Source organism: Uloborus diversus, chromosome 6 (genome assembly GCF_026930045.1).
Source record: "Uloborus diversus isolate 005 chromosome 6, Udiv.v.3.1, whole genome shotgun sequence".
Taxonomy (NCBI): Eukaryota; Metazoa; Arthropoda; class Arachnida; order Araneae; family Uloboridae; genus Uloborus; species Uloborus diversus.
The window spans coordinates 39,929,378-40,001,466 of record NC_072736.1 but is presented as its reverse complement, the minus strand read 5'-3'; the positions used below and the strand labels follow the sequence as shown (position 1 = coordinate 40,001,466).

The 72,089-nt window shown below is 32.1% G+C and overlaps 1 protein-coding gene across 1 annotated transcript; it reads left to right on the top strand.

The window, feature by feature from the left end:
• The first annotated feature begins 14,181 nt into the window (after window positions 1-14,181).
• On the top strand, window positions 14,182-69,296 carry LOC129224353 (VWFA and cache domain-containing protein 1-like). The gene is made up of 28 exons (XM_054858796.1): window positions 14,182-14,669; window positions 23,148-23,210; window positions 23,480-23,628; window positions 24,427-24,533; window positions 25,516-25,651; window positions 28,541-28,685; window positions 30,160-30,292; window positions 30,378-30,458; window positions 30,541-30,678; window positions 31,334-31,434; window positions 32,876-33,008; window positions 33,995-34,144; window positions 37,283-37,406; window positions 44,972-45,068; window positions 45,754-45,922; window positions 51,666-51,808; window positions 51,973-52,070; window positions 54,087-54,281; window positions 55,112-55,234; window positions 55,322-55,421; window positions 58,177-58,275; window positions 58,382-58,447; window positions 58,532-58,618; window positions 62,732-62,847; window positions 62,930-63,046; window positions 63,883-64,028; window positions 65,771-66,013; window positions 68,896-69,296. Exons 1-28 carry the CDS (start codon window positions 14,262-14,264, stop codon window positions 69,294-69,296), a joined length of 4,068 nt encoding a protein of 1,355 aa, XP_054714771.1. The 5' UTR covers window positions 14,182-14,261.
• The last annotated feature ends 2,793 nt before the right edge of the window (window positions 69,297-72,089 follow it).

The following is a 72,089-nucleotide window of genomic DNA, read 5'->3' as shown; positions in this document are numbered from 1 at the left end:
ACTAGCCGTACCGCACGGCGATGCCCGTACTTATTTCAAGAGCAGTAACTTAGAAAAAGGAGGTGGTCCCTGGGTCTGAACCCCTCTCTTGAATCTCAAGATTAAATTCCAATGACGAAAATTAAAGCTATTCTTAGCTGTTTAAAATGTCTTTTTCATCTTATCAATTTCATCTATGGAAGCCATCTGTCTATGTAAAATTAAGAGAAATTTCTGACTGCCTCTATTTACATTTTCAAACATTAGAGTTGGCTATTTTTATGCTGGGCACACCTTTTCGAAGAATTTCTTCCTACGCCTTTTTTATCCATCTATTAAAATTCAACTAACCAGTCAAGGAAAAGAACTTAAACAACCTCGGTGATGACTTAGTTGCATCTTCTTCTTTCACAAAACTTGTAATTGTTTCTCAGTATAATCATATATTCTACCAATAAACCAAAATATGTAAATTAACTTAACGAATCCTCCTTTTGATTGCAATTGCAAATGAACTTGGTATAAAGCTCAGTGATCAATAGAACCCAGATTGTAATCAAATGCATATGTGCATATGAAACTGCATATTTCTGCTTCTTTTAGACGCTGAAGTACATCGATGCACAAAAACAACAATATTTCTTTTAAATAAAGGTATTTTGTCGTATTTTCGTTTGTGTGTGTGTGTGTGTGTGTGTGTGGTTTTTTTTTTTTTTTTTTTAAGGATATGTAGAAGGGGTAAATCGAGCGACCCAGAATTAGAATATTTCTTTAGAACGAGCTTAATGAGTCGAAACAACAGAAATTTATAAGAATGGCAAAACTACAGTGACATTATTTACAATTTTCTCGTATAAATATCACTAAAGCAGTAAAAATATACCCATGAAGAGTTCGTTTTTAATCACTTGGTGGATATTATTACAGATGGAGAAATATTTTAAATACTACATAGAGAACCCGACAGACGTTGTTCTGTTCAAACTTTGTAAATTGAAAAGTTAAAAAATTTCAATAAATTATCAAGTATTTGAATTTTGCGTATTTTTTACTACTTGATTTATCTAATGCTCACTGAGCAGATGTTTTGAACTATTTTTTCTCGCGTACTTGAAAGATCTTTATAAAATTTATGATTTGTTCCTTCAGCCATATTCAAAGGATAAAAATCTTCCTCAGATATTAAGGGTAAAAAACTAACTACCCATCTGACACAAACGGCAAATCCCTCTGCAACGTCCCTCATATGAAAAAGCATAAAACAATCGAAAGGATATCATTTTAAAAGATGATAAAGGTAAAACAGTTCCCTAAATAAGCGCAAACCACTCACCCCCCTCCCCTCCCTCCCGATGCAAAATAAACAGTCTTCAACTAACATGACTAAACACTCTTTAAAAACCAAAAACAATTCTCTGCAATTTAAAATATTTCGCGAAATAAACAAAAAAAAATACAATAAATTACATTACAGTAGCTTTAAAATGCAAACAAATAATCCCGCAACTCTATTGTTTATGGCCAAAGTCACCAAGCCACCAAGTTAGAGTCCAGACTAGAATGCAGTATGCCTCTTTTTGGAACATATATAATATTTTTTCACTGTATCTATACTATTTTGACCTGCTGATTTCGAATCCGTTGAGTGCCAGACGCTAAACCTTGAGCATTTTTGTCAAAATAGCGAAATTCAAGATGGCCACTATAAAATGGAAGAAGCAAAATACTGGAAACATATGTGCTATGAACTTCATTGGAAATTTTAAAATAAAGTATTTTTTAGTCAGAACAAAATTTACACTAAACCCTCATTCATTCGAACCCCGTTAAACCGAACACCACTCAATCGGGACAGCTATTTAAAAACTCATATTGTATAATTATAAGATGAACCCGCTCAATAATGCATTTTTGTCGGCCTCTGTCATGCACGTGGCATGGCGAGAGAAGCTACAGTAACACCGGCGACGTCAAATGGAGTCAATTGCAGCAAGCTGGATTACTGTTGAAAACTTTGCCTGCGTGTAGTAGCTTGTTTGTGAACCTTGGCACAATTTATAAGTTATTTTGTTTAATGCGTTCATTCAATTATTCGAAAGACTTGGATCCCCAATTAGTCCGGATAAATAAGGTCCTACTCTTACTGGAAAGAAATATTTATAAATTGGATACCAATGAAACCAGCAAATATATATATATCCAATAATAGAACAATTTGTTTGCTGAAACGAAGAATAACTGAAAAAAGAAAAATGATATATAGTCAGATGATTTTGCACAAATTGTGTTTTCATTTTCTCTGAAAAATATTTTTTTTTTAAATTGTCGCAACCATTATCGCTATCGCTATTTTCATTTGATGGTTTTGAAGGATTAATGCAGTCAAATTCTTAACTTAAACAGAATAAAGTTCAGGAAATGCTATAGAGACTTTTCCGCATGAGCACAGTATACTTCTGCATCCAGTTGATCACCTGCAACAGATTAATAAGTTGAGCATTTCACTGGGAGCTGACAAATGTCATGGATGACTTTCGCTGTATGTAATAAACTTTAAATTTTTCCCCTGCCGTGATCAAGAGGGTTGAGATCCAGTGAGGAAAAGTGAACCAGCTGATTGAAAAAAAAATTGTTTAGTAATATGCAAGTAGGCCGTGAGGATAAAAACCAGCTTTAGTAGATAATAAGCTGCTAAGTTTCGGACATAAATGCCTCTTTCCGATGCAATGTAATTGGCCGCAAAATTTCTAGAAGCAGCTCATCCTGCTAGTGGCCATATAAACTAGAAATACATTTTGATGATGAATGTTGTATCGCAAAATCTATTGTTGCAATTGGAACATCTAGATGAATTATGTCCTCATACAAACTTGATTTTTTTTAGGACAATGACAGTTGACTTTCCAATAGAAGAAAGAAAGTACACTGTATCACGGGGGCTAGTTAAAGCATGTGCTGCTAAGAGGTTTCGATGAACGATTTGTTCCTTGTTTCTTTATAATATCATTATTATTAATGCTGGATGTTTTATTTCAGTGCATGTTTCAAATATTTTAGGGCATGCTTGTATGCATATTTTAATGATTTTTAGTGCATTTATATCGATATCTACTTATCAATATTTTTAAAAAAGGAGAAAAAAAATCTGAAAAAAAAAATCATGGAATCATCATTGAACACGTAAATGTAAAAAGTGAAAAAAAAAATCTTTTGATATCTCTATCATGATTTTCCACAGAATATATATTTATCAGTTCATTTACTTGTTTGCTTCACAGATTAATCATTGATTCGTCCCACTAAAAGCATTCTAAGGCTAAAAAAAAAATTATAAGCTTCCCAAAAAGTTGGAATATGAAAAAAGTGGAGTTAATTAGGCAGTTCATTAGCAATATGCCGGAAAAGATTTTTTATGTCGAGTAAAAAATGTAATTATCCGTAAAAAAAGATTGCTGTAAATATCATGAAAAACATTTGAGTGGAAATCTTAAATAATTGCATAAATAATTGCACAACAAACATTCATTGTCGTGTTTAAAAATTATAAAAAGATTTTCTAGAGTTGTTTTGTTTTTAAATCTGATAAAGTAGTTAACTTTTTTTTTTTTTTTTTTTTTTTTTTTTGCGAAACTGTCACATTAGTTTGTTATATCTTGAATTAAGTATTTGGTAAATAATACAATCAGTGTATTAGATTATTTTAGTACTGTTTCTGTTTTTTGGGATAAATATCTTGAGGGTCCACTCATAGTTCGGTTCCTTATGTATTTGTAATAACTGGGCTTTTCCACGGGTAATTGACTGACATTTTTAAAGCAAATTCAGAAGCATTTTGTCACATTCGATGCAAAATATTATTATTTAAAATAATATATTTTCCTTTGGTTTATTGTTTTAATTTTAAGCTAAATTTATTGGTGATCTTGAATTTCCAAATTGTAATTTGGTTGATTTTAAAAAAAAAAAGTTTAAAACGTGGTGACTGACTGACATTAAAGCACCCAACCTGTCAAATTGGGAATTCAAGTACAGTAGAATTTTGTTTATCCGGTTCTCTGGCTGATCCGAATTAAAATTTGTAGATTTTCAAAAAAATATATGTTCATGTTCAATGTAGATAATTTAAAATTGTGGTAGAAAAACACAACCAAAGGACACCGACCATTTGCATGGGTGTCAGTTATTTTAGTTTTTATTTTTGCAATTTTATTTTATTTTTTTAACTTATTTATTTATTTATTATGTCTAAATATCTACATTCTCATGTACGAATTTCATAAGTATGCATGGTACCGCTGTTTGGATAGTGTTTCTCACAATTAAAAAAAATAAATAACGTTAAAAATTTACTAGTTTCGAAAACTCCTCTCAAATGTGACAACCTACCCCTACCAAGGGTTGGGTGCCACATGTGATAGGGTTGGTTACAGATGCTGATGGGCCGGCGGGCAGCCGTGCATTTGCTCGGTGAGCCGCCTCCGTTTGAGCCGCATTGAATTTTACAATTGAATAGTAAAAAAAAAAAAAATCATGATTTTTTTTTTTTTTTTTTTTTTTTTTTTTTTTTTTTTTTTCAAGCAATATTATAATTTGGAACATTTTTCAACGACTTATAAGAAAATCGCTGCAAGAAAAGTACTGGTAAACTTATGCTGTGAGTAATAAGATGATTTTCAGTGTGTCGATAAATTCATCGGCCGATAAGATAATTTTGTTGCATAACTGCCCAGGAGCTCCTAAAGCCCTAACAGCTGCCTGTAGTTCGTAGGGGACAGAGAACAGGTCAAGGCAGGGCCGGGCCGGGCCGTCACCAGGGGAGGCTGCCAAATTTAGTTCAGTGATAAACCAAACTAGTATGTTGTGGCCATCACGAAACTTTCTTCTATATCCTTCTTATAATTCTGATCCCTCCCTATGCTTGACGAGGAAGCAATATTCCCAACAAAAACAAAATTACATATGCCAAATCTTGACGACCTTCCAAATTTCCGATTTATCTCAAAAGCAAAGCAAAGAATAAAAATTGAAAATTATTTTGAAAGCCTTGCTTAAAATAATTACAAACATTTATTTTAACAAACACAAGATGGCAACAGTTAAAAACTTTAAATCATTGAGATAATATTTCTGATACAAATAAAATCACGAGAAATACGCAGGCGACAGTCTGTTACGATTTATCTTTCTTATTGTTGCATTAATAAAGCTATTTTTATTCGCAAAAAAAAAAAAATGAATTTTGACATCTTGAATTCAACTTATGTTTTTCGCAATCACGTGTACGTGAGTGTGTAGGCGTGTGTGCTTGTGTCTGTGTGCAGGCCTGAGTGTGTGTGTGTGTAGGATATGGATGCAACCTGGAGACGGTTTTTGCTAGAGGAGCAGCATCGTGAGGCGGCCGGCCGACGGTGGTACTGCAGAGGGAGGCGGGGGGAAAATAAAATCAAAGGACGCGAAAACAGTCAAATGAGAACAATAAGCAATGTGATTGCTCAAAAATTAGCACCTATTGGAGCGATTAGCCCCAAAATTGAACCAGCGCTTGTTTACATATAGGTTCACATTTGTTCCAAATTTCATTCAGTATGTAGCATTACTTTTTGAGACATAGCACTCGCAATGAAAAAGAAAGAACGTTCGATTCCACCACCCCCTTTTCAGCTTTTGACGCCAAAATAAAATCAGCTCTTGTATCCTCTAAGGGCTACTTGTAGATATATTTTTGTTTGATTCTGTTTATTATTTCTTGAGATACAGTAGTCACAAATGACGACAAAAAACGTTCTATAGCTCAACCTCTTTTTGAGCTATTGACACCAAAATTGAATCAGCACCTTTACACGTTAAGGGCAACATATGGACCAAACTTTGTTTGATTCTGCCAGTTACTTCCTGGGTAATATAATAGCAAGCACGCATAACTCAAGAAACGTCGCATTGCTCCGTCCCCCTTGGAGGATTTCGCGCCAAAGACCAATGGGCACAAGTTCACATAGGGACACATATGTGTGCAAAATTGCACTCGATTTCATGCGGTAGTTTTTGCTGTACAGCAACCACAAAAAAAAAAAAAAAAACGGTCACACACACAGAGAGAGAGACATTTTCCAAAAATGGTCGAATTGTACACAACACACCTCAAAACGTTCGAATCCGTCAAAATTCGAAATTCGAAAATTTGCACGAATCCAATACTTTTTTCTCTATATTAGATATAGAAGAAAGTAAAAAAAGGGGGGGGGGGAAGAAAACGTTCTCAGCATTAAAAATTGAAATAGTAACAATAAAATAACAAGTAGAATTAAAGTGACAAAAAGCATCTTTCTGCAAAAGTTTAAAAAGAAAGGGGGGGAAGCGACGCGTTAGTATATGGAAAAGCGAAATTTATATAGAAAAGATTGCAAACAGCGCGATAGACATAAAAACAGCAATTAAAGGGGGGAGAGGCGTGGTGCTTGAGTCAAGGTCCTTTTCCGGTAAAAGCGTATAATTTTCAATATCTTTGATTTGAGCAATAATCTCTGAAAAGTATAGTTTTGACCAGAGGCGGACGGAGTTCGAGGGTGAAAAAAAATCGATATCGCACGCTTTCTTGGGCGAAATGAAAAAAGAAAAAAAAAAACCAAGTCGCACAGGTTCGAGGGCGCCAAAAGAAAGAAAAAAACAAGAAAAACCTCCGGAGTCGCACAGGTTTGAGGGGAAAAAAAACTGAAGGCGCACAGGTTCGAGGGCGCACCGGCCCTCGGGTCGATACGCCGGCGGCGGACTAGTTCACCCCTGGCTTTGCAAAGTAAAAAACTTATTAGAGGTAAGTCACGCACAGAAAAATTACTAAAAATCACGACCTAGAACATGTTTAGTTATAAAACTTGTTACTGAAACTATTTTTCTCTCTCTCTTGATTCTTTAAATTGCGTCAGTAAGTATGTGTTTTGCAATTAATAATTTATTAATTCATATTTATTTCTGACTGCCGGTCATCAGGGGCATCGGAAGTTATTTTTGGGGGAGGGGATTGTCAATTTACTGAATGAAATTTCAAATCCTACCGAATGACAAAATACGAGTATGCACATCACACGTACCAACATCTAACGAAAAGAGAAATCAGAAATTAGACATTCTTACAAACACAAATATTATTATATTTTCTCCGAATTTTCCAAACTGTCGGATATTTTTTTGTCAAATAAGGAAAGTTTGGATGTAACAGTGACCTCCCATGACCCACCATCGGGGCACCTCTGACAATCATATCACCTATTTTGCACAAAATGTTCACCATGGACTACTTTAATTCTCTACACACACACATGCATTGCATGCAAGTTCCTAATAAATATTTTATTATACACAATTTTATATATTTTAATTTATAATTATATCTGTTATCGAGGTCTGCTTCCAACATAATATTTTAGCGAATATTTTTATTTAAAACTAGCCGCCTGCGGCAACCATCTGGTTCGTCTTCTTACGCCATTCGCCTCTCTGTGCAAGCAGTCACCTACGGCAGCTGTTTGGCTAACTTGTCATTTACCTTTTTACTTCAAGTTTGCCGCCTTCGGCGGCTGTTTAAATAAATTTGGCAGCAGTATTAATCAATCCATCTCTATCTTTTTTTTTTTTTTTTTTTTTGTGCCATTCACATTTTTACGCCAAGAGAGAGAGAGAGAGAGAGAGAGAGATTGCCGCCTTCGGCAGCTTTCTACCTTTACAACCTATCTCTAAATTTTCTTATCCATCTCTATTTATTTTAATCTCCCCGTCCATTTCCTAATAAAAAAAAGATCACTCAAAAAAACACTTTTTTTTATTTAAGTAGAGCAAAAAAAAGCTCAAATTCCCCGTAGTGTGCAAAAGGTAGCGTTTGACAAAGAAAAAAAAATCTCGCTGTTTTTATTGAATTAAATGCGCACAACTATGAAATGTAACGTAATATAGATACAGCAAAATGTCCAGCTTGGGGGGGGGGGGGAATAAATGCAATCCCTAAATGAAACAAAAAGAGGAAAGAAAAAAAGCAAGCGCTGCCGGAAAAACACGTGGTCATCACGTCATAAAATGTAGAAGTAAGCTATATAGTAAAAAAAAAAAAATAACACTGTTTACGATTAAGATTCCATCGTAAATATCGAATCGAAATCCAAGTAGTGACGTCAAAAGCATAGAAGATTGAAGAACGCTTTTTTCGACCGATGCGTGGAAAGATGTGTTCAGCATTAAAAAAAAAAAATTGTAAAAAAAAAACTATTGCGTATTTTTAAGAACTATTTACTTCTGAAGAGGGCGAAATGTTTTTACTATTACCAACTTAAATTTTAGAAATGAGGCTTTGATACTTTTCGCAGGATATTAGAAAAAAATGAAACACAGGAAAAAATGTAAATTAAAGGTTTTTTCAAAAATTCATAGAAAATACAAAAATTGCTCTATCTTCAAACTTTTTTTATTCATCATATTTAAAATTAAATTTCCAACACTATAGTGCAAAAAATATTTGTGTGGTGCGATTGGTTCGGGGTCTGTGAGGTAAAAAGTAGTAAAACGTGCAAAAAAAAAAAAAAAAACATAAAACATTAAATAACTTTTTTTTTCTAACCAAAATATCAAAAATCGAAGCCCGAGGTGCACATCTTCGGCAGAAACTGTACCTGTATACCAAATTTCATCTTTCTAGGCCTTACCGTTTTCCCGGGAAGCGCGCCACACACACACACACACACAAACATCTTATTTTATTATATGTATAGATATCATTTCGAAGATCACAAAAAAGGGGATAAAAATGCATGGGATGCGTCAAAGTACGTTTTAAATAAACGAAAAATTCAAGTAGAGAAAGATACACCAGCAGTTCTAAATCACTCTAAGGTAAAAATGAGTGAAACACATAAGTGTATCAAGAAATTCAAGAGCCATGATATTTAAATTTAAATGAAACGAAAAAATTACATAAAATATCACTGCTAAAGATCACCTCAATCTAAAGCGTCAAAGTTTTTTTTTTTTGGGGGGGGGGGGGGCAAAAAAACGTTTGTTTTTCAAACAGATAAGAATTTGAAGGAGAAATTTGAAAATTACATTATGGAAGAATTAAAACAGTTAAATATCTTTGGAAATGAAAAAGTGGGGGCAGGATGTTTTAAAACATTTTTTTTTTAAATAAGAAATGATTGCGAACAAAGCAAAATAAAGAGAGGGAGGGGTTTTCTGAGCAAAACCCAAGCCAGTATATCCTCAAATTTACTAAATACTATTTTTTAACATACATTTAAAACTACTAATTAAGACGCACTTTAATTAAGAGAGCTTAATAATATGTTCCCACTAATCATTAAAATAGCTGATTGCTTGCACAATAAACAAAATTACTACTTTGATATTAAATTGAACTCGATTTTCAAACATTAAAAGTTTTTTCTTTTTTTTTTTTATTTCTATGAACAAGGTGTTTTTTTTTTAATTTAATTATTTATGAATAAAATAATTGGAACTTAGCTGGGCCATTGTTTATGGTTACTTCTAGTAGGTAACACTTTCACGAAAGAACGGGAAAAATAATAATAAAATAAAATAAAAATTTTCGCAATTGAAAAATATTTGCGTTCAAAAGTTACGTTTTCTGGAGAATGACCCATATTTGACTGATATATATCGGCGAACCCTGTTTATAACTAAATAATGCATGGTTATTATTGGGCTTCATATTTCATACCGAAGTATCTGAACTGAAAATTATTTTTTCGTAGAATGGGTTTGCTTCCGAAATTTAAAAATATTTTTTTCTGAAAGAGCATGCTTAAAAATTCATCATTTATTAAAATAATTTGGCAAAGTTTAATTTAAAAAAAAAATATTTTAATCGATGCTCAGAATCAATTTCCTTTTTTGCGCTTCTGCACATGACATCACAAGTGATAAAATGCCATTCACTGATGCCATTACCTCAGAGCGCAATATTTGATTCGCTTCTGAATTATCACAACCTAAAAACGCGGTGAACAGCAATCATAAACATTCATTGCGCCAGTGGAATGCGCACCAAAGTTCACCACATGTGACGTCATAAAGAAAGACCACGACTTATTTGAAAAATCAGAGAGTTTAAAAAAAATAATTAAAAATTAAACGTTTAGAAAATAAACGATTTTCCTCGCTCCATTATACTCCTTTTGCTCATTCTATCAACTTCAGTGACCAAAAGTAGTACTTTTGACTCGTGGAAACAACCCCATTATTCGACTAATATATTTGAAAATTTTAATGAATATATTTCGTTTGTTTGCAAAGAAATTTACTCTAACGGAATTTTCAGAAAGAGAGTTTTAAGAAATAATTTCTTATTTATTACTAAATAATGTATGGTTGTTATTGGACTAAATATTTCATACCCAAATATCTGAACTGCAAATTATTTTTCCTCAGAATTGATTAATGTATTTTTAAACAATTGCTAATTCAAAGCTTCTTTAGTCACAACGTCACCCTTTTGCATTCATAAAAAGTTATTCTTATTTCCCTTCTACTATTTCTCCTCTCAATTACGATTTCAAAATTCGTAAACTTTTAAATTATCAATTTGTAAGCCACTGAAAGTACTTTCTTACGATAAGTAAAAAAAGAATTAATGTTTACTCTTAGGAGTTTTGTTTGTAGGCATTCATTAAACTTCTCTACGCTAAGTTCATCGAAATATATGTGTTAAAAGAATCGGAAATAAAGGTTTTTTTTTTTTTTTTCTTTTTTCAAGCAAATAAATTTCTGTTAGGCTTTTATTTTCAACCAATGATTTAATTGAACGTACGAGTTCTAACACCAATTATTTCCATCAAAACTAATTATACATGGGGAAAAAACTGAACTTCTTAATATTCCTCTGATGGGTGAGGATTTTTTTAATTTTTTAACTGTAAAATCCAGCTGCTTACTTAAGAATCCGTTACTTTTTTTTGAAATATAACGCTTCTTGCTTTTTTTTAAATTTAATACCAAAAATAGTGCATGACTTGTTTTTCGACGAAACATTAAAACATAGTTTTCGTTACATGCATTGTACCAGCAGCCCGGTTATCCCATCACACTTTACTGACATAACTCAATTCAAATGCCAGCCGTAGTCGTACGTTGTCAATTGCAGTAAAAAAACAATTCTATCAAATTAAAACACTTGCTTTGCATAGTTTACAACACACGTCTAACGGCTTCGAATTGATTATAATATTTTATTCATATGTAAGTGACAGAGGATTTTTCAATGGAACTAGATAAAGCGAATATTGAACGTATCAAATGACAAGTTTTACTCAATAAGATGATGATGGTAAACAGCCTTTTGTTTGTTACCTTGTTTTTTGACATAGTCGTGTTTCATTTTTTTAAACTTTATTTTTTATCACTATAAATTTGCAATCTAGGAAAACATATAGTGTTTTACTTACCACTTATAATTTGAGTTATTCTGCCTTCTTTGCTTATTATCTTTATTTGATCAAAGTTGATGTTGTTCTGATTTGATTTTTCAGATTTTCATGACGACGTTTTTTTTTTTTAATATCAATATTAATAGGACAAACTTTCGTCGCCATGGTTACAAATCGCTTGTGTTCTTTCAAAGCTTAACTTAAGCAGAGGTAGATTTTTCAAAAGGAGGAGGGTGTAAAATTACGTTTTTACAGGAAAAAAAAAAATCAACAGGGATAAACTTAAAAAGCAAAACTTTATCTAAATACAAAATTTCTAGATTGCTAATTCCAAGGTCGGATTTATGTATAAACTAGACAATAAGATACGGCTTAGGACCCCCGCTTTCTGGGGGCCCCCAATTCCCAAAAAATTGTGTGATTCGTTTCGGGGAAAAAAATGAAAAGTAAAGGAGTATGGGACAAATTGAAATAGCGGGGCAAAGTGAAATGGTGAAATGTTTACTCTGCTTTTAGCTCCACCAATCTGGTATTATTTTGACAATGTAGTGTACCATATGTAGTCCATTCCACTCAGGAAAAAAAATACCGTCGAAGATTAAAGCATTTGGTAATGCAGGCAATTTATAAAAATACCACCCCCCCCCCCCCTGCTGGTTACGGCCTTGCTGTTATTGATTTGTCGTCCCCAAAATAATGTTTACTGTATATTATCTTAATTTACAAAAGAGGACACATGTACCTTTTAAAAAGTTTTAATAGTCAGTATTTTTCCTGATATTTTTGTAGTTATAAATTACTCCTTAAAAAGGCTTCAAAATCCAGGATTTTATATATTATTAAACATTTTCTTCGGGGGAGAAATCCCCGAACCCATTAAAATTAGGGATATTCTATGCCCCACTTTTAAAGGGGCACCCTGTAGCACCCTCTTGATATCATTGCTCCTCTTTAAAGTAAAGCTCAAAACACATTAAAAAACTAGTATGTTGTGGCCATCACGAAACTTTCTTCTATATTTTTATTTATTTATTTATTTTTTTTTTCTGATCCCTCCCCATGCTTGACGAGGAAGCAATATTCCCAACAAAAACAAAATGACACATGCAAAAACTTGACGACTATCCCAATGCCTGAATTATTGCAAAAGCAAAGCAAAGAGCGAAAATTGAAAGTTATTTTAAAAGCCTTGCTTGAATGAATTACAAATATTTTATTTGTTAACAAACATAAGATGGCAACAGTTAAAAATTTTAAATCATTGAGATAATATTTCCGATCATTTCCATACAATTAAAATCACGAGAAATACGCAGACGACAATCTATTACGATTTATCTTTCTTATTGTTGCATTAATAAAGCTATTTTTATTCGCAAAAAAAAAAAAAAAAAAAAAAAATCAACACCTCTTGGAGCGATTGGCGTCAAAATTGAACCAAAGCCTGTTTACATATGGATTCACATATATTCCAAATTTCAACCAGAACGTAGCATTACTTCTTGAGATAGGGCACTCACAATGGAAAAAAAGAACGGGCGATTGCGCTACCCCCTTTTTAGCTGTTGACACCAAAATAAAATCAGCTCTTATACCCACTAAGGACTACTTGCCGATAAATTTTTCTTTCATTCCGTTCATTATTTCTTGACATACAGCAGTCACAATTGACGACAAAAAACGTTCTATAGCTCAACCCCCGTTTGAGTTATTGACACCAAAATTGAATCAGCACCTGTTCCTGTTAATGGCAACATATGGACCAAATTTTGTTTGATTCCGCCAATTACTTCCTGAGGAATAGCAAGCACGCGTAACTCAAAAAACGTCCCATTGCTCCACCCCCCTTGGAGGAATTCGCGCCAAAAACCAATGGGCACAAGTTCACATAGGGGCACATATGTGTACCAAATTTCGTTCGATTTCATGCGGTAGTTTTTGCTGTAGAGCGGCCACAAAAAACTGGTCACACACAGACGTGACACACACACATACACACATACATACACACACACATACATACACACACACAGACAGACAGACATTTTCCAAAAATAGTCGAAATGGGCTCAGCACACCTCAAAACGTTCGAATCCGTCAAAATTCGAAATTCGAAAATTTGCACGAATCCAATACTTTCTTCTATATATTAGATATAGAAGAAAGTAACAAGTAAAAAAAAGAGTAAAAGCATGACTTTATTTATTACATGAAAAAGGAAAGACATAGTGCAGGAGGGGGGGGGGCACTTAAAAATCGCCTCCTCCGCCACTTATAAAATAGTTGTTCGAACTACAAAAGGGGGACATTCGCAACATCTAAGAATCATTAGAAATAAAATATTTAACATTATACACTGTAAATAATCTTTATCATCACCATGGAGATATCATCACTAGGATGATCGTAAATAAGTAGGATGGGCGACAAGACAAGTTTTCTTAAGATGTTTTTCAGATCAAGATGGCGTGTTAGTTACTTTCAGTTCCCAATACTGTTTGGGAACAGGTACTCTGTGGCACAGAGATATGTTTCTCCATGTTTCTATTTGTCATAACCAAATCTGTAATCCCATTTCCCAGTTTTTTTTTTTTTTTTTTTTTTTTCCCCTGCGCATTGGGAAATGTAGTGAAGCCTTTTCGACTATGCAAGTCAAATATTTCAGTTTTTGCGTTTGGCAACAGTCAGCCTGCTTGCTAATTAGAAAACATGGCGGTGTTTAGCATTAATTACAATATCTTTGTTCAAGTGACGCTCTGCTGTGTGGAAAATATGAATGTGTTTTGTATTTTAAATTACCGGCGGAAATGAAGGATAGTAATTTTGGTTTTGCAAAATGCCTGTTTTGTTTGTGTATTCATGGTTTGCGTATGCCGTCGTAACTTCTTTGACAAGTTCACACTAATGGCTTGGGAATGGATTCAAGAAGTAGTCCTTTTGTTTATAATTTTTAGTGTAATAAATCTGTACTCATGTAAAAATGCAAGCCAGGATCTTTTTTCAGTCGACCAATCTGTGCAACCACCGCTTGAAAAAGAATCGGAAGAAATATCGAATCAAAAACAATATGTTGTCCGTTTAAATGCTAAGGTTTTCGCAATTGAACGAGAAAGACTTGAGAAAACTTTACAACAAAACTTTTTCAGCTATCCAAATGACCATAAATATTCAAATGTGGATTATAATAATTTTGCAAATCCTGGAAAATTTATTGGTTCTTATCTGCGACAAATAAGTAATGTTGAACTCTGTGCGACTACCATGCAGGTAAACTTACCAACTTTCTCGTTTGCATAACATTTAACGTTGTAAGAGCATGTATGTGCTTTGAAAACCATTTTTTCTGCTTTTTATTTTCCTTTGTAGCGGAGTTTATTTGAGATCTTACTGTGTTTAACAGCACAACTGCTCACGCAGTGAAGCTCATATCACAATGTTTTTATATTTAATTTTGCAAGATGTCCTATTCATTTTGAATTCATAGGTGCATATTTTGTGTACTTATCGGAATTAAAAAATTTGAATTCTAAAGCTTCGTTTAAAACATTTTAATCCAATTTAACCTATAGCTATAAACATTTATTAACTATCTTTATTGCATAAAAGTATAAAATTTTTGAGAAGCAACCTGTTTTAATAAGCAGATTCTTCATAAAAATCCGATTTGAATAAATAAATATGTGAGAAATTTTCGAATACTTAAATGTTTGTGGAACAGTGATTTTCTTATATACTTGGCTTTAAAAAAACACTGAAAGGTACCATAATGTTATACCTAGATAATATAGGCTAGGCATATGCCTTGCGTGGATACATTTGCTGCAGATACAAGGAGTGTTGGGGTTTGTTGGTCTGTTTCTCATCATCGCCTACTACTTTTTTGAAAGTTTGTCATGCAAAGTAGACCGATGTGCCCCATACATAAATTTAGTGGTAAATATTATCCAATATTGTTACTTACTCAATTTTTTTTGTGTGTTGATTGAAAACATAGTTGATGAACCATCTATAATTAATGACAGGAAAAAGTATTCACCATTGGTACCACAATTACTTTTAAATATCAAGAGAGAAAAAAATTTTAAATGGAAATTCACCTATTGCTTTAAATTTATCTTTTCACTTGACTCTGAAAAGCTCATTAGCATTTCTTCATCTTTTTCAGAAGATCTTTGATTAAAAGTTAAAGTAAGAATTTTTTAGCATTTATTTCATTTATTATAACATTTAGCTATCATTATCCCCATTTATGGCTTTCCCATTATAACTGAATGCTTTGTTAAAACATTCTTTTGGGAAAAAAAATGAAAATACAAAAAAATTTCTTTTTCTCACAAATGAAGAAAATCCAAAGATATTTTGCTTTTTTTACACAATGAAGCAACATACCAAAAAAAAAAAAAAAAATTCCTAGATCAACTCATTGATAGCAGACAATCAAGTTTTAAAAACTGAAAAAAAAAAGTATGTAAAATAAAATTTTTAAAAAGATGACCCAAAATTTTAGTATTTTTGTAGTGATAAGATTTTGACACCTGGTTAAATGTAAATTCTTTTCTCAAACATAGGAAAGTATTAGATTAATGCATTTGTTAAATCAGGGGTTGATCCAGGTTTTATTTTTTGGGTCCCCATTTTGTGAAAAGGCAAAATATTTTTGTGAAATTTCGTTATTTTTGTGAAAAAGCAAAATATTTTTGTGAATTTTCTTTATTTTTGTAAAAAACCTTCTCGGTATTTTTTTCTTGGAAAAGATTATATTAAAGCATTTTTAGCTGTCGTATCATTATAGAAAAGCCCTAGACAGGTTTCAGGGGTGATTGCAAGCAGGGGCGGCATTTCAGCATTTCATTTGGGGGGTCGAGTTTCTTAAATATGAATTACCACAGTATGGAACCAAAACACATATTGGCTAACAGCAAGTAATCATGATATGGGTTTAGAATTAATAAAAATAAGTGTTCGAAAACAATTTAATTTTTATGACAAAATTTGCAGTTCGTTTTAGAATATGTTATCATACCAAGTGTTTTGGTACTACAGTTTTCACCTTTTGATAAAGTTTCGATGCTTGATTTTTAAAATACGGAAGAACAGGAAATCTTGTTACTAATCCAGCAATGCCCAGTGTCATGCTCTTCTTTCAGCTAAGTTTTTTATCCCCATTGTGCTTCGAAAATAATTTTCTAAACTTCTGAAACACGTTTTTTCTACAAACTGAACTGATTGGGATAGTTGTAAAATAATTGAAATAACAAAGTTACGTATAAAAACACACCTTCCACATCTTGCTCTTTAAAATCAACCATATAACTTTAAAAATTGTGATGATCTTCATTTTTCATCATTGAATGGTCTTTTCTAAGCTAGTCTCTAAACAATTCTTCTTGCCTCATGCTATAAATTTTACTCATAATTAAAACAATTTATTTTTGTTTTCAACATCCAATCCAGATAATATAGAGCCAACAATACAGGAAAATATTTATGATCAAATCTTGTGTTAATTTCATTAGAAACTGAATCTATTATTCTATACAATACGTAACATCAAGGTTGACTTTACATCATCACATGTGCATTTTGGTCACCTCTTCTAAATTCATTTGAATATTCTCTGCACCTTTTAAAAATTCTCTGGAGTAAGAATTTTTTTTGAAAAGATCCATGCGTGGTTGAAATATATATCCACGTGAAATTTAATAATAGTTTCAATTGCAGCTTAAACTGAAGCTTGAACAGTCCAAAAATAAAGGTTATGATTGAAGGTGTTTTGACACAGTAAAACATTTTGCAGTAAGTTACCGCCCTAAGCCAGGGCTAAGGCAGAAAGACTTAAAATACACCACTAGCTCAGTTATTCCGACCGAGGACTGCAGTTTCGTGCTTTTTAGCACTCATCAGCCCGGAATAGGAATCACATGAGCTGGTGGCAAAAATCCTCTTAAGGGAGCCAAGAGAGCCAAACAAACTGGTAGCTAATGTAGAATTAGAACACCAGATGAGTGACCGCTGCAATGGTGCGGTTCAACTCAAAGATTGATGGCAAGGCATGGTATTTTGCAGTAAGCCCTACACATTAGCTACCAGTTTGTTTGGCTCTCTTGGCTCCCTTAAGAGGATTTTCGCCACCAGCTCATGTGATTCCTATTCCGGGCTGATGAGTGCTAAAAAGCACGAAACTGCAGTCCTCGGATGGAATAACTGAACTGGTGGTGTATTTTAAGTATAGAGTAAAACATTGCTCAAAAACTGTCCGCAATACAAACAAAAGGAACAAAAATTCATATAAAGACACGTTAAAGGACATTAGCTTCTTTACTATTGAAAGAGTTGTTTTCCAAAATCACTGCTTTGAAATATTATAGTTGTTTTTTATGGTTTCAAGGACCATCTTGTGTTGTCTCTTGAAGAACGTCTTGTGTCCCCCTGAGATTGCATTATTAAAGAGCCCTCAGAAAAGATATTTGTTAATGCTGACTTGCATTTTTAAGACGTATCCATGAAAGTATACTATGCATTGAGCAGTTGAAATGTGTTTCTAGCAAAAGAAAGTGATGAGCACTCATTAAATTGCCACACTTAAAATATGAGCGTAACAATGAATGTAAAATACCAAAGCATTTAGTGAAAATCATGCAGCCCAACCACTGCACGAGTTCTCTCATAACCGTCGTTACACAGAGCACACAAGAATGAAATATTTAGCCTACATGCGCTTTACGTCTTTAGTTAAAATTAACCATGATTCTTTATCAGTTTTTTTTTCTGAAAAAGGCCAGTGAATGCTTGATAAATTTCTAATTATTAAAAAAATGCGGAAAACACTTGCTCATGTCTGAAAATATGTCGAGTTTCTTCAACCATTACGGAGAACCAGCAAGATTCGTTTTTCATGAACATTGGTTTGCGATTTACGTAAATTGAATTTGCTCATTTTTTATCACTCCTCTCAAGACATTTGGGGGTGCGACCGCCCCCCTCTCGACCCCCCTATTTGCCGCCCCTGATTGCAAGTTCTTGAAGAATACCTGAAAGCTGTCAAGAGAAAATGTGCTGGGGGAGGGGGGAAGTAAGACCCTTAACATTTTATTCGTAATTTGACACATACATTACATTTATTGCTTTTTACAAATATACATATGGAAGGCACACTTTCTTAAGGTGAAAGTCTCACAACAGATTTCCTGTTTGCCCCTCTCAAATACTTTAAGAGCTATGAAAATTGCACATGCTGCTGAACGTAATGATAACTCCTAATAAATACAATATGAACAGACTCAAAGATATCACATATTTCTTAACACAGAAGTGAAATACTCATTAAAGATTCCATGTATGTGTTTGAAAAACTTAAAAGTAATTAAAACCCAAAATAATACTGCACCAACATTCAGCGTTTAATTTTTTGACTTTTGACGTTCTTACAGAGTAGGTATTTCGTTTAAAACTTTGCAATTTAATGATGTTAATAAATATATAAGAAATTTTATTTATTTACCTCTTAACAAGGTACAGTAAACATAAAAAATGCGAAAAATTCGTTTACCATGTCCGATGTAAGGAAATCAAGATCTTCAAAACAAATAAAAATATAAAAACAGCATGTAAAAATAATTTTATTTTAAGTAAAGTTATTTTAGAATTGGATTTTGAAACTCAACACAAATTACTACTAAATATATATTGCGTAATCAAAGTAAAATTTAGGATTTTCCTGAAAACAAGCTACCAATCACAAGTGTCCCTCTCCCGTCCCCCCTCTGATGCTCTCAAGCAAAAACACCTCACGCAGCAAGCAAAAAGATAAGATGGGGGAAGATGGAAGAGGCTCCCGCGTAGATGCGTACACATTTACGGTTAAAAAATATTGTGAAAAGGCTGCCTTTTTATAAATTTTTGTGAAGGGGCTGCTTTTACGGCGCGGAATTTTGTGAATGGGGCCGCTTTTGCGATGGGGAATTTTGTGAATGGGGCCGCTTCTGCGACGCGGAATTTTGTGAATGGGGCCACTTTTGCCATGCGGAATTTTGTGAAGGGGCCGCAAAGTGGCCCCAATTTAGCGCTGGATCGACCCCTGTAAATTAATCTATCTTTTGTAACGCACAAATTGAAGTTCTCTGCTTTTCCAAAAAAGATGCTTATACCTCTACTAGGACTAGGCGATATAGGAATTGCTACATCGTGATGCATCACTAACCTTACATCGCAATGTAGCGATGCATCACGATATGAGTTGCTAAGTTACTTGCAACTCACATCGCACAAGCATTATTAACTTGCTTGTTTAAGTTTTATAAAATATATACAAGGTATAAAAACTATATATCATGTCATATACCAATTAACAGAGCGCCACAAAGAAATTCATTATATGTACCTATATTACAAAGCAGTGCTGAAACACAAGTTAGTAAAAAATATGGAAGACAAGTTTGGGGATTACAATGAGCCTGTTTTTTCAATGCAAAAAGGTGTAAGTAAATGGCTGCAAAATCATGCATTCCATTCAAAAGCACACATATTCTGGCATTAAAAAAAGGTTCTTTGTAATATGTTGCGGGAGGGGGGGCGAGTAGCACCAGGTGACACTCAAAGAGGATTTCATAGTTTATTAAAAAGTAGAATACTTTAATTCGGAAAATTTCCATCAATATATCTTAAATTCTACTTAACCTAACAAATTTAACAAAAATAGAGTGTCCAATATTGCAGGGGTAGGGGGTGGTTACTATCATCTAGAACAAATTTTGCATCAAATAGATTCATTGTTTATATTTGTCTTCCAAACTTTTGCTATGGCACAAAAATAAAACTGAGTTGTTTCTAAAAATTGGGCGAGGAGCGTGGGTCGAAGACACTACGAATTACTGACCCCTGTGACATCTGCTAGGAACTCCACTTCTTGCTACAGCAAAAAAAATATATAAAATACATGTTGCAGTTTTGTTGCTATTTTGCTCATTAAATTTTGCTTTTTTTTCTGGCAAGTGACTATGTGATAAACTAACTAGTTCATATCTTTCGTGTATAACTAAGAAAACATGTTTTGGGAGAAATGAAAGTTAATTATTTGCACTTTCATTTTTAAGCTAGATTGGATTGACACACTGCTAATTAAGATTAATGTGAAAAATTAAGAGATTAAAATGGCAGCAACCCTGGCCTGGTGTCTGTACATCGTAGCTGTATCGATGCCTCGGTTTAGAGAAATATTCTAAACCGGTTTAACAGATGTAGAATGCACAGTGGTTTTTGGCAATGTATCGCCCCAATTTCTATTAATCCATCACAAGGTTTTTCCTAATTTTTTTTATTCCCAGGACAATGCACATGAAATATTTACAAACATATGAAGGATAGGAAGAACACCAGGGCTACGGGAATCGAACTCGTACCTCTTTGCTTACAAAGCAGTTGACAAAACCACATGGCCGCTGAAGCCCTTAAATTAGTCTATTTGTTCTTTTTGTGTATGTGTGTAAATACTTTTTAAGTCCTGATGTTTTCTACACTGAAGTTAGAAGAACACTCTAAAATACTGTGCTTTAAGAACAATATATACATTATTAAGTTCTTTCGAAATATTTGAAGCATAATTAATTAGCATCGATAAGTTTTCATTCCATTTTTTAAATTGGTAAATCAATCATACTTTTTTGTTAGAGTTTTTGACTATCGTCTCTTCTGTTAACTTTTTTTGATGCATTTTACTAGTGACTTGACAGACGTTGTTCTGTTCAAACTTTGTAAATTGAAAAGTTGAAAAATTTTAATCAACTATCAACTATTTAAACCACTTTGTTAAAAAACTTTAACTATTTTTTCTCACGTAACTTAAAAGATCTTGATAGATTGTATGGCTCGCACTTTCACTCATACCCAAAGGATAATAATCATACTTGAAAGATATAAGGTGTAAAAAACTAACTACCCACCTAAAACAAACGGGAAATCCCGCTGCAGCGCCCCCCATATAGAAAAGAATAAAGCTATCGTTTTAAAAGTGATAAAGGTAAAAACAGTTCTCTGAGTAAGTGAAAATCAGTCCCCCACCCCCTCCCGATGTAAAATAAACATTCTTCAACTAAAACGACTAAACACTCTTTAAAAACCAAAAACAATTTTTTGCGATATAAAATATTTTGCCAAATAAAAAAAATACAATAAATTACATTAACAATAGCCTTAAAATATAAACAAATAATCACACAACTCTATTGTTTATGAACCAAGTTGCCAAGCCACCATGTTCCTGTAATCCAGCCAATTAGTGAGTGAAGCAAAACTCTGACCGATTCACAGTCTAATCTTTTCAACGAAAACTTTTAAAACTTCATATATTGCCTAATTTGTTCTTTCCACCAAAAATAAAGATCTTCTACTGCACTGATCTTTTGTGTACAGAACTACCCTGTTGTAATTTATCTGGACGAAAATGAAATTTGTTTCGTCTTTCAATTCCACCATCTTTTCCTTTAATAATATACTGATTAGCTTGATAATCTTTAAAGTGTTCTTGACATTGGTGCCAGAACTCGGATGGATCTGAGCCGAGAAACAAATCTTGCTAGGTACGGTACTTTCTGATCATTTATTTAGTTAGGAAAACCCAAAGCACTGATCCGGTCACATGGTTCAACTATGATGACAGAACAGACATTTTGCATGAACCTTCCAGTACTTTACTTTAAAATACATCACGGGACCTAAAGTCGTTGCTTTCAAGAAATGAAGGCTTCACTCTTTCTCTCTGTGTTTTGTCTATTCTCAATTGACATATCACAGTAGGAAATTTCATTACAAAAAGCAGAGTTGGCTTTCTTACTGTCCTTTCGCAACGAGTTAAATATTTATTTCAGTTTTCACTCAACAATAGGTTAAAATATATATTGATCATTTGGGAAATATAACCATCCAATGTTTAAATCAATTAATTAATTAGCAAAACCGTTTCCGATTTGATCCATCACACTTGTAAACCATGCTTGACACAACTTAATTACACACAAAAAATTTGATCAAAATCGGTCCAGCCGTTTAAAAGCCTTATGGTTACAAACGTCCACACAGAAGAAATATACCTATATTAAGATATCGTCCTTTCCACATGCTTTGCCATTTGCAATAAATTTTTGGATTTCCTCCTTTTTGCTCTCTGACCACTTTCATTAATCACGGAATAAGATGTTTTTAAACTATATTTTAAAATATGCTAATTTTTTCAATCAACTCTCAATTGAATGTAGAATTTTGTAATACTTTTTTTCATTTATGAGTCAAAAATATATTAAATATCCAGAAATGCCCATACTTACTCATTGGTACCCCCTCCCCCAAATACCACAAAGAGAGCCAGGAGTAAAAGCCCCTTTGACGAAACAGATAAATTATCCTAAATATTTTAGTGGCTAATCCTCTAATCGGGCACACCTGTAATATACTAAAATGCTAATGTAAAAACACTTATCAGATGATGTAATTTTCGCGAAAATGAAGATATATATGCGAAAATAAAGATTTCGTCAGCTGAAAATTGTTACATATATTTTATCTCAAGAAAGCCAGTAGTGAAGAAAAAAAAAATTTTGAGGCTTAAATTTTCATAATAATGATGCACTCCCAAAAATTTCAAAAAAATACTGACTTGCAAAAAAAAGTGCCTTTTTACTCAGTTAAAATTTTTATCACTGCCATTTTTTTGTTAATTCAATTTTATTGTAAAAGTATTTCATTTATCTTTAGGCCATTTTTGACACTCTGCCTGCTGTCGAAGCCGTTGAAGATCCACAAGAGATTCTAATAGATGTAATTATTCATTATGTTTTAATCTTTTAATGCATATTTGCATGATATTATCTTTATATTTACTCACAATATTTAAATGCTCCTTTTGTTTACATGACTTGCCAAAAAATACTGTAGATCTTCTTTTCCTTGAGATTGATGTATTTAGTTCACCAGATTATGCGTAGTCGTTAGTAATTCTATTTCTTTGTATTCAGTCAAAGTTTCCGTGATAACTTAGTCTTCCTTAAAATATAGTAGAATAATAAAATGCTTATTTTTGTGTATAGGTAAGCAGTAGGTTAAGCAGAAAAATAAAAGAATATGCATCTGTTGTGGAAAAAAATAAACAGTATATAGAGAATGTTTTGTCTGCTAAGCAATTTGCTTTCAGCATGGCCAATTATGCTTGTTGTAATCTACCTTCTGAAGCTTTGAGGTACGTTCCAGTTTTTAAACTTGTATTATATTTATGTGTTTAAATTTTTCTCTGACATAAAAATGTCCTTGCTTATACTATTTTAATTCAGTTATTCTCATGGCTTTGGCTGAAACTTGGTGTAGATTTTGATCAAAAAATAGTTTTATTTTTAAAAGTTAAAAGAAAAAATGAATGTTGAACTAAGCAAAAATTAGCAAAGTTATTGCACATGTATGTTTCAAAGTTTCATTTTCTTTTTTCTTTTTTTTTCTTCTTTTGTTGTTAAAAAATGAAAAGTTTTGGAAAAAATCTAATTTTCTAAAAAATTAATGTGTTCAACACTTTAAAATTTTATAGTTCAATGTGTAGCTTAAGAAAAAAATTATATACCTATGGTTTAGAATTGCAGTAAATCTTAATTTATCAAATTATGTGTGCATCTGTATTTTATTTTTCAACCTTGTCAAAAAAGCTATCAACAATTTTCTAGAAATCAATTTGTTCCTAGTTTTGAAAGTTGATAACTTTATCCTGAACATAGTTGGTAAGGTGGAACAAATATTTCCAAGTTAAGCTCTTTTAATTTTTTATTTGATTAAAATAAATATAATTGTCTAAAAATTAGAATTGAAAATGTCTTAATTTAACATATGAATATTTATTGAAATGGAGAATCCATGAACTTTTTACTGTTAAATTTTAATATGATTGCGTCTCCCTTCCCTTTTTTTTTAATGTAGTATTTCCGTTTCAAAAAGGATACAAATTTTTTCTTTCTGTTCATAAATTTTATGCTTCTTCAATTTTTCCTCTTAGCTACCATGAACATTTTGGAATTGGTGTCACCCTAGAGAATGGATGCGTAACATTTCCATATTCTCAGCTGCCTGCTGGACAATATATCGGAAAGAATTTGTCAACAGGTAATTTTATTTCATTATCCATCAACAATTCTTGCTGCATTGTTGATTAATAATTCATTTCTGCAAAAGATTGAACATGTAATGGACCAGCTGCTGTAAATAATAAATGTATAATGGCAATAGATTTGTACTGTGTGCCTATCCCATACCTGCCAACCCTTCCGGATTTCCCGGAAGTTTTACGGATTTTTATGTCCTTTTCCGTTTTTCCGGTTATGAGCAAAATCTTCCGGATTTTTCACGTTTTGTAGAAAAAATAATTATCTCGCCAATTTTGGCGCTAACGAGACTTTTGTGGAACGCGGCACCTCGTTATAGGCCAAGTAGCCAAGGAAAGGTTGCCGTAAGAGAATGGCACGAGAAGAAGCCAGGCAAGATTATGACGTCACTGAGTGATACAGCGCATGACTTCATCGGGATCCAATCAAAGCAAGCGTCGCGGCGGGCAACTAAGGGCACAATTTCGGCGCCAATTATCTTCTCATTCTCTCAATTTGAGCTGTTTTTGCTTCGTTCTTTTTTAAAGATGAGTAACAAATGTTATTTCCAAACTTTTAAAGAAAGCAATAAAAGTAATATTTACTAAACGAAAGTAAGTTCAATTGATATAAAATTCATAACTAATATATTGTTAAATGTAAAGAGGGTAGGTGTCCTGTTTGATTTTATTTTGCGTTAAAATCTTGTGGATAAAAATAAAAAAATCTTCCGGATTTTTTTTCTCGGAGGTTGGCAGGTATGCTATCCGATAATCTTCAGCATAGAAGGCATCGCCCAGCCCTACTGTGCAGTTTTGATTTTGTAGTGTTAAATGTTTCTGTGTTTAAACTGAGAAATACTTTATTTAAAGAATTTATTGCTATAACTTATTTACAAAAGCAATATCTGTTACGAGCCCTATTTTAGTTTTTGTTATTGATTATATTTAATTTCATGTTTATCTTTTCAAAAAGCTAACTTCAGTTTCTTAAATAAATTGTAGCATTCAGAGTACACTTGAGGAAAGTACCATCACTGATGTGGCAGTATTATATATTCACTAATGGGGCACATTTTGAATATCCTGGGTACCGTCTTGGATTTTCTGAAAGTTGTGATCAAAAAACAGACCGGCATAGGTGAGTGTTCTCATTTTGTAAATCGAAATATTTTGAAACCTTCACTAAAGTTGACTCAAATTCGTTCATAAATTCACTGACATGTCCCGAAGTAAATTTTTGAAGTCTGTTTGTGTATTGTGTAGTTCTTTACAAGACTAAAAAAATAATTCATGATTGCATGTCAAGTTCTTTGTTTCAATCTATTAGTTTTTCAAATTCTTTTACGTTAAGTAAAGTAACTAATTGGAAAATAAAGCAGATTAAAAAACATTGCCTATCTTGCTGAATTATGCCGAGGGCAATTGTTTAGTGTAATGTTTCAACATGTCAGTGAACTGTTTTTGAATTTGCTTCACTACCATTAGCTTTATCCATGTATTTTATAATTTTTGAATTATTTTCAAGTTCAGACTAACGAGAAAACATTTCCTCTGTCTCTCAACACTAATCAAAAACTAATTGTTATGAATTTCTAATGTATTATGCTAAATCTACGATGCTGCTACATGCATTGCAGATTCTTGTAAAAATCTGCAGAGTATTTGTTAGATGGGATAAAAAAAACCCATAAACAGACCTGCCAACTCTCCCGTTTTTCACGGGAGACTTCCGTTTTTTACTCCATTCTCCCGGTTGTACGTTTGAGTATTCATTTCTCCCGTTTTTTTATTTTTTCGGGGTTTTTTCTTTTTTTTTTAAATTTAACTTAATTTTCTTCCTTAAAATAGTTACTCACAGCCCTAATAGATGGCGCGGCTAGCAGAGCAAACCCGCACTGCTCAGTGAGCTCACGTTCGACGAGCACAACCGGTTAGTTAATCACGTGACAGCTAATGATCACGTGCTCCAATCAACCAATCAACTGCTTAGAATGGTAAGGGATGCGTTAACCGGTTGATCATAGATCGCTGAGGTTAGCAACCGGTTACTTACCGATCAACCGGTGAGGTTCGTCGAACTCGGGGTGAGCGGCAAACACCCGATGGGTGCGTTCGGAGTGTCGACCGAAATGCTTCCGGAGATGGTATTTTGGTTTAACTCTACGTTCGCACTTCCACTTCTATCTCACGCATGCGCCGTTACCGTTTTCACGGTATCGTTCAGTTTTTCAAACGCATGCTAACTGCGCCGCATGTTTTCATCTTGATCTACAGCGTGCGTTGTAGTTTAACATTCATCTTTAGCGATGTCTGAAAAAAAGAAATATCTACAAACAAAAAGAGCAGTTATACGAGTGAATTCTCTTTCATGAAAAAATTAAATAAATACTTGTTATAACAGTGTTTTTTACTTATTATAGCATCATTTAAAATCTCCCCTTTTCTCCCTTAAAGCTTTGACTGGATCTACCGTTTTTTCTTTTCATAAGGTTGGCAAGTCTGCATAAATTAAAAAAAAAAAGTATCTTAAGTTTCAGTGACTATGATTTGAACTGTAGTTTCTGGGATATAATCCACAGGTAGAATGTACTTGTATTTCTTATGTTTAGCATCTTATTTTTAAATATTTCCCGGTGCTCATTTTTGATTAGTCTAGTCTCGGTTTATTTTACAGACTATTTTGGGGGCTTTCAAATTGCTTCTCAGATTGCTGAAAAATGTCTGCTGCCAGGCTAATGTGTCCACCAAAATGTAAAACCATTTTGTAGAAAAGTCAGAAAATTATGCATATTTTAAGGCATTTTATTTAGAATACTTAAACTTTTGATAGGTTCAAATGTTAAGATTATTTTTTAAATATATTAATTTAGTTCATTCAGTTGTATTAAAATGTTTTTTTTTTTTTTTTTTTTTTGCAATTAAAGGAAAACAAATGAAATCTGTGCCATTTTACTTTCATTCTCACTATCTTCACTTTCATTTCTGCTTCAAAGACTCTATTTGTTATGAATAATGTAATCCATTTTGTGAGAATTTTTCATATTGTAAAAGTTGGGTATTCTGTTTGGCACATAGTATAAGTGAATAATTGTTATTATTTTCCTACATTTCTGGTAGGACCCACAGGTCAGTTCAGTATTAGGCTACTATTAATATGCATGAAAATAAATACAATATCACTTAGTATTTAAATGTTTAAATGCATCAAAAAAAAAAAAAAAAACTTCTATAAGAACTGTTGCATAAATGCTGTGGTCTAATAAGTAAAAAGCCTATCAGATCTATAAAACACAAAAACTGTTTTAAAAAATGAAAAATTTTGGAACTCTTTAAATAGAAGTTAAAATTGTTTGTAATTTCTTTAATTAAAATGTAATATGTTTGAAAAAAAAAATTAGAATGTGCTAAGTTATGCAAATCAATATTCTCCTTCTAATAAACATTTTTTTTACTTCTTGGAAAATTTTGGTTTTTGTTGTATCCACTTAAAATTTGTTGATATATGTTTTTATGCCAATTTAGTAACCATTAAAATGCATTAAAAACAAACATGGACCTATTTTTAAAATCTCATTTTGAGCATTATTTTGAGCTTTATTTTGTTATTTTCTTTTATTTACTGCTTTGTGTGAGGGGGGGGGGCATGAGATTTTATGATCTTTTACATGAAAATACTCATCCTGTAGTCATGTTTTATTACACTTCTGGACCTTAAAGTCATTTTTTTAACCCTAGAAAGGGCTGAGTTTCTTATATTTATGTAACTCGATATTGAATATGAATTGTATGTTTGTGCTGAGGAGTTAGAATTCTTACTCTTAATAAAACATATTTTAAAAAATCGATAAATATAACAGGGAGCGTGGATGTTTTTTAGAACCTATCAAAAATTTAATTTTTATAAATAAAATGTCTTAAAATATGCATACATTTTCAAACTTTTCTTTAAAATGGTTTTACATTGTTATTAGTTCTTTGTGTGCGCTGTTTGTGGTATTTTAACAATATTGTTCTTTTTTTTCCCTAGACAAGTGTTTCAAGATACTGTTAAGACTAAAACAAAACATGTCATCATTGCAATAGACCAAGGAAAAGCTTTAAGTCTCTTCCAGTTTGGGAGTGCCAAAATAATAGGCAAACATATACTCAGTCTGCTCTCGCCTCATGACCGAGTAAGTAAAATTTTGTGTGAATGCTTCATTTGACTCTGCATGTCAAAAAATCTAGCTTTGAATGTTTAAAGAACGGTTGTATAACGCTCAATTTCAATCTAGGCTTCATCATGATATCTTACTGTAAAGCACTGGCTAATAAATATTGAATGTTTTAATTTTCTAAATTAAAATCTTCATTATTCATACTTGATTGAAATATCTTGCAAGTTAAAGTTTGATTCAAAATTGTTCAATTTTCCCTATTATTAATGTATGTAAAAAGCGAAAGATTAGACCGAGGTTTGAAAGGAAACCATAGCATATTATTAATGTATGAATAGCCGCAGCATCTTTCTGATGACGACTTTTAAGCTTATAAATAATTTGCTAGTTAAATTTTGATTCAAAAATGTTTAAGTCTTCCTCTTATAAATGCATTTATTATTAATATATGAAGGAGATGCAGCATCTTTCTGATGACTTTTAAACTTATGTCCTAATTGTGAAAAACCCCCTTTTAACTTATAAAATCTGCTTCTAAAAATACCCTCATTTGATTTAATCTGAGTGTAGTGGTTTCTCTTTAAATTACGTTAGTGCTTGGGTTTCAGTTTTTTCCCCACCCTAGGGATCCATGAAACGAAAAAGAATTTTGAATGATTTCTTTTAGTGTTTGCTTCAGCCATTTACTATGCAAATGTATAATGACAAACAATATTTACAGCATGCACTGAAAGAATGTAACTGTTGGGGACTTGACTAGGTTGTCCCGCTATTGGTCTAAATGCCCAACATACATTTTTGAAATCTATGTAACCTTAAAGTACCGAACGAATGAAATGAGAGAAAAGGGGGTTCAACCGAACCAAGCACTGCGACCAGAGGTCTATTGTACTAGTCCCCAAACAGAAGTCTTAAGACAGACCAATAGCTAAAATACCAAAAGAAATTCACAGAATTCTGTTTGAGGGTTGGAGGAGTTACTCCAGATCAGCTATACAGATGGACCCCATTATCAATATAAGGGGTGGTGGGATAGAGCAAACTATATGACAACGGGCAGGGAAAAAACCAATATGCAACTACTTAAGGGTTAATGGCTTGACATAGTGCAAGGAAAAAACAACTTACTGAAGGCAAATTTACAATAAAAAAATTATATTCATTGATTTCAGAGTTACTCCATGTAACTTCTCAACTTTAGCATGTGATTTATGTTTCAAATCTGTCTTGTTCTGTTAGTTTTGCCAAACGTACGATTAGTGTAAGAATACTTATTTCTGTTGTTTTTTTTTTATTAGTTAGTGTGCTTCTAAATTTTCTTTGCTTCATTTTAAAAAGTTGTTAGAAATTGTAAAGTCTCTTTCAACCAAGCAGGAAAAGCCCTACTGTATTATGCCCAGCACTAGAAATAGTTTTATCCATTTCCCCCCAATAAGATTTTTAAACTGATAAGATATCTGTTCTAATAATTTTCAACTTATACTTTTAGGTGATTATATTTGGTCTAGCATCTGATGTGCATTTCTCCCAAGGAAATTGCTCAGGACATTCCATGCTGTTTGCTACCACTGAAACTAAACTTGAACTAATGAAATTTTTTGACAATTTAACAAGAAAACAAAGTAATTTATTTATTTTTTTATTTTTCAATTAGATTTTCATTCTGGTGTGTTCTTTGCTTACATTAATGTGTTTCATTCCATTTAGATTCAACAAATCATGTACTTGGCTTTCGGACCATTTATGACATTATACAAAAGATAGAGAATAGCAACCAATCATTGAAATGTAACTTTTTTTCTTTTTAAAATAGTTTTTGCTGAATTTTGTGATTAATGTGTAATATTAATGTTTATAAATTACTTTGCAGATGAAATCCTTGTTACTTATATAAGTAGAGGCTTAATGTCATCATTAGTGGATGCAAAACAAGTGCTAGAGATCATTGCTGATGGAAATGTGCTTTCCAAAAATCATATTGTAATCAATACGTATGCATTAATTGATGGTAAGTTGACTTTCATGTAACCTTTAACATAGTAATGAGGTAAATTCATGTATATACAGTCCTGCCTATTTATAACAGTAAAAGGTTTGTTCAGTCAAACTTGGATAATTCAAACATCTTTAATTCAAATTTGTGGATAGTATTCATTTAATGCTACAAAATATTTGTAATTTCAAGTCTAACTTCTTTAACTCAAAGTTTTCATCTTTTAAATAATGATAAAATTTAGTTTCAAAGCAGTTATTTGAAAAGTGACCCTGTTATTTTCAGCTATTGTGGGGCCTAAGTGAAGGTGGGTAGGAAAATATTCTTATCTGTTCTAGGAAACCGAGGAGGTAAAGAAAGGGGGGGGGGGAGGGGGAAACAAAACTAGTTTTATTTCTTAAAAATGAACTCAACCTGAAAATATTTGTCTAACCTGTCAGTTGTTGGAAGTGGATTGAGCTAGTTTTGATGTTAAATGCATCAATTAATCAATATTTATATGTTTAGAAGTAGATGCAATCAAGTATGAAGATTGTAACTAGAGACAATTAAAAGTATGATCTTAAAAAACATGAAACTGCTTTAAATAATTTGCTGAAGGTGTATTATATCTTGATGCAATGAATTAAATCTGTAAGATATGTGCCCAAAAACTTTTTTTATATTGCAGATGAAAGACCAGTGATGTATGAAAAGGATTTTCTTCTAGATATAGCTGAGCAGAATTTCAGAAAGTATAATATCTTTGTGAAGAAAAACCAAGAAATTTTGGTATGTATTGAAATCATAGAGAACTTAAACTGTGTCATATAAAGAGAGAGATTTTGGCCAAGGGAACAAAATTATTGTTGTACACCCATTTTAGACTGTGTGATAGCAGCTCAATGTGTCATGTGATGTGCATTTTTGAGTGGAAATCCCAAAATTATATGAAAGGAAAATGAGTAACTTAAGACAAGGCTTCCCAAACTGATCCGTAGGAAAACTTCGGGATGCGTTGACCATTCGTAGAGGGGTCCACAGGAAACTTTGTTAAAAAAAGTTGAATGATATTGTCACTTTATTTGAAAAGCATAGTTTTCACCTTTCAAGTATTCTCTGAGGCATCAATGCCTGACATATCAAGGTACAATGCTGCAAGATAAGGCACAGATCGGTCAAACCGTTTTCTGCTTTGACATAACCATGCGGTCTGGATCATGTGAATATGAATGTTTGAGAGACATAACTTCAGACTGCACTTGAATTCTACCTTCCAGTATGTCCCCCCCCCCCCCCTCCCAGGGTCCGACAATCACCAGAACCAGGTCGCCCGAAAGACTAAAAACGACTACTACTTCAACATAGTAATATTGTTTCAAAAACCATTTTAAATGTATTTTCCTATAAATTTAGAAATTTCTTTTGCACCTAAAATTTTTATCTAAGATTTTAAAATTTTTGCCAGTTTCTGCTTACCCTCTTTTAGACTTTGTCTAGAAAACAGGAAAAAACAATTGCTCGTTGGAAAAGCAAAGCTGGTTCTTCCATGTGCCACAACTTATCAATGCAATTTCGTATTTTCAATATATGCAGCCACCAAAACTTAATACCGAAGCTGTATTGATGCTGATGCTGTCTGAATTTTCTGCTCCATCTATCAAAAATTGAACCCAGTGTATTAAGATTGCGCCTGTTGAATACCCTCACTCTTACAATTAATTCAATGTTCAATCTTAATTTTAATCATTGTACATAAATGTTTGTGTTAACTTTTTATTCTTACTTAATTTTATTCTTCTGTATTATCAGGAATGAAATTTTTCGATTGCTATTCTGGCTTTTTATCTGACAAATTCTAAAATTCCTAGAGTAAAAAAGTGTAAATAATTTGCCATAACTTGATAACCACAGGAATGTTAATTCAAAGAGAGAAAGAAATAGTTTCAAAACAGCAAAGCTACTTTGAAACTTGGCTGAAAAAACTTGTATCTCCTCAGAAACATTTTTTTAAATTAAAACTTAAGTGACTCGTGTAATGTAAGTAACTCAATATCCAAAAAATGTCCCTAGTGTTTGATTCTTTCATTTGTAACACCAGTATTAGACATTGTACCTTATACCAGCATAGACCAGTTGCTTACTTTTACAAATATGTATATTGCTGTTTTGATGCATTTGTATTATTTATTTTGATTCTCATGTATTTTGAAAATACTTTTTATTTTAACAGAAAGGTGTTATGATACCTATCAATTCAACAAATGATATTAGTGCTACAATTGGAGATATTTTTGCTGCTTTCCCAACACATAAGTCTCCAAAGCCATTATTTTCTCATCCATATTTTGATCCTGTTAGTAAAGGTAATCGTAACTTATTGCATTGATTGTTTTTATTATTGACTGTTAAAACAAATGTTTGATTATGTTAAAGTTTTAATGATGTTTGAACTGTAATGTATAATTAGTAAGATTTGATTTTACTGTACCGTAAAACCTTGCTTCAACAATATTCAAAACAATTGTAAATTCTATATTAATAATACTTTATGATCATCATGAGTTTGCAAGAGTTATTTGTAGGTTTAAACTTCTGTAAAGTGATACTTTTCTCCAGATTCATATCTTTTTAGAATATTACATTAATAGTTTTGTGTTAAGTTTGTTGAATCACTACCTTAAAATAATCTTCAGTTTACTAAATCAGAATCTATTAGTTTTTGTTCTTATTATTGATTGTTAAAAACAATTTTTGTAAATGTTGAATTTTTAATGATGTTTGAAGTCTTTTATTGAAGTAGTTTTAATGTAACATACTGTTAAACCATGCTTTATCAATATCAAATACATTTCTGTATTAATGATATTTTACACTCCCCATGAATTGGCAATTGCATTCTGCAGCTTTGAATCTTTGTACAGTGACACTTTTCTCAAGATTGATGCTATTTTCTTTTCCACCTGAAATGAAATACAATTGTCCTACATCCATATACTACTTCAAATACTGAGCACCACATCCCAATCATGACGCCACATTTCCCTATTGAAACATGTAGTTAGATGCTGCCTTAAACCGTTTGAAAATCATTAAGTTAATCTTACTTTTCTCAAACTTCTTACTTTTCTTATCTAAAAAAAGAGACATTTCACATTGATATACTGCACTTGTATTTTTATCTTTTATTGCTTGTAATCCTCTTTAATTTTTAACATTCTAAGTTAAAAAAAAATATTATTTGAAATATTTTTTGTAAAGTGCCATTATTCTTTATGGGTTGTAAAATGTGATAAACACTGCTTTATTCCAAGATTTAACAGGTATTTATTATTGAATTTCCTCTTTTTAGGCATGGTTGTTAGCCTTACTGAACAAGTTTTCCATCAAGGGGACTTAGTTGGAATTACCGGTGTTGATATTTCACTTACAGATATTTCTGAAGACATTTCCTTTTTTACCAACTCTGAATCTTTATATGCCTTTCTCATGGATGAATCAGGTAATTTTTAAATGTTTTAAATCATTTTATAATTCCTCAAAGTTGCAATCTAGAACTTTATCTGCTGAAAGTATTTGATAGTACAGTAAGCTCACACTTATGCACTGGCTAAAGGGAACCACAAGAAAATCTCACATAAATGAGGACTTCCTTATTTTAAAAGAAACAAGCATGAATAACATTACATATGCTAACAATGCTTTTAAATAAAATGAGTTTTGAAAATTCCCAATCTTGCTTTTTGAAAAGATTAGAGAAGCCAATAGAAATTAGAATGATTATGTGCTAAATGTTGTGTGATTTTTCAAAAATATCAATTGTGCAGAGTTTATTTTTAACTACTAATATTGACGAGAGCATTTTAAACTCGGAAGATATTCATGTTAAAACAATGCCTCTTCTGCTTGAATTAAAATGAAACTGTTTAGGGATAGTTCCCAATGCTTCTGACACTTCTGCTTGATACATGAAACTTTCACTGCATCATTTACATTATCATTGTCCTTTGGCCAATGTATTTTACATGAATTTTGCAATGCATTTGATTTTCTTAAATTGAAATTATGAAAAAAAAAAAATATATTAAAAATAACAGTTCATTCAGATTTACATAAAAGAGAGGTTACTGTATTTGTTAAACTATTGGTTTTGAAAAAAATATAACGATCTTTTAAAATGGTACCAAATTGAACACATGAAAAAAAATCATGCTTTTAGCCTGATTTTCCTTCCAAGTTAAAGAAAGAATCATAAAAGAATGCTTTATTCATCATATAACTGACTTAAAAAACAAGAAAAAAAGTCAAAAATTAATAAAGTTTAAAAAAACATTAAAATTTAAAAATTGATTGAGATGAGAAAAATATGTCTACCCCCCCCCCCCCCCCCCCCCCCAAAAAAAAAAAAAAAAATCTTTTGAGTGAAAAAAAAATTGCTGATTCTGAATGTATCCTCAGTTTTTGGTTTCAAGAAATAGAAAAAAGTCATTAATAGAAATTGAAACACCACATCTCATAGACTTAACAGTGACACAAATTAGCACATCTTACCATTTTCTTATGCTTTTATATCCTGATTTTTTAGGCATTTTAAAATCTGATTGCATCTGCTTCTACAAAATTTGCTCGTTTTTCTTTAGCATGTGATTATGCTGCACTAACATCAATAATTTTGTATTTCTTTTTTTTTTTTTTTTACCCTTCTTATATGTCTATGTTGTTGAGTACTTGTTCACTTCTAATTTTGCCACCCTCATTCAAAAGTTTAATTTATTTGCATTCAAGTTGATTAAAGAGACTCCACAAAAATTATCATTCATTTTCATTAGTATCTCAAACCAAGTAAAATTAAGACTAAAGAATTTACGACATTCAGGGCAGTGATATAGAAAACAGAGTTAAAATCAAAAAATGTTGCAATGTTGCAAATCACACAAATTTGGTAATTTTTTCTATACTTGTAGTATATCCCAAAATTTTTGCAAGCATGTCTGGAATTTAATATTTTATTCTATTAATTATTGTTAATAGTTTTTGCTTCGTTATATTGAGCATAACAAGTCACATGGATCAGCTTCGTGGAGAGCATATGGCCGCAGGGTTTCAGGTTGGGCACCACTGTTATTGTTCATTCATGAGGAGAAGGCACTTCAGCACGCCTTCCCGAAAGCAGAGCTAGGGGGGGTGATCGCTACTGCTTGCAATTGAGACAATATTAACTTTGGCGTGCATTTAAATTTGAAATTATCTTTGTGTTCTTTCCTTTCATTTCCCCGCTTCGCTTAATTGTTGTCTCCGGGGAATCTTTACCTTTTAAACTGAAAATTTCAGGACTATAAATATTGTATATACAGTAGAGAACCAGTTATCCGGGAAGTTCGGGACCATCGCTGCCCAGGATATCTGAATTTCCCAGTTTTCTGGATCGCTAAAAAGCGTTTTTGGCTGTTTGTGTATGAAATTTAAATTACTATAATGAATAGTAATATGTATTAAAATAAGAAGAGACAGTTCAGAAATGCTTATCATTGAAAGTTCTCCATAAGGCTTGAGACCCTCACATTCATTTTGAAAAGGAAAAAAAAAACACCACTTTTCTATGTTTTAAAACGAATGAAAATGAAGGGAAGGGCAAGAAACAAGTTTTTGAATGTAAATGTGCGATTTGTCTACCATAAGGCATAAAAAAATTTGTTTTCAAGATTGCGTTTTTTTTTTTTTTTTTTTTTTGTAAAAGTTTAGTGTTTGCAATTATGGTAGTTATTGATAACTATTGCTTTTGCATTAAGTTCATACCAATAGAAATTTGATTTATGAGTCTTGCGTTGAACAATTTCTAGATTTTACTATCAATTATCCAAAAAATTCGCAAATCTGTTTTTCCGTGTTTCCCGCGCTTTTCCAACGTCACTTACGCTCCAAACGGCTTTAATTAGAGACTATTCAATAAAATATTGCTTTAGAATGTGAAAATATTCATTTCTTTAGTATTCAGTTTGAATAAAACATGAAAATTACAGACCTACGAGTGTACTTTTTAATACAAGAAAATATTTCGGAAATTTTGCTCCGCGTTAAGGATAAGCCTTTGAAGTTCGTTTTTGTAAACATTTTCCCGAGTTATAGATGAGTGATATGGTATTTATTAAGAAAACCAACCTTTGAGTGCTGTGAAAATTTCAGCAGAATAGAATGAAAAATTTTCCTTCCAATTTCACCTGTAACTGTTCACTGTTTTCTAAAAATGTTTACTTAGTGTGAAAAACAGAAAGCTTAGGATTTCCTTCTCAAAATCAATGATAAATTAACCCGAAACGTCTAGAAATACACTGCAAATCTTTGAATACTTTTAAGTCGAACAATTGTCTTTCTAGCACACTTTTTTTTCTGGATGGAATGTGGGAGAGGATTTCTTAGAAAATTATAGAACATTCGTCTTCTTCCAGCAGAATAAGGATGGCCAACTAGCAACCTTTCTCAGTGTTGGTCTGAAGCCTCATCCCCAAAACAGATATAGAATTGTCCTCTACCACTTGTTGGGGGGGGGGGGGGGTGACCAAGTGCCAACTGCTGAAAAACGGACAATGTATGTTTTTTAACAACATTTAGCTTAAATTAATGTTTTTCTCTATTTTATTAGGCATTGCATTAACTCATCCATCATTTAGTCATCCTACATATGCAAGTTGGCATCCTGTTCATACCTATGCTTGGCATTTGGAGGACAAACCTGGTTTCCAGAGTGTTTTCAAGGATATGCTGAAGTAATTTGCTTTAAATCATTTTCATCTCAATTTGTAGAAATTGTTCCAATAACTAATTCAAAGCTTCTCAGGAAAATTATGTTGCATTAGTTAAAAGATTTTATATCAAACTCAAACAATAAGTTGACATTTGGTTCAGTCATAATTTATTTTCTTATTATTATTAATTAAATATATTTAAAGGTTAAGTTAAAAAAATGCCTGATAAAAGCATGTTGAAAGAGATGTGAGTAGTCAAAACTTGACCTGTTACTTTGTATAGAAGTTTAGTATTGTCTAAAAAGGAAAGAAGGCTTAGTATGTTGCCATTTCGAAAATATAGCTTTTTGAAATATTGCAGCATTCATTATTAAACCTATTACTGAAAACATGTTTTGTAGAATATGGAAGAATTATTTTAATGGTTCAGGTTCTAACTTATATCAGATACAAAATTAAATAAAAGAATAATGCTTATTTTATGTGAAATAATCAGGACAAAAATTCTTGAAGAATCGGGGTTTGTACGCTCTGGTAAAACCTGGAATTGTCTAGGTCAGCGTTTACCAAAGTGTGTTCCGCAGAACCCTTGGGTTCCGCCAAAGTAGAGGAAGGGTTTCGACTCGGCCGTTGCATGAATTTATTTTCTGCTAGTTTCAAGAAAAATGAAATAATCAAATCGTAATAAATGAAATAATCAAAAAGTAGTAGTCGTCACAGTGATTTGCATCGCCATGCCAGCATAATTAAGTAAATACAATCTGATTTCAGGACGGTTCTTGATGAAGCTTTAGAATTTGTTTTGTCAAATCTCGTTTTCTCCGCAGTCAAAACTATTTAGCAAGATTTGTGAAGACATGGGTAGGCAGTACAAATCACTACTTTTCCATATGAACTATGCTGGCTATCGAAAACAAAAGTTTTAAAAGGTTATATGAACTTCCAGGCGAAATGAGAGTTTTTCAACTGGAGCAAAAAGCATCAATATTTTCAGCTGTTTCCAATGTTTTGCATGAGGAACGATGGCTGATAAATATTTTGTCGACTTTTTTGTGAACTGAACAAAGTGACAATTCTCACTCCAAGGGAAACAGTAACCACATTTGTAGTGAATGACAAAATAACAGCGTTAAAAAGAAAGCTGAGTTTTTGTGTTCCCTGCCTAAAAAGAACAACGTAGAACGTTTTGTTCTCTTTGAGGGAATGTCTGCCAGAAACTATCTCTATGAAGAAAATGCAGTGCAACTGCAATTTCGTGATACATTGAAAGCCATTGCTGTTCATTTGAGGAACCTATGACACTGTCCATGCCCAAGTATGAATCATGATTGCACCTCAATGTTCATCTGCTGGAAACCAATTTTCAGATTCAGTTTCAATCAGAAATTTTAGTTTGATGTTGAAAATGAATATTATTATTGGGTAAAAAAGCTGTATCTCAAAATTTCTTCTGCTCGTAACAACTTATCAATGCAAAACAAGCTATGCATTCACAAAAAAAAAAAAAAAAAAAAAAAATAGTGCTTGGATACTGCTCCTGCTGTAAATACTCAACATTCCGACATAAAGCAAAAACTTTACAGCTATTATCAGTTTTACAACGAATTATTTTCCTTCTTTTTATCAATGTAATTTGTTGCAGGGACAGTAATAAAAACTATTGTAACAATTTAATGGGAAAATGATAATTCCATAAATAGGTCTTATTTGAAATTAAGGTTGTATTTTTAATCATACAGCCTCATAATCTTTAAATGGTTGCTTTCGGTACATAGTTAAATAGTATGCTGCGGAAACGGGCCGAGCTCAGTAAAACACTGCGTTCATGGCTAAAGGATCACAGGTTCGATACTGACAAACAGTTGAAAGTCCACCAAATGCCCTAGTTTGACTAGTTCAGGTTAAATCAGTTGTGGTCAAAGTCTTCCAAGGCTCCATCCTAAATTAATACCTATGGAGATAGTGGGCTGGTGTCCCACTGGTCAGGATTTTTTTAAAAAAAAGCTACCTTTAGGCCCCCTTAAAAACTGGCAAACCTACCTATACAATAGGTGCCAAAACCAAAATGAATCCAAAATACAGAGGCGTAGGAACTTCGTAGAAGTAGGGGGAGCTGGAACATAGAATAAGATTGGCTTCGAAGCTTCCATCTCTTATTGAATATTGTATATATACAACTGTTTATGGAGAGAATGAGGTGATTAAACTTCTGGTTTTGAAAAGGAGTCGGTTAGTACTCGAAGATGAGCACGTAGAAATAAAGGTATTTCGGGGTCTCTCTCGGAAAATTTTCAAAATTCTTGTTCTAAAATAGAACTTATAGGTGATCTTCGATAATGTTAAGGGGAGAAAAGGTTCGGATACCCTCCCTGAAAAATTTTCGAAATTAATGTCTTAAATCGCGATTATATACCATATTTGTTGCCTTTAGTGAAAATATGACTCGAAGGATTGTCCTCGATCGATTTTTCGAACGATTTACATCTCCGTCCCAATATTTCGAATTGGAAGTCCTAAAAACGTAATTGTAGGCAACCTTCAATGATGGCAGGGGAAAAGGCTGTACTAGGGCTCTACTCTGGAAATTTTTCAAAATTGAAGTCCTAATAGAGAGCGTTTTTCAATGATGTAATCAGAAAAGGTTCAGAGGTTTCTTCTTATTTTTTTCGAAATTGTAGTTGCTGAAAAACGCGACTGTGGATCATATTGTTGGTGTTAGGGGTCCAGAAATTTTTTTGAAATTGAAGTCCCAAAAACGGAATATTACATAATCTCGCATGTTGTTGGAGGGCAAGGCATTCAAAGGACTCTCTTCCGGAAATTTTCAGGGAATTGAGCCTTGAAAACAAAATTTTAGGAACTCTGTAATAATTTTGGAGAATAGGGGAGACTTCGACAGCGTAGCATTTAGAAGACTTTCTTATTTTCTGAGAACTAGAAAAAGGGGAATAGATGAAACAGGAGGGCGGAAAAACAGAACGCTGGATATGTGTTAAAATGAATCGTTCACTATATATTATATTGTTCAGATAAATTTTTAGTTTAAAGTCTTTGATAGAAACTATAAAATATTGTTGGCTTTTTTTCTGTAATAATAGATGAAAGGTAACAATTTTGGCATAAAAATATATCTGTAAGGGATGAAAAAATCGTAATTTTGAGAAAGCAAAAAAAAAAAAAAAATTAATTTGAATTTTGACATTTGGAATTTAAATTATGTTTTTCGCAATCACGAGTGTATGTAGGCGTGTGTGTTTGTGTCTGTGTGCAGGTATGAGTGTATGGGTAGTTGTGTGTATGAGTGTTTGTGGTAGGGGGGGATGTGTATGTGTGTGAAGGAATATGTTTGTGTCTGTGTGCAGGCATGAGTGTGTGGATAGTTGTGTGTATGAGTGTTTGTGGTAGGGGGGGGGGAATGTGTATGTGTGTGTAGGCATATGTGTTTGCGTCTGTGTGCAGGCATGAGTGTGTGGGTAGTTGTGTGTAGGTGTGTGTATGTCCGTATGTATGCGTGTGTGTGTATGTGTTTGTGTGTGTGTGTAGGTGTATGTATGTGTGTGTGTGTGTATGTGTGTTTGTTTGTACGTGCGTGTATGTATGCGTGTAAGTGTAGGATATTGACGCTACCTGGAGATGGTTTTCGCTAGAGGAGCAGCATCGTGAGGCCGGTCGACGGTGGTGCTGCAGAGAGTGCTGGCGAGAAAATAAAATGATAGCACATCAAAACAGTCAAATGAAAGCAATAAGCAATCGTGATTGCTCAAAAAACAAGAATAACTGTAACTTCGTAAAGTATAATCTGAGGGGTCAGATAACTTAAAATGAGATACAGTGGCTCCCAAAAGTGTTCGTATACATTGAAATTTTGTAGTAAAATCAAAATAACGCGAAACTGAATTCGAATATGAAGTCCATTTTTTTTCACACCATTCCTATGCCATTCTGAATGAAATCCAGTAGTTTTTTCAAAATATTGCCAGATTTTATTTTTGAAATTGGTCAAAAGACGAAGGGTCAGAGAAAAAAATACGCCACAAAAGTCATCGCAAACTGAAATATATTCGAATAAATTCATGATTAAAATTATCATAAGTTTTTTTATTATTTTTGCATTGTGATGACACACTGTAAAGTCATTGGGCTTTAATTTTTTGTTTATTTATGCCCTAATATTCTGCTTATTATTTTAAAATGGCAGCTATGCGCATAAACCAAAAACACAATTCGAAATTTGATGTTTTTTCTCTCTCAGTAGCCGTAAATCGGTTTGAAATGTCTCTAAATTAGTTTTTTTTATTATTCTATAGTGAAGTGCTTGATAAAATGCTTTAAAGACAAGAATCGGATCGAAAACAAGGTATAAGAAAATGTCAAATGCAAAGTTAACAAAGCGTGATCGGAGATTTACAGTTAAAAAAATGATGAAAAATACATCTTTGAGTGATGAAAAATTTTCTGCAGAATTGAATGAAACATTTTCGTTTAATTTTCCCCTAAAATTATTCGCCAAGTTCTCTGATTACCTGGTTTAAATGGAACCTCTTCCTGCAGAAATTTTCTTGTTCGTGCGAAAAACAGAAAGCTTACGTTTTCCGCCGTAAAATCAATGATAAATAAGCTCAAAACATTTTGGAACAACGTTTTACTTAAAGATAAAAATAAATTCAACATTTTGGGTTAAATTGTTGCATAATTGTAAATAGGAAAAAAATGAGAAATTAAATCTAAAGAACTTAGTTGGGATAGTTAATCAGGACGGTGAAGGTGTTCTTGTGTGAGGGTGCAGGACTTGGAAGTTTGAAATTTTTCGATGAATCATGCTGTTCAGTGAAATATTTTTTAAAAACAATTTTAAATTATTAGCCCAAAATTTGGCAATCGGTAACAACTTCGTTTTTTTAAATCAAGATAACGATAAGAAGCACACGTTTGCGTTTGGTGCCTCAAATATTGTCATTAAGCTTAGAAATATCTCCTCAATCGCCAGATTTAAACTTAATAGAACATATTTGGAGATATCTGGTGGATATATTACGAAAATACACTATTGAAACGGAAAACGAATTAGAAACAGTAAGACTCGAAGTGCGGCTGAACACTTACTCAGAAATTGTTCAAAAAAAAAAAGAAAAAGAAAGAAAAAAAAAAACAATGAAATCTATTCCCAGACGTTTAAAAGCTGTTGCTGATACTGCATGATATTCTACTAAATAACTTAGTAAAAAGTTAGATTATTTATCAGTTTTTTGACATTTTTTCAAAGTGTATGAAGATTTTTGTGAGATTGAGTTTATGGCACTTTTTGATTATTGATTTCTTAAAAATCAAGTTTTATTATGTTATTAACAATTTTCATGCAGTTTTGTTAAAAAAATAAATCATGGCTGCAGCCACCCCTATACCAGAAATAAATTATTTCACCCTCTGTCTATGCATCTTAATGTTAAATATATATATATATATATATATATATATATATATATATATATATATATATATATATAATTTCCTACATCCATTCTATCTTTATCAATTAATTTGTTCTCGCTCTTCTTAAGGTTGATGCACAAATTTGCGATAGTAACAGGAGTGTTAGTTTTCCGAAATTTCCCTTCAAATTTCTGAACTTTTCTCCTACCTGTTCCAAATATTTATACATTTACTCACTGAAAGAAGGAAAGGAGAAAAAAGTGTAGATATACTAGCTACTTGTTTTCCTTTCTTTCTCTCTCTTTAATTTTCGTGTTTAATATCAATTCTTAAAATTTTGTCTTCTTTCTCGCTGTTTTTCTCTATTTGTTTAACATCTTTCAGCTTTTCTTTCTTCTATTTCATTTACATCACCTTGTCAGCGTAATTGTTTTGCATCCTTAACAAGAATTGAAAATTTTACCTTCAAATTGCATAACAAATATGTCTAAACGAATGAAAAAATTTTGAATATACATTTAAAATTTAGAGTTTTAACACTGAATACCAAATTTTAGATATTTTCAAATTTAACTCAGAAAGATTCATTAGTCATTAACACCCCTAGATAGCAGATAATGATACAGAACACTTTCGTTTACATCGATAAACTTTGGTAATGACAAGGAGACCTCAGCAAGAATTTTAACTACCTCAGCCGCCCACAGAACAAAATTCTGGATTCACCACCGCATTGGACAAAAAAAAAAAAAAACGCAGGCAAAACTAATAAGAATATGAACTGAACTGCAATGCCGCTCTCGAAAGCCGAAACACGAGCTCAAGGTGGGAGCAAATCCATATTGGTACTGGTACTGATTTTCGCAGGCCGCGGGGTAGAGCCCACTTTTCCGCATTTCTGGAATCAAGAGATGTTTTAACAATAAAAAAAGGGTGAAGGTGAATTCAAGTGCACTGACCACTCCGTCTGCCCCCTGCTTTTGTTGCTTATTGGGTGGAAATTCCTAGAAAAGGCAGATCACATTTTTGAAATCAGGTTTGATGAAATCAATGTACAGCAATAAGCTGCAGTGCTAGAATTTTCCGGGGGAGCTGAGCCGGCTTGATATATTCCAGGGAGAGCTCAAGCTCCCCCAGCTCCCCCGGTTCCGACGCCTATGCCAAAATACTAATTAAGAATAAAACATGCCAGTGGGATTCTTTTATTATATTTTACACAAGTCATTCTTTGTTAAAGAAAGGATAATCAGCTCATTTTAATACATTTTTTACCTTCCAGATGCAAATGAAATGTGGTTCCTGCAAAACCACTAGACTGCATGATGTCCAATATAAAATATCGACTTGAAAATATTACGTAAGAATATGTTTGACACCTCCCCCCTCCCAAAGTAAGGATATGTAGAGATTTTTCAACCTCCCCTCCCCCTCGAGACCCTTACATAATTAATGAATGGCCCCTTATGCATTGCTACTTCAAACAATTTTGATTATTTTGAAAATATTGTTACTTAAACATAATTTTGAATGAAGCAAGTAGCCTGGAATTTTCTGCAAATAACCTGGAAAAGTCAGGGGATTTTTTTTAACCTCAAGTGTATGAACCCTGAGAAAATCCATTGTGTATATGAGACCTTATCTTTAGTACTAGGCATCTTTTCTTTTATCTTTTTATGAAACTTTTTTTTTTTCCTGTTGCAAGTTAAGAAATTAATTTGTAAAAACTTGCCTCTTAATTACATAACTGTTTTGCCTGGAATACTGTCAAGGTGTCACAAGGGGACTTTCCGAATGTAACTGAATGCTGCTCAAACTACAATTTTACTACATCCTTCATTGATTTGTCGCTGGTTATCTATTGTTTTAGGGTATGAGCTATTAGTTTTCAGTAAAGTATTGACCAGAAAACTACTGTAAACTAGTTTCAAGATTAGATAAATGAGATTGTGTTAAGTAATAATTCTATAATTAAAAATTAATTTAAATTAATAAATGTAATACTTGAAAAATCAGACTCATGTAATTGATACAAATTCAAAATTATTTGTCAAAAACAGGCTTATTTTTGTGCAAAATATAAACTAGTAAATGAAACAGTTAAGTGGTTAATGTTCCATTTTGCCAGACATGTTACTCATATATTTCAACATCTATAGGGAACCAAGTGGGGAAAGAGCCTTGCAATTAAAACCATCCAAAAGTAGTAAGCAAAATGTAAAGACTCCCGAAACTGCTGTTTATCACTGGATGAAGGTAAGCTTTTATTTTTGCTTACAAATTTTTTAATAATTTTTAAGTTTTTAAATCAAATTAATGATTTTATGATTATTAATTACTGTTTTTATTACTATTATTACTGTCTGACCCCGGATTGTATGGAATGACAAACATCCGTTTTTCAGCCGGAAGTGGAAGAATCTATTATTTTTTGGCGATGCCAGTTTTTGCAGAGGCAGAGTCTCATTCAAATGAGCAGAATACGGGCATCAAATTTTTACTTTCCCCCCTCATTCAGATAGATTCGTCTTATCTGGACGTTTGAAAATTTCATGCAATCCGTGTTTGAAAAGGAGTGTTATTATAATTTAAAATATTTTCCATCTTCAGTAGTTAAATAGAGATTTTAATAATCAAAACTTTGAATAAAAATATCCTAACCAGACCATATTTTCAGAAAATGTGTGTGTGTGTGTGTTTTTTTTTCCCCCTCTTAATTTAGTATATCTATATGTTTTATCAATGTGCTCTGTGAATTCCTTTTTGAGACATTGAGTTTTTACCTTCTTGATTCAATGCATATTTCTTTCACAGACTTTCAACTATTTTTTTTTAAACAGGAGTTACAAATATTTTATGGAATGAATAGCATTTACTTTGCTGCTATATGTTTAAAAAGATTTTGTTTGATTAATTTATTAGGATATATGTTTGTTTTTAGATTGAAGGAGCACCTTATATTGTATGTGTTGTTTCAATTGAACCTGTGAAAAGAAAAAAGATTTTGAAAAATTACATTTATTCTGATAACACAAATTTTGTGTACCATCGAATAGATTTGATCCCCCCAACAACTTCATGCAGACATATGAAACAATTATCATCATTAGGTAAATATTTTTTAACCCAAGATTAAATTTCTTTTATTTGCTAACATATATTGAATTGTCAATGCAATGTTACTTCTGTGCTCTTAAAATAGAAGTCTAGTTATTTAATGTAAAGTAAGTAGGGTCTGGTGGAGTAAAGTGGTCATAAAATCGTAGGTTTTCAACTTAGGTGAATAATAAATACAATAAATTCTTTAAACACTTAAACTTAGTTTGTTTTTATTTTACATTGCATTATTAAAGAACACAGTACATTGAGTTTTAGGAAAATAATTATTGATTTAAGTAGCATTATAACACTCTCTTTTCCCTTTGTATTTATGACCACTTTACCCCATGGGGTGGGGGAAAGTGGTCATAGCATGGGGTAAAGTGGTCATAGTTAAAAATAGATGCAAAACCATTATAAACAACCCTAATATTTGTATATTTCGCTTATTTTTATAGTTACAAGTATATGCACAATCATATGTGAGTATACACGTGTCGTGTAAACATTAGTAAGCACGTTCATATAAGTAGATACCTGTATGCATCAGATACATGCATGCACGTGCCTACTCAAGCATATACGTGTATATAAACATGTATACGTGATTAGCTACAGGAGTGTATGCGTGTATACACGAGTATATAGGTGTCACGTGTATGTACGGGTATATGTGTGTAAACGAACATCATATGAGTGTATGCACTTGTATCTTGAGTATATACGTGCATACATGAGTATATACGTGTACAGTAGACGTATACACGCATATATAAGTGTACATACACAAACGGATATACACGAGTTAATTCGTGGATACATCCAGTGTATGTTTGGGGGTACGTGTCTATTCACATTGTGAAGCACGCGTATACGTATGTATACGTGCAAACATGATTATATACCTGTATAGACGTATATATGTACATTTACGTGTATACATAAGTACATGTATGTATGCACGAGTATACAGGCTTATATACATGTGTGCCTACAGAGTGAAAACAAGCTCTTGGGCAAAAATCTAAGGGATGTGAGAGGGGAGGATAAGAAGCAAAGAATTATAAGGAACTTACGTTCGCTGACGCGCTACATGCACACAATGCCAGAAACTGATGGATGCAAAACAAATCACCAATTTGTTACACAAAGATGATTTTGCCCAAGATTTTAGTTTTTAAGAAATATTTAGATATTTAGAGCAGTTGTTAAAAGTTATGGCCTGTAGCTCTAATACAAGCATCGCAACAAAGGCGCATCGGCTGATGAAAGTTTTTCAAAAGTCTCGTTATTGTAACAGAGCGTGCTTTGTGATTGTGACGCACATATATCACAGCTGCAGGCCGCAAATTGCATCAATCGCTTTAAAATTTTCTTGAAACCTAAGATGTTGTGTAAAATTGTCTTTGTGTAATAAATTTTTGACCAGTTTTGCATCCATCAGTTTCTGGCTTTGCGTGCATGTAGCGCGTCAGTATTGTGTTTGTTTCCTTATGTGATTCTTGCTTCTTATCTTCCCCTCTAACACCTTTTAATAATTTGCTTAAAAGTTTAAACTCACCCTGTATACTTGTATATCATGTGCTTGTATGTAAGTGTCTACTCGAGTACGTACGCGTATATGAGTGTCTACCTGAGTATATAAGTGTTTATATATACAAACGAGTATATACGTTATAGCCGAATGTATATCTGAATAGATTAAAAATACTTGCAGATACCCATATATGTATTTATTGGTGCATTTATGTGAATACGTCTATATACGTGCCTACACGAGTATATGCGTATACTTACGCATATATTCGTATATTTAACACCATTTACTGAAAAAACAATACATATTAAGTGAAATTAATATTTAATTTATATCTGCCTTATACTTAATGATTAAGTGACATTAGAAGAACAATACTTGTTAAGCCTAATATTATGACCACTTTACCCCATCTTACTAAAATTGTTCTAAAAAATTATCTAAAATAGATTCAGCTAACTGCTAATGAGTAAGAGTTCTTGAGACATGTAGGAAGCTTCCTATGCAGTCAATCTGTTCATAATTCTAACAAACAAAATTTCCCAAGGAAGTTAAAAGTGGTCTTTAGATTTAAAAACTTTTCATATTGACAGAAAATATTTTTTTTACCGAATAACATTTTGCCAGTTGTAAAATTTTGTACTCAAAATGTAGTTTCTAACTACCCTACTCTATAATAAAATTTTCACATTCATTCGAACATTTATTTCCAAGCTACAGCCATTTATTTGACGACTGACCACTTTACCCCATTGACCACTTTCCCCCACCAGACCCTACTATTTCTGCTAGTTGGGAAAAAACTGAAAGGTCCAAATTGAACTGAAGACAAAAGAAGAGTCGAGAAATTGTTAGTAAACGTAAATAAATAAATAAAAATCCATATTCATTTTTCTTCTGCATCAGAGGTGGAAAATAAGCTCCAATTACGTTAGTTTTTAGTCAGATAGCCTAAGTCAGATAGAAAAAGGCTAAATTCATGATTTTTGCGCCAAAAATGGGATTTTATTATCCAAAAACATACACTACAAGAGAATAAATAGCAGTTGCCTTCATTTTTACTTTCTTCTAAATCTAATATATAGAAAAAAATATTGGATTTGTGCAAATTTTCCAATTTCGAATTCTGACGGATTCGAACGTTTTGAGGTGTGCTGAGTTCATTTCGACTATTTTTGGAAAATGTCTGTCTGTCTACGTGTGTCTATGTGTGTATCACGTCTGTGTGTGACCAGTTTTTTGTGGCCGCTCTACAGCAAAAACTACCCCATGAAATCGAACGAAATTTGGTACACATATGTGCCCCTATGTGAACTTGTGCCCATTGGTTTTTGGCGCGAATTCCTCCAAGGGGGGTGGAGCAATGGGACGTTTTCTGAGTTACGCGTGCTAGCTATTCCTCAGGAAGCACCTGGCGGAATCAAACAAAATTTGGTCCATATGTTGCCATTAACAGGAACAGGTGCTGATTCAATTTTGGTGTCAATAACTCAAACGGGGGTTGAGCTATAGATAGTGATGGAAAATACCCGGGTATTTATTTCAAAAGTTTATACTCAACTATAATACTTTTCTGTACGTATTCCAATATGTATATATAACCAACCATATATGAAACAATAAATTTTTGCCCAAAAATTGTATTTTGATCACCTATTTAAAGAATTATTGTGTGAAACAACTTAGCAATCTAATATGATATTCACATTAAATGTGTTGGATATGCCTACTTAATGTTGATAGCCAAATTTCAGATATAAAAAGCCATTCTACAAAAAGTAAAAAGCTTAACTTGTTACAAAAAAAAGCAAATATCCCATTTAAGTTTTAGAATAGTTCATTCTAAATTCTGACAGTTTTTTTGATAAGATTTCATTAAGCCTTTAATTAAAAAAATTATAATACATAAATTTTTATATTTTTAATCTTTCATTTTACGGTTTATGTTTTAAAAAGAAAATCACCACCTTTTGATACCACCCAAAATTTTTTTGTAAAGTGCACAATTACTAGGGGATTTACCCTGCCTTCGGATGAATACCCAAAAAAATACTTACCTTCCCACCCTACATCACTAATTGTGTGTATTAAATAGTTTGAACAAGTCTTCATCATGAAGTACTTGGTAGCAAGGCAACAGGAAACAATATGATTTTTTTTTTTTTTTTTTGCTTATTAATGTGAAAACTGTTTCTATATTTGCCACATTATCACTTAAACAGCAATAAAATAAATAACATCACAGTCTTAATAACTTCTCAGTTTATTCTTCCAAGCATCCCTCATGCTTTTTTTTTTTTTTTTTTTTGGATATGACTAACCTAGACTGTGATTTTGAAATTCTGAAGTTCATCATTGAATTGCTTATACTTCTCCAAGTATGACAGTGAAAAGAAAGATTCTTTGTTTCACGCTATGTTTCTTTCATAATTTCATCAAGTCTTTCAATAAAAAATATTATAAACTGTGTAATACATATGTATGTATCAGTTTTACCAATTATTTCATATTTAAATTTTTAAAAAAAATCCCATTCACTTTTTGCTTTTTTTTTTTTTTTTTTTTTTTTGTAAAATATCCAGTTTTTGGGTATTTACCCAGGCCTTGGATAAATACCTGGGTAAATACCCAAAAAATATTTACCTACCTGCTGGGTATTTACCCAGTCCACATCACTAGCTATAGAACGTTTTTTGTCGTCAATTGTGACTGCTGTATCTCAAGAAATAATGAACGGAATGAAAGAAAAATTTATCAGCAAGTAGCTCTTAGTGGGTGTAAGAGCTGATTTTATTTTGGTGTCAACAGCTAAAAAGGGGATAGCATAATCGCCCGTTCTTTTTTTCCATTGTGAGTGCCCTATCTCAAGAAGTAATGCTACGTTCTGGTTGAAATTTGGAATATATGTGAATCCGTATATAAACAGGCTTTGGTTCAATTTTGCCGCCAATCGCTCCAAGAGGTGTTGATTTTTTTTTTTTTTTTTTTTTTTGCGAATAAAAATAGCTTTATTAATGCAACAATAAGAAAGATAAATTGTAATAGATTGTCGTCTGCGTATTTCTCGTGATTTTAATTGTATGGAAATGATCGGAAATATTATCTCAATGATTTAAAATTTTTAACTGTTGCCATCTTATGTTTGTTAACAAATAAAATATTTGTAATTAATTCAAGCAAGGCTTTTAAAATAACTTTCAATTTTCGCTCTTTGCTTTGCTTTTGCAATAATTCAGACATTGGGATGGTCGTCAAGTTTTTGCATGTGTAATTTTGTTTTTGTTGGGAATATTGCTTCCTCGTCAAGCATGGGGAGGGATCAGAAAAAAAATGAAAAACATAGAAGAAAGTTTCGTGATGGCCACAACATACTAGTTATCATTGAAATCTATTGATTGCAAAAACCTACTAAAGCACAAAAAAAATCAAATGCCAACATTTTATTATTGTAAATGGGGAATATGAAACATTTTTCTTCAAATACCTGAAAAACTCAATTTGCAGTTACCACGCTTTAACTTTTCATATCAGAATATATACATTACTAGCATTTTTTGCAGTTGTCTCTGTCGTGTGATGCTCTAAATAAAAATGTGAGATATGTTTAATAAAAACTGCAAAACAACTAAATAAAGATATTATGCTCTTACGAAAGTTTTTTTTTTTCTTACTTTTTTAAATGACAATGCAGCTACCAAATTTGGTTTTGAAAGTTTTCTGTATCTTAAATGTTTTGTTTTTGCTTCAAATTGTGTAGTGAGCTTATACAACAGTAAAGATTATATTTCAAACCCGTGGGTTTACTTGATACAAAACTAATCTTTCTGATACAAGATTGGCATTTTTACTGATACAAATGTGATACAAAATTGAATTTTTCGTTTTTTATCCCTGCTACATTAAAATAGCAAGAGTTTCTGTCCCTTCTTTCTTTTTCTTTCCTTCATAATTGTCAGTTAGCAAATGAAACAATCCCAAGTCTGAATTTGTAATCTTAAAATGTTCAAGATGTAAGTGGTAAAATCATCTAATGCTGTGATTGCTGCCATGGAAGCCTATTTTTTGAAGCATTAAGATGATAATATACAGCTGTATTAAAAAATTTTAACGTTTTATCATCAAAATCATGTTGTACTTTAATGTTGCTTCCGTTGTTTTGCTAATTCTGTTGAGTGTTGCATTTATACGAGAAAGTTCATTCTTTTGTTAAATTTCAGATACAACCGCTCTTTTTCTTTCGGCTTCATGCTTCTGGTCACCTTATAAGCATTTAATGGAAGAAGAAACTCTTCAGACTGTTTTGAATTACATGGCTTACTTAAAAGATCCTACCAGACTGATTGCTAACCCAGGATTAAAGGTAAATTGCCTGAAAATATTATTTTTTATCATATTCACATTAATTTGTATTGCTCTTCAAATTGGAAGTCAGCTTCATGAGTTAATGTTAATGCTTTTAATATATGTTCATAATGAGTCCTTTAAGATAAATTGCATACTAATAGTCATACTAATATTTTCCAGCCATTTGTTCGCAGTGAAGTTCAAGCTTTATCTCAGATTGCTTCTACTTGGATGGCAGCAGCAGAACATAAGGAATTTTCAAATTACATTGTCCGAAGGTAATTTGTCTTTCAATTGCCCTAATTATGTTCTCATTATTGAACTATTTCCTTAGTAATGCTTGTTATGTATTTAATTATAAGAAATCAATTGTAAAGTATTATTTTTTATATGCTGATATGATTAATGCTGACATAAACATCTAAAATTCTCCGTGCTAAATCACTTTGTTTAGGAAACTGACCCTCACAAAAGGCTCACCTCTTGCATTTATCAACATTTTATTGAACTAATTTTCCTTTAATGGATTCTGGGCCAACTTATTCACCGCTAAAAGCCTTCTATTTTGAAACAAGCACATATTTTGACTGAAGAAAGTTTCATTTTCAGTGTACATTATTTCCCTGAATTTATTTAATTATACAAAATTTTTCTCGATGCTCAGGTTTAGCATAGTCCGAAACCCCTCCCTCACCCTGGTTTTAAGTGTTTTTGATGCATTTTTCACTCCTGTCCAGTGTTGTACCTAGCAAGAGTTGTTGCCCAGGATGATAATTTGTGATGGCATAAAAGTTCCTCCAGATCAGAGGCTCTTCCTGGAAAATGTTCCAAAATTGAAAGCTTGAAAATGCAATTTTGACTCTCTTTGATCTTTTTTAAGGGATTGTGACCCCCCCCCCCCCTGAATCCAGGCGTTGGTGCAACACTTAAATTTGCCACCTTTTCAGCAGTTGCCTTTATCCATAAGGTGAAATTTTACGCATATATAGTTGTTACTACACTTTTACGCATCAGTTCCGATTTTTTATGAATTTCAAAATCCGGTTACATTTGCTTCTGTAACTCTCGTTCATTTGTGTCTATCATGCTCATCCACCACTTAAGACCTTAACTTTGTGTTGACTTTATTTTCTAGCCTTCCTATATTTTATTGCTGTTTAGTGAGGACTTGCATGCTTTTTTTTTATTATTATTTAGCCTTAATGTATACCAAAGACATAGTTAAAGTAAAAATTGTGTAGTTAATCTAATTAATTTTATATAATTTAAAATGTTGAGGTTGGTGATAGATTTTGATAGATTTTTGTACTCAAGGGACTTTCTTCTGCCAAAGAAATTGGCAGAAGTTGACAACTATGCAAGAAGAGGTACTTTATGACTGGCCTGTTAAACCAAACCTGAGAATCAATTGTCTGGGTTACAACTGAAGCACCGTATTACCCCGCATTATCTGGTATGCCAGGAAATTCGAATTTTCCAGCATGCCGCATAATTCGAGGTTTATTTTACAACAAAACAAAAGTAAATTTCTTCATTCAGTTCCAATCAGAAAGCAAACCACTGTAAGGAAAAAATAATAATAAATACCTTAGAAAATAACTTTTTTTGAAAGTAACTTTCTTTCAAAAAAAAATGCATTGCATTAATATTTGCTTGTATTTATAGTAGGTCATTATTAATGGATTTAATTAAATGCCAATAAAATAATCTATTCAGAAGCAATCATCATTAACTGCAATTTGTTCATAATTTTTTTAAATAAATTATTTTAGGTTTCTTTTAGGGAGGTAAGTTTAGTCTTTATTTATTGAATAGCTATGGTAAATTCTTTAACGCTGGTTTAGGGGCGGTAACTTACTGCCTAAATGTTTGCTTACTTAGTACTTAGTTATAATTTAATTTTAAAAAAATTATTCGTTATTAAACAATATTTCTCTCTCTGTGTCTCTTGTTAAAATAACAAATGACATTGTTAGTAAATATTTTTACAAAATTAAACTGTTTATTAATACTAATAAAATATATATAGAACTTATATTCATTTTTAGCTGAACACATATTTTCTATAGTATTAATTTTTTTCCCTAACCTTGTTTTTTTCCGCCATGCCGGAAGGGACCAGGCAAGTGTTATTTAAAATCTTGTGACTCTCAACTTTCACAACATGCTGGATAATGCGGGGTAATACAGCTCTATGCTAATAAATATACTTAAACTATGCTTAAAGTAGCAAAGTTTTTTATTCTGACCTTTTTCTGTACCAAATCAATTTCTTTCTCTTTTTTCACTTGCAGGTTCATTGCTACTAAAAATGGTGTTTTTCTTATGTATCCTGCAACCTTGATTGACAAAGCATATGATGCCACTCGACGAGATTGGTTCACACGTGCTTTGGAACATCCTGGCAGAATTGTTTTGACAGCGCCTTACCTTGATGTCGGCGGAGCTGGATATGTTATCACATTAAGTCATACGATATATGAAGGAAAGTAAGTACTCCATTTCGTGTAATATTTTATTATCATTGAATATATTATCCATAGATGCATCAATGAATCAACAGTACATATTAAATTAATTATTATAGGACAGTTATACTGACATCTAAGTACAATTGGTGATAAAACGGCAACTAGCAATGAAAATGTGGCTTTGTAACTGAATTAAAAGTATCTTCTGGCCATTTGTGTGCTACAAAATAAAATTTTGAGTTTTTCTGAAACACCCTCATTTTTTTCAAACAAATGCCTCTTAAAACCTATAAACTCAAGAGGAGAACCTCTCCTTTTCAGGTGACATAGCACTCAATACTACTGATTGACAGTTAAAAAATCAAAATTTCTGAAATTGCATTTTTTTTTTTTTTTTTTTTTCATTATTTAGCAAAAAAAAAATGAACAAATTTTTCCAAATGGTGATGGTTTTAAAGAATAAATGATTGTCTTTCAAATAATTTTTTTAAAAAATGCAACAAAATGTCCACTGTTCCGCAGATAAAGCAGTTTCAAAATTTTGTCAAAAATCAAAGGTGAGCAATTGTGTGCGGGCTTCTATCTTTAGTGAACTGCATCTTAGGCCAAGAATTGTTTTCGGGGAAAAAACAAAAATATGCTTGTCACTTCCGTTTTTAAGGATTTTAACCTGTTTTAAACTAAAAGCTTCCGAGGCTATGGAGGTAACCCCCCCCCCCTGCCTGGATTGACATGGCCTACACCAGTAATATTAATTTGACACAGTTGATGGGATAAGTTGCAATTAATTAGCACAAATTGTAACACTTCTTTGAAAGATTGTATTTAATTTATATTTTTGATTTTAGGCCAGCTGCATTGCACAGCTCTGCTGATAATATTGTAGCCGTAATGGGCATGGATTTTACTTTTGGCTTCTTTTATAAATATTTGGAAGAAAAAATACCCATTTGCAAGCAAGGCCATATTATGTAAGTAAAATGTTTGCGATATTTCTCACAACTGATTATATTTCCAACTATGGCTTGGTTAGTTGATTAAATTAAAACTATTTTCAGTTGTTTTCTGTTGGATGACAAAGGATATTTAGTTTCACATCCAGATTTAATTGAACCTAGTGGTAAAGGACCTGTGGAACAGCAGCATATTACTCATAAGGTAATGTTGACTAAAATTAGAGTTGTTAATTCAGTTTTTGATTATTGTTTAACTTTTTAGTGAATTTCTCCTGAAATTATGACATTGCCTTTTCTTCTCTGCACTCATGTTGAGTGCTATCGTCAGTGATTGTGTTGGACGCAAACAAGAAAATGTTGATCACAATTACACTTAAAATCCTTAGCAGTGAATTTATTTTTGCAAATGCTGGGCATGTTGCCAATGCTCATGTTTAAAGGGAATAGGAAAATCTTTACTTACACAAATTTAAACTTTAACTGAAGTATTTTAGCATTAAACTAAAATCTACTCTAATGTCTGTATGAGAACGAAATCTTAGTCTGGAAGAATCTACTTGAGTTGAAGAATAAACTTATCAGTTGTTTCAAGATACTTGTGCTATTTTTAACAATCACCAGTGGCTGTTTATTAAAAATATGCCTGAATTATTAAAGACTGTCTATGTCTATACTTTAAAATTATACTTCGCTATTTTTTTCAGTTGTATATAGTGATGTGGATCGGGTAAATACCCAGTGGGTAGGTAAATATTTTTTGGGTATTTACCCAAGGCCTGGGTAAATACCCAAAAACTGGGTATTTTGAAAAAAAAATGACAAAAGTTAGTAGGAATTTTTTTTTAAATCTAAATATGAAATAATTTTTAAAACTGATACATATATATGTATTATACAGTTTATAATATTTTTTATTGGAAGCCTTGACGAAATTATGAAAGAAACATATCGTGAACCAAAGAATTTTTCTTTTCAATGTCATAATTGGACAAGTATAAGCAATTCAATGATGAACTTCAGGATTTCAAAATCACAATCTAGGTTAGTCATATCCAAAATGAAGAAAAAAAAAAGGAAACATGAGCGATGCTTGGATGAATTTACTGAGAAAATATTAAGACTATGATATTATTTATTTATTTTATTGCTGTTTAAGTGATAACATGGCAAATATAGAAACAGTTTTCACATTAATAAGCAAAAAAAAAATCAAAATATTGTTTTCTGTTGTCGTGCTCATTTGCATTTGTTCCCCGGTACTTCATGATGAAAATTTATTCGCACTATTTTTAATTTACGCAATCAGTGATGTAGGGTGGGAAGGTAAATATTTTTTGGGGTATTTCCCCTCAGGGTAAATCCCCTAGTAATTAGGGTAAATCCCCACCCCATCCCTTCACATCTCATCTTTTAGCCTAATCCTGATTATTGAGTTTTTATAATTTCAATACCAACAAATTCCTGTGGGCGATCAATACCTGATCCTTTCTGTATAATGATTAAAGAAAGTCTAAAGTGTATATTTAGGACATCAACTTCAAACTTTAAAATCCCCATTTCAACTAATGTCTCCAAAAATAGCTTAAAGTTGGGTATTTGAAACTTAAACTTTAGAAAAATTCTAAGGTAGGGAACCCAGATGTGCAGGAAATCACATAACGTCATCACGGTTGGCTCCAAATTTCATTTTTAGAAATTTCTGAGGGAAGACGACAATTTTTTTTCTCAGTGAGGAAGAGCTTAAAATAAGCAACAGTTTTTTTTTTTTTTTTTAAAGTGGGAAACGAACTTCCGAACTCTCTCATAATTTTGTCCATCAAGTAACGGCTGAAATCGTGTTTTTAGGACGTAATTTTCAAAACATTTCAAGAAGAGATGTAAAAACCATCAGACTTTCTAAATGTTTCCAAAATTTTTGGAAACATTTAGAAACTAATGTGTTTTTGATATTGTGTTTTTAAAACTTGGGCATCGAAAAATTTCCCGAGAGCTCCTGAACATTCCCTATTATCTTTAACGTCTTCAAAGATAGACTAAAATTGATTTCAAGTCTGAAAATATTTCGGAGGAAAATTTAGACTTCGTTGGAGTTTGGGGAGACTCTTACACAACAAGATACAGCCTACATTTACGTGTTTTTCAATTTTGTTGAAAAGCTTTCTGGTCAGTGCCCCCGAACCTTTCCCAATATCTTCACATATCCAAAGACAGCCTAAAATTACTTTTCTAACACTTCAGTTTCTGAAAACTTCCTTGGGAAGTCCAGACCCCATAACGTCACCAAAGAATGCATAAAACTAAGTTTAATTTTGAGAGGAGGGGGAAATGAAAGGAGTTCCAAGCATCTTTTCTACAATCAATTCTAAAAATAGCTTAAAATTCTGAATTTTTACTTAACTTTTGGAATGTTTCAGTGGGGCTCTGAATTACTTTTTTTTTCCTTCTGCAAGAAAAATAAAAAGGAAAATAAAAGTTTCTTGTTTATTTAAATCTTACCAAAATAATTTTGACTATTCAATGTGTCCACTATTTCCCATGAAAAAGAGCGGCAAATTGAGGAACCGTCCCGGGCGGTAGAAAGTGTAGCTACGCTACTGCTGGAAATACTAAGTGTTGCCAGTTTTTGTGTACAAGTACAACTTTAACATTGTCGCCAGGTTTCAAAGCTCTACTTAATGATTTTGGTACATTTTTGACTGAGGGATCATGTATCCCCAGAGACTGAGTACCCCTAGTCTCCCCTACCCTTGTTTGTAAATGGGCTGTAGTTTTCTGATAAAACAAAAATCTAGTGAATACCCCAAACATAATCACATTTTGAATCATAACATTTATGTATCCCAATCTTCAGTATCAAAGAAACTTCGCAACTTTATGCGTAAAAATGTATTTTATCATAAATTCAACATATTTTTTTTTTAAAAAGCTTATTGACCTCTGTTTTAAACTTTTAATAGGAGCCCTTAGTTGCAAATGACCTACTTAATCATAGAGCATTTGTGTCGAAAAATGTGTGCAATAGTTACAGTGATAGAACAATCCAGAGATTTTATCAAGTAAGTTAAACTTATTCACACTTAAAATAAATGCTCTTTTTCTGTTCTTACTAGTTGTGCATTAGCTTTATTTTATATTGATTGTATAACTTTTGTTTCATTTTAGTTGAACATAAGTTTAGATGCAGTCCTTACTAATCTTGTTCATGGTGAACAATGTACCAAATATCAAGTAAGCATTTAAGGTTTCTTTTCTTTTTGTATTGATACTTTTCCCTCTGTTACACATGTTATATTGCCATATTTTAATTTTTAGGTCATGGCTGTACCTGGTACTAACACTTTCCTTGGCATTGTAAATAGAACCTGTGATGGAATAACTGCTTTTTGTCCTTGCAGTATGGTAAGAGTTATACTATTGCTTCTTTATGTATGGACTAGCAGTACCTGCACGGCAATGCCCCTGCTAAGAAGTAAAAGGAAGTCCATTGAACACATGTGAACTGGACTAGCAGTACCTGCACGGCAATGCCCCTGCTAAGAAGTAAAAGGAAGTCCATTGAACACATGTGAACTGTTCATTTTTCTTCAACTAAAATGCGTACAAACCTTTTCAAAAGAATTGGAAAGAATCTTTGAAATTTAAAATCATTCGCCAAACATCGCCTCCATCTATCAGGAATTCATAGAACTAAACTTAGCTCACCATCTATTAGGAATTCATAGAATTAAACAATTTATTAAAAATTTAATTTTCAATAACAAATATTACGGTCAATCTGATTTTAATAAAACAGCCTATAGCCTTCCTCAATAAATGGACTTTTTAACAAAAAAAGAATTTTTCAATTTGAACCAGTAGTTCCTGAGATCAGCGCGTTTAAACAAACAAACTCTTCCAGCTTTTTTAATTAGTTAATTAATAAGAAAAATAAGACAATGATATGCATATTTTTATTTTTTTACAAATCATTTTTAGCATCGCTTAGGATTTTCTCTGAAAAGTACCCTCGTGTCCTATATAATTCCTAACTCGAACTAACGCGAACCATCTGGATCGCGAAGCCGGCATTTTCAGGTCGAATCACCGTGGCTGCGCATATTTTTATTTCCAAGCATTTTATATCATAATATAAATTTTCCCATTTTCATAACATTTTTTATTGCTGCTCCACTCCTATTAGTCATAGCCTGATGTTATATAGCCTATAGCCTTCCTCATTGAATGGATTATTCAACACAAAAAAAATTTTCAATTTAAACCAGTAGTTCCTGAGATTAGCATGTCCAAACAAACAAACTCCACAGCTTTATATTATTAGTATAGATAACAAGCTTTTTCATGTATATAATCAATATTTTTGATAAAAATAAACAATATTTAATATTTAAACACATACACATAGTAAAATTTTAATTGGGAATGTTAAATTAAAAATTGTACCATGAATTTAATACAGTATGGAACCCCAAATCCAGAATGCTCAGGACCATGACTTTTCCGGATTTTAGAATCTTCCGAATTTTGGATTCTAACATAATAAATAGTGGAAATTCTCCTGTCCTACAATAATTGTCATGTTTTTCTTGCTTTTGCTAATGTTCGGGCTAAATTTTTTAAATATTTTTTGAACAATCTGAATAAAAGTATACTTTACTATCCTAAAACAAAAGTCAGAGACAATTTACAGCCACATATAGTCAGCAAACGTTGCTTTTTATTATTATGCAATTTACCAATCATTACAATAACTAAATCATATTTTTGCCAAAAAAGTACGGCAAAAAAATAAGAAAATACGTTTTGTTGCACCATAGATTAGTTTTGATTTGAGGCAGTGACCCAGGATTTTGAAAATAATTCTGGCTGTTCAAACATGGAATTCAAAAGAGGGCTTAGGAAGCAGAGTCATAAGTGGAATACTTGATGGAGCTTTTAATTGTGGAGAGTTATTGTCTGAGTTGGTGAGATGGCTGGAACAGCCTTAGCATAGTCAATCTAAACATAGAATTCAAAAGGTGGCTTAACCCATTCCATAATCAGCCCGAAACCCTTAACGCGCATGCCGCCAATAAGGAACGGAGTTGCTTTTTGCTACGTTGTAATAGCGCTTTTCTCCCCATTTTGCTCTCGGGATTTTAATGTTTTTGCTGTTCAGCTTGCATTCGAAAATCGCTTCGCTTTATTAGTTTTTTGGCACTGAATTAAACTGCGCAATAAAATACAAGGTTGCTAATATGTACTGAAATATTTATTAAATTTACACAGTACATAACGGGAAAATAATAAACAATAGAGGATCGGACGAAAAGCAATTATTTTTAAAACACTAATTATTTTATTGATTTATTTTTCTTTTTGCTTTTATCTCAGTATATCATTTTTTTCTCTTTATACACTTAAGAAATCAAAACTGTTAAATGTAAGATGATCTACCTTTCAAAAGGGCTCAACAAAACATTCTTTAAACAATTGACTGTTCGATCCAACCTGTGATTTGAATGGACAGAAACGCTTTAACTGTGGGAATGATTTTCTAAGCGGATAAAAAGTATTCTTCGGTACCTTTTGATACATTGTGACCCTTCAAAACGACCAATAAACACAGAGACATCTCTTTGCTTTTCGGTTCTTTTATCGTAATTGCGATGACTTTTAAATCCCTTCTGAGTGTCCAGATATCAGTTGCTCAAGCGTGGGAAGTATTTTAAAGATGAATGATCACAAAAGATCAAAACTTGCGGCTAATCCCCTATTTCCCTAAAGGATACTTTTGTGCATCCAACTAAAAGCTCCCAGCTGAGAGAGGAATAACAGAGCAGTCCTGGGAGCATTGTGAGAGAGGTCGATTCCCTAAGGAGGTGTCCCCCTTGGTGTCTTGTGGTCAACCCTTCCACATTATTTTCTTACAACAAAACAGTTTGATTCAGAAAGGAATTTCAACGCAAGCTTTACTGCTTGTATTTGAGAACATGTCTTCAGAAGAAAAAAAAAGAAAATCTTGCTTGAAATTGAGTCGGATTGTTTTTCTTATTTTAAAACATATTTGGATAAATTTTAGTTAGTTTCATAGGATTATTTACTAATTAAGGCAACTTGATTATTGAAAAGAAACCAAATATTTTATTTCTATTTTTAAAATCTCATAAAAGAAAGTGCAATTGGAGCTATTTTAAAACAATAAATAAAATCTGAAAAAGAAAGGGAGAAAAGGAATGTTTCGTTTCGTATGAGTAAAGCGAAAAGAACTCAAGATATTATCATTTCATTTGTACTGTAGTATATATTTTATGTTTTGCATGGTCAACTATTACGTATAATCAATGCGGTCGTCATAATTTTTTTTTGTGAAATTAAAAATATTCAAAACTGTATCACTAAAAATCCATCAAAGGATGCCGCGAATATAAAAAGTTAAAATTTAAGTTTGAAAATATCACGATTTAAAAATAAATAAATGATAAAAAATAATAATAGTATACATATAAATAAAAAGCGTAGTAAAACACATTATAATTTTAAAAAAAATACTCGTACAAAATTAAGATGTGTAAGATAATTTTAAAAAAAATGTTGTGTAAAATAAATTATAAAATTTGAGGATTATGAACAATTTAGTGAAGGTTGCTTGTGTAAGAAGGTGGATTTTTGATAACAAGAAAAAAAATTTCTGTTTATTTGCTTTATTCAGGCATAGAAATATTGTTAAATGTGTAAGGAAATATTTTCACACTTATTCATCAGGAGTTCAAATGTCAGAATGCTAAGAAACAAAGCTTCCACGAAAAGATAAAAATATAATGCCTGATTATTTGAAGCATACGTGTCCCATCCAGGAGTACTTGAAAGGTTAATATCTTAGTAAAATAAAAAAAAATACAACAAATTTCGTGAAATACTATAAGTTACATCCCTTTTGTCTGAGGAAAAGAGCTTGATTACCGCTCCCCTAAAAGCACCGGAACCCAACAGAGAAGCGCAATAACAGGTTTCTGCCCCTGGAAGGATCACCGACACATATTCGGCCGAGGCAAAAACTGCTAGAAACGCCGTGACGACACAGGTTCGTCGAAGGCAGTTAGGAACCATTTTCTTGCGACGAGCCTGAATCGGCCGGGGCAGTATTAACACAAACTGCGCGGCCGATCCTGTATCGGCCGGGGCAAAGAATGGGTTAAGAAACGAAGTCATAAGTGGAATACTTGATGGAGCTTTTAATTGTGGAGAGATTGTCTGAGTTGGTGCCCTTGGTTTGATGACATAGCTGGAACAGGCTTAGCATACTCAATCTGTGTATGCTGTAATGAATCTTCCGCCAGTGGTAGATTCCACCTTTACTTACGTCAATCCTACCCTTAATTTTAGCCCCTTTAAAACATTAAATATTTTGTGGATTTGCAAAATTCAAGTCTTGCATTTTTCAATTGATGCTTAATTGTGTGCAACTGATTTGTCATTAAAAAAAATAATGTTATGCTTTAAATATTTGACAAACGTTTATCTTTTTGCTTCTAGACTGACAGATTGTGTTTGAATTGTCACCGTATGGAACCTACAGAATGTGAATGTCCTTGTGAATGCCCACTAAAAATGGATTTGTGTACTGGGCAACTTATAAATGAAAGTAATTGGTAAGTAGTAAATATATTCAAAGTCAAACGTTTCAATTTTATTGAGATTATAAGTGTGAGTCTAAAGTTGTATTTTTAATAGGTATCCTACTTGTCCACATTTATCTGAATTGCCAAATTTGCCAGTTGTAGATTTAAATGTTCTTGATGCACTGCCACCTTGCTATGAATTTCACTGTTCTTCCCGCACAACACTTAAGTGAGTAATTCGTTTTGTTCTATAAATTAATTTAGAATTTTCTGTAATATTTTACTTCCAATGGATGTGTTATGTAGCAAACAGGAAATTTCTGAAGAAAAAAAATAGATTTCTTGATCCCAATATTGTTCTTTGTAATCTTTTCTCTTGCTGTATGTTGACCTGCCATTTCCTTAGACAACTAATTTTGTTTTTATTGAGTCAATGTATGTTCTCAATTAAGATGTAGAAGTTCATCATTTTGTAGAAAGTATTGTGTAGAATTAAATATCTCTAGCATTTAAGTAAAAGATTAAACGGGATTTTTTTTTTAAATATCTTTAGTAAGTACTATAGGCGGCTCGTTTGGGGGACAACTGGGCTCTCACTTTTAAAAGTAAAGGGGCTTTGCCCCTCCACTTTTCAAAGTTCAAAATTAAAGATCGATCAAAAAATGATAAAATTGATCAATTCAATTCTTTTAAGAATGAAGAACTGATTTGGTTTTACATTTTTCTCAAGTTATTATTTCATAACAAGTAAAATGGAGCTTTAAATTGGAAGAAAGGAGTCTCCTGTGGCCATCCTTATCACCTTTTTGTGGTTGTGTCCTTAATTTTTTAGAAGTCATTTATTTGATGATAAGTTGAACTTTAACTCTCTTAAAAAAGAGTTGTCTGTAGGGACACTGCCCCTCTAACCTACCTGGTATCTCAAAAGAGGAAACTCTTCACTAAATAAATTGTTAGTTTCATAAAATCAAGTCTAAATAATAAAATTCTGACATGAATGTTAAATGTTATGCTTCAAACTGCCATGAAAAAATTAACTAGAAACATATGTATTGTTCTTTTCAGTGATTGTTTTGGTACGTTGGGTTGCGAGTGGTGCCAATTATCATCTGATGGTATTACACCTCTTCAAAAGAAATTCTGTACGGATCAGCGAAAGTGTTTCGGTGGGATTTTAGGAGCAAGAACCCCATACGCAGATGAAATTATAGGTGAGTTTAAAAATCTAGATACTATGAAAACAAGAATTTTAAATATAAAGGCCCCGTTATCAAACGGTTTTAAATAGCATATGATAATTTTTTATCAGCCAGAAGATATGAGTTCTGAAATATGACTGGCAAAAGTCTTTTATTGAAGGACTTACGCTTTGTAAATAGTTTATAATCATTGCTAAAATTTTTAATTTATAACAGATGTAAAAAAAAAATAGTGATGAAATATGAAGAGTGATTTCTGTGCAAGCACTTATTTTGCAAGGCTTTAATTTTTGCGATTCTCTCTTAATTGTGAAAATTTAAGATGTATGAATTTTTTTTTTTAAATCAACTTTTGGGTTTGTTTAATACGAAATCGGCAAAATTTGCAGCTCACAAAATCACTGACGTCGTCATTTTTGCGAAAATTACGCTCATGAAAATTAGTGCTTTTATGGTAGTTACTGTGAACTGTACTGAAAATTTGAAATTGCAAAAAAGAAAAAAATTAATTCCAAGCGTTTCGCTGGGAAATTGTTTAGGAATTAGGCTCATAATTAGTGGAATTCCAAGGTTTAACATTGGTTCTTTTTCTTTCTTTTTTTTTTCTGAATTATTTGCTTTTTAAGTGTACGGTAAGTTGAATAAATTCATTATTTATCAGATAAATTTTGTTAAGCATAGAAGGATCAAATTTTTGGATACTGATATGTCATCTGATATACTACAGAATGCAGATTATTGATACTGTGTAATTGTTTAACTTTGTGAATTGTTAATTACACCATCATTACTAAATTTTTATGAGAATTCTGCATTTTAGATGAAAAATGGAAAGGAATAAGGCCTTGATTATACTTCTTATTAAACATACTTCAAAAAGGAAGTGTCCATCAATCATTTTTTCACACCCTTCTTTTAAATCTCTTCAATATTCTATTGCATCAGAAAGATTTGATGTTTCTGAAATATACTTTAAAATATTGAAATGATGAATTTTAATTGAATTCAAATTGAAAAAATAATTTGAATGAGGAAAAACAACCTCATTTTTGTCTTGTTTCATCGGATAAAAATTATAATTATATGTAAGCTGTACAATGATATTATTTGTTAAACTGCTTTTTTTAAACAAGCTTTAAGTTACATATACATTCCAAAACTAGCACTGTATGGTGTTGTAATGTTAGTGATAAGATTATTTTATTTTAAACATATGCTTACTAGCCTCCTCCCGCTCCCCCCCCCCCCCCACACACACACAAAAGAAAACTCAATAAAACCCACCTGGTTTGAACCGGTATTTTGTTTTCATGGTGCTGGTTTGCAGCCATCACATTGTATTGGTCTTGTTTTTTGATATTATTCAAAAATATAAAATTTAAAACCCACAGCAATTAGGAACTATTTCTTGCCGTTAGTTTATAAAGTGTTCAGTTCAGTGTATGTTTATTAAGTTTTCAAGTTGTGTTTCCTTTGATTATTTCCCTCACAGGTCAACTTGTAACAATATTATTGATGCAATACAACAAATTGTATCTGTCAATGACAAAATGAGAGAGAAAGTGAACCTGATCTTTGAGCAAGATCCTACTGTTACTAAGACTGAATTCTGATTATTATACATGAATTATTACAGAAATACTTGTGCATAGCCAGATTACTGAAGAAAGATTTTCAACATTTGAAACAAAGTATCTTCTTATTTCCTTCTACTTAATGCTTCTTTTACCTAGACCTTATTTTCTTTTTTTCAGAACATTTACCCGAGGGAGAATTCCTGGTGATTGAAAGCACTCCCGTGGGTCCTGTGGCTGGCGGGTTTATAGTTTTCTTCCTTGTGGTTGCACTTGGCGTATATTGTTACCGCAATCATGTTCTAAGAAGTAGCTCATCCCATTATGGATCTTCAAGCCCTGAAACTAATTTTAGAATGACTCAGTTGAATAATGAGCCAGATGAATCCGATCCTTATCAAGAACCTATTAATTCTGGTATGGGTACTTCTTTGTCTTTTTATAAATCAAACATAAGGTATACAGCCAACTCTCGTTGGAACTTATTAGTTTCAACGCAAGATATAGGAATATGTGAGTTATTGCAAATTCATTGTATATAATTTTTTTTAAATTTCCAATTTCTAACACAGTGGAACTGCTGCTTAACATTTTTAATGGGACTGTGGAGTAAAAACTTACGGTAAGAAAACTACATACAGGGGTCAACCAAAATTTCCTTAATTGATCTAAAATAATTTGAAAGAACATTCAAACAGGAAGAAACATGTTTAATGCAGTGGCGCAGCAGAGAGAATAAGGGGGTGAAAACACGCCCCAGAGCCATTGGTTTTAACTAAGAATTGCAATACCGGACCGAAAATTCAATACCGATACTCAGTATTTTTAAAATGTTATACAGGAATACTGGTATTTGAAATGTCTCAAAAAATGCTTGAAAACATATTGTTTCATCGCCACATTTCATAATTTTGTGCAAAAAATATTATTTATGAAAACGTATTGCGAACAAATATAAAATGATGGAGCAAATCTCATAATAAAAAATATATAATAGTGAAAAACATAATGCATCTATTGAATTGTCTCTAAGCCTGGAACTCATTTAGTGCTTTACTCTCTTACAGTTGAAAATACTCTTTCTGAATTCACGCAGGTCGGTGGTGCTGTTAACAATGCGTGATACACCTCCTGTAATTGTCTAGAAGTTCTTCATCTTCAAATAATTCAGTCTCTTGCATTTTTTTTTTTTTTTTTTTTGAAAAATCCTTTTGTGTTTGTGTTTCTTTTGTATTGAGTGTACTATTATAATTTTTTTTAGATTTATAACTAGTTGCAATTTTTTCCCAAGAGACGATACTTTTCAAATATTAACATCATTTTCTCTTGAGCAGGAGAGGTTGGTGTTTAACATTTATTATTAGCCCTTTGGTTTGGAATTTATGATGAAATTGACTAAATTTGCTCTCTTATTTGTTTTTGCTTTCTTTTCAAAATTCCTTACAATTATAATTATGTAAATATCTGAAAATATAGTTCAAATGATTTTACTTAACCTCTATGCAAGTTTTCAAGCAACTATATAATTTCTAAATATTATCTTGCCAAGTATAAAGCGAGACATGACAACAAACCAATACCAGTGACAGCAAATTTCCATTTGTTTTGCTAACAAGAAAAAGTTTTTTGCCAAAATTCAGTACAATTGAAACAAATATTTAAAGAGAATATCATATTGCTGCAATTGATGGTTGGAATAAATTATTCATAAAACAAATACATTCAAATCACACACGAAATTAACTTTAACAAAAGGGAAAGTGAATTATCAGGGAAATAGAAAAAATAAAAACATGGTGCACAAAAATGCGGTTCATCTCACCAACTAATAATGAAAAGATCATTTTGCAATCTTTCCACTACTTTTGTTTAATGATATTCTATTACCTAGTGCTTTTGAAGCCATGTTTTTACATCAATAGATTGACTTTTGTTCTGTATCATGGAAAAAATTTACATTTATAATATAAATAGATAATTTAATATTGAAAGTTTTTTAATTGAAATTATTTAAAATTTTCAGCTAATACCGAAAATACTTAAACTTAAAATACTTAAAAAATTTACCTCAACAAATACTGGTATAACAAAATTGAAAAATTTCTCGAAATACCAGTATTTAGTATACTGTTATTGCAATCACTAGTTTTAACATAAATGCAAATTCTAATACAGTAGTTTATGAATATGAAAGGTATGTTTTGATCCAAAAAAAAAAAACCCTTCAGAATGTATTTTTGAAGAAAAAATCCCCTTCAATAGTATTTCTGGCTGCACTAGTGGTTTGATGTATTAATATATATTAAATTTGATTTCACATACACTATCTAATACAGACTTACAGAATGCCAATTTAGCGGTTTTTAAAATTCGGTAATTTTACTTGACATATTTTATGTTTTATTTTCAAAAAGAATCCTCTCATCAAGGAGAGGCTTTGTAACTATTTTTCCCCTGAACTATATTTACTTAAAGAATTTTAAATCATTTGATCCTTTTATAGCAGCATCATTTGAAAGTGCAATTTTGAATTTAATTTGCACACTTTCATTGTCTGGTGATTCTATTTGGTCTGAGATTTCTGGAACTGCTGAGTGGATAAGATTTGCATCACAGTCTGAATTTGTCAAAATCGAAGTCCAGAAAATCTTATATGCTAGCACTTAAGTGTATTAACCTCTTGATCAGATTCCTATCCAATGTTAAAGGAAATAATAACTCTTATCAATTTTTAGCAGGTTGTTTTCTGAAGGCATTCGGGACCTTGATTCCTGCTTGTTTTCAGAGACAGCTCTATCATGTTAACAATGGAATAGAATTGGAGAAGTTATTTAAATCATATCTTCAGTTTCAAAATAAATGTTATGACATTACAGAAAAATGAATTAGGCATTACTTGTGTAAAAATATTAAAAGTGGGAATGTAATGAATAGAGAATTGTATTATATCAGAAAGGTTAGCTCCAAAAAACACTCATTGAAGAAATTTCGGATCAATGAGAAAAAACTTTAAACATGGGGAACATTAAATTAGGGTTGTACTATATAATCTATTGTAGAAACTTTGAAGGAAGTATCCTTATTTGAAAGAACTTTTATATTGTAACATTTGCAAAAGAAATGTGTTTTTAAAACATTTTTCAACATATATATTATAAAGAGCTGGCTCTTTACCTTCATAATATTTTTCAGTCAATAAAGCTACAGCTATTTCCATGTTTTAAATATAAAATTAGATTTATAAGTTATGTATGCATACATTCCTTTCCATTTATCCTGTGTAATTATATTCATTTGTCTTACAGCTCCAATGTGTCAGCTAATACCTCACATGGAAAATATAGTTTCGCCATACCGTGTTCCAACAAACTATCGCAGGCCACCTGGAGGTGACAGTGATCATGGTTACAGCACCATGACGCCCCACGAAGACACTGAACTGGTCCCTTATTTTGAACCTTTACTTATTGGGAAAGACAGGGTTGCTCACCCTTCCTCTCACAACTCTCTGAGTAGTGACAGCCGAACTTCCTCCCCCGTGTCTTGTGTTCCATCTGCAGCCTGTTCTGTTTCACCCTCCATGCAGAAAATGGAATGTCCTGTGCCATCATGGCTGTCACATAAAGACTTTCCTTGCAAAGCGGACAAAGTTCGGGGCTCATATGTACTTGCTCACGTTCAAGTGCATTCTGAAAACATAGACTAATTTTAAATATTTCATCCCCATTACTTAAATATATATGTGTGTGTATTAGTGATGGGTATAATCAAGTTCTCATAATTAAATCACTTGACCAATCAAGATCATTCGAAAAGTCAATCATCAGATCTTGAGTTCTCAATCATCAGAGCTTGAGTTTTCGATTGTCCCATCTGGAGTTTTTGACTGTCATATCTTGGGTTTTCGACTGTCGCATCTGGAATATCACTGCTCAAGTTCTCGATTATCAGATCCTGAAATCTCGATTTAAAATGGTCGAGAAGTCAATCGTTTGAGATCTGGATTGCAATCGCTCAAGTTCTTGATTTTGAGAGATCTCTATCAATTGCTTCAGTTCTCGATTTCAAAAGATCTTGATTTTCAAGCACTCGATTATGAGAAGTACTTGATTCCCGAGATCTCGATTATACCCATCACTAGTGTGTATATTTGTGTATATATGCCTTTTTAAATGTGTGTGCTTGTAACATGCTGGTTATGTTACAAAACCATTTAAAGTTGAATATTTTTTAAGTGTGAGAGTTCTAGACTATAGAAATTAAGTTCCTTTTCTGGCACAATTTTTCATATTTCAAGAATATTTAATCTTAGGTTTACAACAATTTTTATGTGTATCGATTTCAAATTGTGACACTCATTTTGTAAAGTAAACTTTTTTGAATATTAGCTTAATTTATTAGAGGGTGTTTCTGCATGTGTTTTTAAACATGATTTTGTATTCATTTTTAATCAACACAACATTTTAATATTAAGTCATGGTAATAGTTTCAATTTTAACTTTCACAAAAATTATGTATTGAAATTGCTATTGGGGACATTTTCCTTTTAAATCATTTGTTTTATATATAACATTTAAATAAATACTTGTTAGTTTTGAGTACATTGTTTATTGTACATTCGAAATTCAACGTTCTAACTTGTTTTGCATATATATATATATATATATATATATATATATATATATATATATATATATATATATATATATATATATATATATATATTGTATGTTAATTGTGGAACAAAACTTATAGTATTTTTACCATGTTTCTAAGACTATCCTTAATTTTAAAAACTTTAATTCATCAGTTCTAAGACACAAACATATACCAAACTGTCTTATGAAATCAATTTCAAAAGATAACTATTTTTGAATTTAAATTATATTAAGAACGAAAGTTTTCCCAATGGATTTTAGTTACATTTTGAATTAGTATTCTCAATTAATTTTCAAAGTGGAGAAACAGTACCATACAGTTTCTGGGTTATTAGTAAAATTGATTTCTGTAACATGAAACTGAATTCAATGAAAATTCATTTCATGACATTAGGCTGTACTTCATATTCAGTTTTTTCATGTTTCAAATCTTTAATACGTTTATACTAATCCCAAATTTGTTGTATGAACAAATTTCAAAGAAGATGGTAAAAAAAAACTTGGGTTTTAAAATACCATCAAATGTTGTTTTTTGTGTGCTGCAAATAATGCTTAAAACATAAGCATTTTGTTTTAAAGGAATTTCCCTCTGTCCTCAACTTTTTCAATCATAGTTATTAGGTTAGCAATTTAGCGTGGATGTGCAATAGTCTTATATTTAATAAAGCGTCTTTGATAAATTAACAGTTATGTTGAAATACGCACGGAAAATGTTTTGCTGTCTGGTAAGGTTTTACAAGTTATAGGAAACATTATTTTATCTTAATTTTTCCTGCCATGCTATCTAATACCCTACCCTGTTTAATGTCCTATTATGATAATTGCTTAAATAATTGAATAAGAATTTTTTCGAACCATTTCAATGACTTCATAGTAACTTCCATAAACATATTCAAATCTTTTAAGTGTCAAATTCTCTATTTGTGATATAAATCATTGCAGGCAGCTTACTCATTAATTTATTACAAATCTTTCATGTAACTGTACATACAAAGTATGATTTTTCTTCTATGCAAATAGCCCAGTCTTTAAATTATAGTTTTTGTGTAGTATTTTTTAAATGTATGTATAATGACATATTTTTGCATTATATAAGTTATTGCATTAAGAATCAATTATGTAAAAATATGGCTGTGTTGAAAACTCATCTTTTTTGCATTTCTACTTACTGTAAAATGTAGTGTATTATAACTTTGAAAAAGGAATCATTCATTATTATTATTATTATGTATAATATTTTTATTTTTGCTTATCCTACACAAGAGAACATAATGTCTGTATGCTTCAACTGTGCAATTATTTTTCTGCATTTATACTCAATCTTCTATTGATTTGAAGGCCACAAAGTATTTTGCTTATATGAAATTGGTGGCCTAGTTATTAATTTGGATATCAGTATTTTTTAATCTAGTTTCCAAAAAGAAACTTTCTGAATCTGGCTTTCACCTTCGGTTCTGTAGTTGCGTTAAACATTCAAAAACTATTGGTTAGTCCAGTGGGGACAGACCTCATATCAAGATCATTCTCGCCGGCCACACCACATTAAAAAATTCAGAATATTTCATTATTTTGTAAATAAAAAGAACATGAGAAAATATGGAAAAGGAAAGAAAATTACAAATCAATACTTGTTGTTATCATAACTTGATACTTTATTTTATTAAAAGTATGGTGTTCAGAAACCAATTTCTGAATATTTGGCTTCAAATTTGTGGCGTTGTCCCGGGGCGAACTGGTTCATTGGCTCCTCGCAGGCTGATGCTCCCTCAAGTCTGAACACTTTTTCTTTATTTTTTGCAACTTCCTTATTTTTTTATTCCCCCCCCCCCCTCACGGACCTG

Excerpts from the sequence above, each read along its gene's own strand:
- LOC129224353 (XM_054858796.1), top strand. The coding sequence starts at position 14,262 with ATGGTTTGCGTATGCCGTCGTAACTTCTTTGACAAGTTCACACTAATG. Across the intron at positions 25,652-28,540 it reads CAAAAAACAGACCGGCATAG|ACAAGTGTTTCAAGATACTG; the intron begins GTGAGTGTTCTC and ends TTTTTTCCCTAG. Across the intron at positions 30,459-30,540 it reads TAGCAACCAATCATTGAAAT|ATGAAATCCTTGTTACTTAT; the intron begins GTAACTTTTTTT and ends ATTACTTTGCAG.